Source organism: Rhineura floridana, chromosome 5 (genome assembly GCF_030035675.1).
Source record: "Rhineura floridana isolate rRhiFlo1 chromosome 5, rRhiFlo1.hap2, whole genome shotgun sequence".
NCBI classification, from domain to species: Eukaryota; Metazoa; Chordata; class Lepidosauria; order Squamata; family Rhineuridae; genus Rhineura; species Rhineura floridana.
In genome coordinates, this window is record NC_084484.1 from 164,749,643 (window position 1) to 164,821,731 (window position 72,089).

General features: G+C 42.9%; 1 long non-coding RNA gene and 1 pseudogene across 1 annotated transcript; one reads left to right on the forward strand and one right to left on the reverse strand.

Moving 5' to 3' along the window:
• Nucleotides 1–12,225: 12,225 nt before the first annotated feature.
• LOC133386001 (uncharacterized) lies at nucleotides 12,226–42,542 on the reverse strand. Its single transcript, XR_009763050.1, has 3 exons — nucleotides 42,460–42,542; nucleotides 40,040–40,187; nucleotides 12,226–12,658 (listed from the first exon to the last, which is right to left on the reverse strand). It is a non-coding gene; the product is annotated as an uncharacterized LOC133386001 (long non-coding RNA).
• Nucleotides 42,543–58,860: 16,318 nt separating this feature from the next.
• LOC133386122 (SCAN domain-containing protein 1-like) lies at nucleotides 58,861–60,485 on the forward strand (annotated as a pseudogene).
• The last annotated feature ends 11,604 nt before the right edge of the window (nucleotides 60,486–72,089 follow it).

The window sequence follows — 72,089 nt, forward strand, 5'->3', positions numbered from 1 at the left end:
TCCATAGTTTAACTATGCGCTGAGTAAAGAAGTACTTCCTTTTGTCTGTCCTGAATCTTCCAACATTCAGCTTCTTTGAATGTCCACGAGTTCTAGTATTATGAGAGAGGGAGAAGAACTTTTCTCTATCCACTTTCTCAATGCCATGCATAATTTTATACACTTCTATCATGTCTCCTCTGACCCGCCTTTTCTCTAAACTAAAAAGCCCCAAATGCTGCAACCTTTCCTCGTAAGGGAGTCGCTCCATCCCCTTGATCATTCTGGTTGCCCTCTTCTGAACCTTTTCCAACTCTAGAATATCCTTTTTGAGATGAGGCGACCAGAACTGTACACAGTATTCGAAATGCGGCAGCACCATAGATTTATACAATGGCATTATGATATCGGCTGTTTTATTTTCAATACCTTTCTTAATTATCGCTAGCATGGAATTTGCCTTTTTCACAGCTGCCGCACACTGGGTCGACATTTTCATCGTGCTGTCCACTACAACCCCGAGGTCTCTCTCCTGGTCGGTCACCGCCAGTTCAGACCCCATGAGCGTATATGTGAAATTAAGATTGTTTGCTCCAATATGCATAATTTTACACTTGTTTATATTGAATTGCATTTGCCATTTTTCTGCCCATTCACTCAGTTTGGAGAGGTCTTTTTGGAGCTCTTCGCAATCCCTTTTTGTTTTAACAACCCTGAACAATTTAGTGTCGTCAGCAAACTTGGCCACTTCACTGCTCACTCCTAATTCTAGGTCATTAATGAACAAGTTGAAAAGTACAGGTCCCAATACCGATCCTTGAGGGACTCCACTTTCTACAGCCCTCCATTGGGAGAACTGTCCGTTTATTCCTACTCTCTGCTTTCTGCTTCTTAACCAATTCCTTATCCACAAGAGGACCTCTGCTCTTATTCCATGACTGCTAAGCTTCCTCAGAAGCCTTTGGTGAGGTACCTTGTCAAACGCTTTTTGAAAGTCTAAGTACACTATGTCCACTGGATCACCTCTATCTATATGCTTGTTGACACTCTCAAAGAATTCTAATAGGTTACTGAGACAGGACTTTCCCTTGCAGAAGCCATGCTGGCTCTGCTTCAGCAAGGCTTGTTCTTCTATGTGCTTAGTTAATCGAGCTTTAATCATACTTTCTACCAGTTTTCCAGGGACAGAAGTTAAGCTAACTGGCCTGTAATTTCCGGGATCCCCTCTGGATCCCTTTTTGAAGATTGGCATTACATTTGCCACTTTCCAGTCCTCAGGCATGGAGGAGGACCCGAGGGACAAGTTACATATTTTAGTTAGCAGATCAGCAATTTCACCTTTGAGTTCTTTGAGAACTCTCGGGTGGATGCCATCCGGGCCCGGTGATTTGTCAGTTTTTATATTGTCCATTAAGCTTAGAACTTCCTCTCTCGTTACCACTATTTGTCTCAGTTCCTCAGAATCCCTTCCTGCAAATGTTAGTTCAGGTTCAGGGATCTGCCCTATATCTTCCACTGTGAAGACAGATGCAAAGAATTTATTTAGCTTCTCTGCAATCTCCTTATCTTTGACTCCCTTATCATCCAAGGGTCCAATTGTCTCCCTAGATGGTCTCCTGCTTTGAATGTATTTATAGAATTTTTTGTTGTTGGTCTTTATGTTCTTAGCAATGTGCTCCTCAAATTCTTTTTTAGCATCCCTTATTGTCTTCTTGCATTTCTTTTGCCAGAGTTTGTGTTCTTTTTTATTTTCTTCATTCGGACAAGACTTCCATTTTCTGAAGGAAGACTTTTTGCCTCTAAGAGCTTCCTTGACTTTGCTCGTTAACCATGCTGGCATCTTGTTGGCCCTGGCGGTACCTTTTCTGATCTGCGGTATGCACTCCAGTTGAGCTTCTAATATAGTGTTTTTAAACAACTTCCAAGCATTTTCGAGTGATGTGACCCTCTGGACTTTGTTTTTCAGCTTTCTTTTTACCAATCCCCTCATTTTTGTGAACTTTCCTCTTTTGAAGTCAAATGTGACCGTGTTGGATTTTCTTGGCAATTGGCCAGTTACATGTATGTTTAATTTAATAGCACTGTGGTCACTGCTCCCAATTGGTTCAACAACACTTACATCTCGCACCAGGTCCCGGTCCCCACTGAGGATTAAGTCCAGGGTTGCCATCCCTCTGGTCGGTTCCATGACCAACTGGTCTAGGGAATAGTCATTTAGAATATCTAGAAACTTTGCTTCTTTGTCATGACTGGAACACATATGCAGCCAGTCTATGTCCGGGTAGTTGAAGTCACCCATTACTACCACATTTCCTAGTTTGGATGCTTCCTCAATTTCATATCTCATCTCAAGGTCTCCCTGAGCATTTTGATCAGGGGGCCGATAGATCGTTCCCAGTATTAAGTCCCTCCTGGGGCATGGTATCACTACCCACAACGATTTTGTGGAGGAGTCTGCCTCTTTTGGGGTTTCGAGCTTGCTGGATTCAATGCCTTCTTTCACGTATAGAGCGACTCCGCCACCAATACGTCCTTCCCTGTCCTTCCGATATAGTTTATATCCAGGGATAACCGTATCCCACTGGTTTTCTCCATTCCACCAGGTCTCCGTTATGCTCACTATATCAATGCTCTTCTCTAAGACCAAGCACTCCAGTTCTCCCATCTTGGTTCGGAGGCTCCTAGCATTAGCGTACGGGCACTTGTAAGCAGTGTCTCTCTTCGTATTGTTTGATTGCTTAGTAAGTTCAGGTTCTCACACCCACAGAATTGTATCTTTATCCTCCAAAAGGCACCACAGTTTTGTTTAAGATCCTAGCCTCTGAGATACATGAATAAAACAGATGCTTGTTTGTTTCTAAACCTTGATGAATGTTAATCCTCTTAATGTTACGTGTGTGAACCCAGCCATGCTGTTATTTTATACAAAATGCTAGGAGTTGCTTTTCACACTATTACTTCCTGAAGCATAAAACAACTTCTCCCCGTGGCTGCTTTGACCAGATGTTTTCCTGCAGCAAGGATTGTTAACATTTCCCCCAATGTCTTTTAAAATAAATGGTTTTATATTCTGGTGCTTGGAAATCTTAATAATAAAATAGTAACATAGGATGTGTTCCTGTTTTTTCTCTCACCCATTCTCTTGGTGGTGTTGCATCACATAACCCGCATTTGAGGGATAATTTGTGGGGAATTTACCTAGACTAAATGTTGAAAAACTATTTCCTGACTTTCAGTGTAGGTGTAGCCACCAATGTAATGTGCTACCATACCAAAGGAGGGTATTCTGGCTTCCTTGCTCGGGTATAATGATCTATTGTACTGTTTGCTGAATCAGCTGAAGAAATAACATTTTTAAAAAGTTTAAAAGTTATCAGGAACTGTGGGTAATATCCAATATTAGCCATATATTGCTTACAAGATTTTCCGTTTCAGCACTTGTTGTTTACCACCCTGGGTGCATTTTGGAAGGAAGGATGGAAATTTTAAAAATAAATACCTGGAGTATTAAGCCCATTTCTTTCATTGGGTCTGCTCTGAGTATGACTAATGCTGGATATCACCCTCTATGACCAATATGTAGTAAATTCTCACACTCTGTATTTGAAATCTGTAAATGTATTTTGCATCATATATATTTATGTTGCCATGGCCAATCAGCAAATGTTTTGTCGCCATGACAGCAGAAGTGGGGTGGTCCGACAGCTTGCTGGGTGATAACTAAGAAACAGGGCTGTTCAAGGAAGGTCAAATCCTCCTATATGTAAAACAGCCAGTTCTCTGTCTTGCATCATGCACCAGCATTCCTGATTTTGTTATGGGTAGAAAGCATGATCAAAGGGAAGAAGTAGCTTGGTGTGTATGGAGGAAATGAAACTATTATTTTCTTACATTTATATCCCACCTTTCTTCCATCATGCACCCCAAGACAGTGAACATGTGGTTCCCCGGTGGTATCCCATCCAGCACTGTCAACACCCAGACCTGCCTAGCTTCAGCCAGATGGAGGCCTCATGAGCCTTAACCCATATACTCCGCAAAAGCTACATGGCCCTTCCCCTGTCAGTGCTCCTTTTACCCATTCTCAACACTTCCTGTTCTCCAACCTCCAGGGATTAGCATGCACCAACCCTGGCTTGCTGAAGAAGAGAGGAAGAGTTCCTGCTCTGTAGTCATCCTGCTATATAGCAATAGCCAGATGTATAGAGCCAAAAGATGCCCTCTTCTTAAGTGTGCTGGGATTGGTGACCCCAGAAAAGCAGCCCAGGCAGAGAAAATCTCTGGGCACTGCATGGCAACTTCTGGCCTTCCTGCCCTCTTGCTTTCCATGGCACTGCCTTCCTAGAAGAGGGAACCATCAGGCCACCCTTCTTTCACAGCATGGAGGAGGGCTGAAGAGAGGGATACTTGGAGGTTGGGATGTAAGAATCTGTTTTGATTTTCCCCATTGTTTCATTTTTCCAGTCTTCAATTCAGTTCTCCACATTACCACATCAGTTTGCGATATTTTTTTTTTTAAATCCTCATGAAAATCCATCAGTGTTTTAGTGGACCTTTTCACTGAAATACACACTTTTGCAAGCAATTCTCTCCGAGAACAATGCATCTTTGTATGTTATTTTCACGAACGTGTGGACTTCTGTGCATGCTTTCTGCCAGCGTAAGCATTTTTGTAGGCAGTACTTGTCTGGAGAACTGGACTGCAGAATTCAGGGCACATTTCAAAGGGTAGTTGCATTTCAGTTTGGACATGGTTTCAGACAGAGCTAAGGAGGGATTTTTGCATTAAAATGCAGACTGAAACCAGATTTCTCCCGCACCCTTCACTGGAAGGTAGGGACTGATGCCTGGAAGTAGAGTGGGCACAAGGTCAACTGTGAGGGTCATGGGAGGCAGAAGGACTGGTACCCCTCTGCCTGCAAATATGAAATGTAATGAAAACCTTTCATGCTCCCAGCTTGCTTCATGAGCCTTTTTTGAGTACTACTTTACTTTACTGAAAACATCATATGTGAAAAGTCTTGGATACAAAACGTCTTGTAGTGTCACTGAGCAGCTGAAAAAAAAACTGTTTCTGCAGCAAGTGGGAAAGTGTACAGCCAGACTCCATCCGACGTGGCAGCAGACACTCAATGTGTTAAACATCTGGAAAGAACAGATCATTTTTTGTCTGAGGACTTGCTTTTTCTCTGAAAAACCTTTCGTCTGGGCTGCACAGTCTCTGCAAATGTACTTAAATGACCAGTGTCAGTGCCCCTCTGTGTTATAAATAGAGCTCACAAAATCCTTCTCAGTAAAGTGCATTTGCATACTATTAATCATGCATTCCCACTGTTCCGGTTTCAGAAACAGATACTTCATATCAGGCGTTTTGGTAAATTTTAATTCTAGATAGAGAAAAAAAAGGTGTTTTCTCCAAACCCAGAATTAATACATAACCAGGGGTGCTAAAGTATCATTGGGTCTCTTGGTCTACTGTCTCCTTTGAGAGATCCCTGCTGTGAAACTAGGGAGGCAAATATATAGGAATATCAGCCCTATTCCAATCTATACTGCAGGGGTGGAGAGCCTTTCTTCAGGCTGAGGGCCACATTCTCTTGTGAGCAACCTTCCTGGGGCCGCTTGCCAGGGGTGGGTGGAGCCAGAAGCAAAAGTGGGTGGAGCAACAGAAGTTACTTTTTCAAAATAGTAGGCTACATGCCAGCATGCAACATGAGAGGTTTCTATACATAGACACACCCTACACATCTCTCCATCCTCTGTCCAGGCATTCTTACACTTAAGAACATAAGAACATAAGAAGAGCCTGCTGGATCAGGCCAGTGGCCCATCTAGTCCAGCATCCTGTTCTCACAGTGGCCAACCAGGTGCCTGGGGGAAGCCCGCAAGCAGGACCCGAGTGCAAGAACACTCTCCCCTCCTGAGGCTTCCGGCAACTGGTTTTCAGAAGCATGCTGCCTCTGACTAGGGTGGCAGAGCACAGCCATCATGGCTAGTAGCCATTGATAGCCCTGTCCTCCATGAATTTGTCTAATCTTCTTTTAAAGCCGTCCAAGCTGGTGGCCATTACTGCATCTTGTGGGAGCAAATTCCATAGTTTAACTATGCGCTGAGTAAAGAAGTACTTCCTTTTGTCTGTCCTGAATCTTCCAACATTCAGCTTCTTTGAATGTCCACGAGTTCTAGTATTATGAGAGAGGGAGAAGAACTTTTCTCTATCCACTTTCTCAATGCCATGCATAATTTTATACACTTCTATCATGTCTCCTCTGACCCGCCTTTTCTCTAAACTAAAAAGCCCCAAATGCTGCAACCTTTCCTCGTAAGGGAGTCGCTCCATCCCCTTGATCATTCTGGTTGCCCTCTTCTGAACCTTTTCCAACTCTAGAATATCCTTTTTGAGATGAGGCGACCAGAACTGTACACAGTATTCCAAATGCGGCCGCACCATAGATTTATACAATGGCATTATGATATCGGCTGTTTTATTTTCAATACCTTTCTTAATTATCGCTAGCATGGAATTTGCCTTTTTCACAGCTGCCGCACACTGGGTCGACATTTTCATCGTGCTGTCCACTACAACCCCGAGGTCTCTCTCCTGGTCGGTCACCGCCAGTTCAGACCCCATGAGCGTATATGTGAAATTAAGATTGTTTGCTCCAATATGCATAATTTTACACTTGTTTATATTGAATTGCATTTGCCATTTTTCTGCCCATTCACTCAGTTTGGAGAGGTCTTTTTGGAGCTCTTCGCAATCCCTTTTTGTTTTAACAACCCTGAACAATTTAGTGTCGTCAGCAAACTTGGCCACTTCACTGCTCACTCCTAATTCTAGGTCATTAATGAACAAGTTGAAAAGTACAGGTCCCAATACCGATCCTTGAGGGACTCCACTTTCTACAGCCCTCCATTGGGAGAACTGTCCGTTTATTCCTACTCTCTGCTTTCTGCTTCTTAACCAATTTCTTATCCACAAGAGGACCTCTGCTCTTATTCCATGACTGCTAAGCTTCCTCAGAAGCCTTTGGTGAGGTACCTTGTCAAACGCTTTTTGAAAGTCTAAGTACACTATGTCCACTGGATCACCTCTATCTATATGCTTGTTGACACTCTCAAAGAATTCTAATAGGTTACTGAGACAGGACTTTTCCTTGCAGAAGCCATGCTGGCTCTGCTTCAGCAAGGCTTGTTCTTCTATGTGCTTAGTTAATCGAGCTTTAATCATACTTTCTACCAGTTTTCCAGGGACAGAAGTTAAGCTAACTGGCCTGTAATTTCCGGGATCCCCTCTGGATCCCTTTTTGAAGATTGGCGTTACATTTGCCACTTTCCAGTCCTCAGGCACGGAGGAGGACCCAAGGGACAAGTTACATATTTTAGTTAGCAGATCAGCAATTTCACCTTTGAGTTCTTTGAGAACTCTCGGGTGGATGCCATCCGGGCCCGGTGATTTGTCAGTTTTTATATTGTCCATTAAGCTTAGAACTTCCTCTCTCATTACCACTATTTGTCTCAGTTCCTCAGAATCCCTTCCTGCAAATGTTAGTTCAGGTTCAGGGATCTGCCCTATATCTTCCACTGTGAAGACAGATGCAAAGAATTCATTTAGCTTCTCTGCAATCTCCTTATCGTTCTTTAGTACACCTTTGACTCCCTTATCATCCAAGGGTCCAATTGTCTCCCTAGATGGTCTCCTGCTTTGAATGTATTTATAGAATTTTTTGTTGTTGGTTTTTATGTTCTTAGCAATGTGCTCCTCAAATTCTTTTTTAGCATCCCTTATTGTCTTCTTGCATTTCTTTTGCCAGAGTTTGTGTTCTTTTTTATTTTCTTCATTTGGACAAGACTTCCATTTTCTGAAGGAAGACTTTTTGCCTCTAAGAGCTTCCTTGACTTTGCTCGTTAACCATGCTGGCATCTTCTTGGCCCTGGCGGTACCTTTTCTGATCTGCGGTATGCACTCCAGTTGAGCTTCTAATATAGTGTTTTTAAACAACTTCCAAGCATTTTCGAGTGATGTGACCCTCTGGACTTTGTTTTTCAGCTTTCTTTTTACCAATCCCCTCATTTTTGTGAACTTTCCTCTTTTGAAGTCAAATGTGACCGTGTTGGATTTTCTTGGCAATTGGCCAGTTACATGTATGTTTAATTTAATAGCACTGTGGTCACTGCTCCCAATCAGTTCAACACTTACATCTCGCACCAGGTCCCGGTCCCCACTGAGGATTAAGTCCAGGGTTGCCGTCCCTCTGGTCGGTTCCATGACCAACTGGTCTAGGGAATAGTCATTTAGAATATCTAGAAACTTTGCTTCTTTGTCATGACTGGAACACATATGCAGCCAGTCTATGTCCGGGTAGTTGAAGTCACCCATTACTACCACATTTCCTAGTTTGGATTCTTCCACAATTTCATATCTCATCTCCAGGTCTCCCTGAGCATTTTGATCAGGGGGACGATAGATCGTTCCCAGTATTAAGTCCCTCCTGGGGCATGGTATCACCACCCACAACGATTCTGTGGAGGAGTCTGCCTCTTTTGGGGTTTCGAGCTTGCTGGATTCAATGCCTTCTTTCACGTATAGAGCGACTCCGCCACCAATACGTCCTTCCCTGTCCTTCCGATATAGTTTATATCCAGGGACAACCGTATCCCACTGGTTTTCTCCATTCCACCAGGTCTCCGTTATGCTCACTATATCAATGCTCTCCTCTAAGACCAAGCACTCCAGTTCTCCCATCTTTGTTCGGAGGCTCCTAGCATTAGCGTACAGGCACTTGTAAGCAGTGTCTCTCTTCAAGTGTCTTTGGCACTTGTGGTTAGGCCTGTGGTAATTTTGCTCTTCTGAATTTATATCCAGTGCCCCTGCTCTCACAATGCCTACTTCTAGGCCTACCCCTTTTAAAATTTCATCATTTCTTTGGTTTTTATCCCAGGGGGGAGGTTTATTCCGAACCGGACCTTTCTCAGCTCCTGTCGGGTTTCCCCCCTCAGTCAGTTTAAAAGCTGCTCTGCCACCTTTTTAAGACTTTAAAGACTTTTTAAGACTTCAAGGCAACCATCCAGCCAGGCAACAACACTCGAAGATGGTGTGCAACAGGGCAAGTGAGAAGCGTAGCCTGAGGAGAGGGTATGTGGCCTTGATGGAATCCCAAGGACTGGATTTAGAGGCTTAGAGGACCTCATTTGGCCCCGGGCCCGAGGTCCTCCATCCCTGCTAGAACAGAATTATAACACTAAACCAGGGACAGAGAACCTGTGGCTCTCCAGCAGTGATGGCTCCATGTCAGAGGGGCAGTGGAATCCAGTCCGGGTTTTAGTCCAAATTTTCAAGGACCTGTCCAAGATGCTTCAGCATGGAGCCACCAGCTGCCACTGCTCTCCAGAGGTTGATGGACTCCAACTCTCTTCAGCCCCAGCCAGCATGGCCAATGCTCAGGAGCTGCACTCCAGCAACATCCAGAGGACCACAGGTTCTCCCAGTGCCACACTAAGACAAAAAAAAGCTGCGATTTGCTAAGAAGCAGAGAAAATGGAAACTGACTGCCTTCAAGTTGATTCTGACTTATGGCGACCCTTTGAATAGGGTTTTCATGGTAAGCAGTATTCAGAGGTGGTTTACCATTGCCTGAGGCTGAGAGGCAGTGACTGGCCCAAGGTCACCCAGTGAGCTTCATGGCTGTGTGGGGATTCGAACCCTGGTCTCCCAGGTCGTACTCCAACACCTTAACCACTACACCACTCTGGCTTTCAGAAGCAGATAATTGTCTCTGAAATCCCTAACACCCACCACCACAAACACTCAACATTATAGTTCCCACAGTTCCCTTGGGTGAAGGAACGATGGCTCAGTCAACACAATGCTGTAGCATAGGCATGTTCACACACTGCATAGCCGCTACTGATTTCATAATTGTCTTTTTGGCTGCGTACAGGCAGGTGAGAGCACTTGGTGAAAAAACCCTATGGATGTATATCGCAGACATCAGATACAATGTAAATGGCTTTTCTGAGCCCACAGCAACAAATGGTGTGGGTGTTCCTATAAAACGGAGACAGGGAACCATTTTCTGGGCAATCTTCTGGAGCACTACATGCCAGTGGTGGACAGGATCAGTGTCAAAAGTGGGCAGACCAACAAATGTGAATTTTACCTTTGTACAGTAGGCTACTTTCTAAACACACACTCTCTCTCTCACACACACATGCTCCATCCAGGGGTGCACGGAGCACTTTCAAGCCAGGACACATTCCAGCCAGGAAAAAGCATTCAAGGAGGGACGGGAGGGATGATGGTATGGGGAGAGAGGTGCATGGCCCGGGGACACTCTGGAGGGACACGAGAGAAAGAAAGACCCAGAGGACTGCATTTCACCTCTTTGTGGCCCTAGTGCCACTGCAAGGGTTAAATTTCAAACTGTTTTGAAGATTAGGCCCTTCCAGCCAATGTAAAATGTATAGATTTTCTCTTTGGTCTGCTTTCACACTATCTTATAAAGCAATATCTTGTACTATGTAGACAATGGGAGTTGGAGGGTTGGGGGAAAACCCAGTACAGTTTTAGGGGTGGGGAGGGAGGAGATGGGAAAATTCTGTTGCACAATCAGAAATCCTTCAACTGATAGGACACTTCCTTAGCACTAGGGTTGCCAGGCTCAGGGCCTGAGAATGATTCTGTATCTTTAAGAGAAGAGACAATTCAGCCAAGTGCAGGTGTTCTTGCAACACTGTAATGGGAAAAACCACAAGGTGAAATTCTCCTTTCCTCCTTCACAACTTTTAAAGATACAGAAGACCTCTTGGAGGCCGGGCCTGGCAACCAAGAGGTCTTTTGTATCTTTAAAAGTTGTGCGAGGGAAGGGAGAATTTCACCATGTGGTTTTTCCCATTACAGTGTTGCAAGAAAACCTGCACTTGGCTGAATTGTCTCTTCTCTTAAAGATACAGAATCATTCTCAGGCCCTGAGCCTAGCAACCCTGCTTAGCACCATATTTGCCTTGGGGGGGGGATTTGATTCAGTTTGCATTTACAGCTAAATCGACCATATTTGCCCTTTCCAAAACAATAGGAGAACTGAAACACAGTCGTCCTTTCAAAATTTGCACTTATCCAATTTTTGCAATGCAGTTCTCCAACCAAAACAATGTTTACAAAAATGCATAAACTAGGGGGAAAGTGAAAAAAATGAACATATTAGTGAAAATAACATACAAAAATGCATTATATTTGGGAAATTTGCTTTATAAAAATCTGTATTTTTAAAAAAAGTAAATTGTCTCAAATTTTAAACAACATCTTGGTTGGCGATCACTCGTGGCTGAGTAAGATTGTCTTCCAAGCTAATTTGGTTGGAAGACGCCTGTGCATGAATTTGTTTTATGTGGGGAGATCGGTGCATGACGATCACACAATCTTGACAAAAAAGACTTTGATCCAATGGCATGGGTACCACGATGATTGGAAGTCTTTTATATGCTGCAGCCTTCATCCGCCTTCACAGGCGTTGTAACATACACATTGTTATCCTCCGCCTGTTCTGCCGTTGAGGACATTATTGGATCATTCTTTGTCTGGTTCCTCTCCCTTGACCTTACCGCCATGAGTGACCCTGCTGGGAGTACATGACTCCCGATGGCATCGCTCACAGGATTCATTGGAACACGCAACCCCACTCTGACGAATTTAGTGTTGCCCACTTATGTCAAAATAAATTTGTTAGACTTTAAGATGCCACCAGATCGCTGTTTGGGCTACAACAAACTAGAGAATGTGGTGAATTCCAAGCCAGGCTTGGAAACTAACTTTGGGGTCTTGTAAATGTTCACCTCCTATGGGAGGCCAGCTTTTAAAATCTGAGCTAAGAAGAATTCTTGGCTTTCCCTCTCCACCTGTCTGCTAAATTTGCCAAAGGCTTGTAATAATTTGAACCAGCAGGTGGCAGCACAAGCGAAGAAACTGAGCGCTTTGCATTATATGAAGTGATCACTTTTTGTCTCACATGAAATGGGGGGGAATGAAAAATGCACAGAGTGTGATGTTTATAGATAGCTTCTCTGTGATAAAAGTTGTAAAAAAGTTATAATAATTCAGTACAGTTTTAAATAGCAACATTAATCCTCCAACCACCGTCCCAGCATTTCAGTACTTTCTGATATTTTAAAATTTAACTTAATTTAATTTTAGAATTTCTCCACAAGGTCCAAACAACACAATAATACTGTACAGTATTAAAAACCAGTGAAAAGAATTTTCATCAAAGAACATACCAGAGAAAATATAAAAAATAAATCAGAAAAATAGGATATCAAATGTCAAAGGCCCGGATAAAGAGGTGTGTCTTCAGCATAGGCAAAGAGTATATAATGAAGCCACCAGACACACCTCTGAATACCAAGATCTCTCCTGCTCCCTCCCCGCTGCTCTGTAAAACCCTATAGAATGCTGAAAGAGTACAAAAACCCAAAGAAGCACCCCCAAACCAAATTTCACAGTGTTTAAACATTTTGGATTTTAGATCCATAACAAAATGTTGCCATGTGGAACACTTCTGTTCAGGTTCGCAGCTAGCCATGCTCTCTTGCAGGATACTCCAGTCCATTTTCCCCCATGCTCCTGTTCAGGGTTCCAGCCAGCCATGCCCCCATCCAGAATGATTCATTCTGCTATGAGTTCCTAGGGTAGATTACAGTACAAAATCATACAATGATAAAAACAAGTAAAACTGTTCCAAACAAAAGCAAAACGGTATAGATTAAACAAAAAGGGGAGGTCCCTCAAAAAAACCCCAACCCTTAACTGTCTAAGATCAGAGTAAAGAGGAGCATTTTCAGCATACAGCAAAATATGCTAGACACGCATCTGGGGGAAGGGAATTTCACAGTTTAACGGTCGCCACAGAAAATGACCTCTTTCCACAATTCCCAAAGTGGTTTAACAATCAATCCTTCTTCCCAGGGAACTCTGGGAACTGTAACTCTGTGAGGGCAATAGGGGTCTCCTAAACAACTCTCATCACCCTTAACAAACTACAGCTCCCAGGATTATTTGGGGGAAACCATGACGATTTAAGTCATATGATAATGCTTTAAAAGTAGGAGACCTGCAGATACCATCTTATCAGGAGGTCCGTTCTGCACAACATAGGAAACGGACCTTTAGTGTGGCGGCACCTACCCTGTGGAATTCCCTCCCCTTAAATATTAGACAGGCACCATCTCTGTTATCTTTTTGGCACCTATTGAAGACCTTCCTCTTCCAACAAGCTTTAAAGTTGAGACCTTGTCCCAGGCTGCCTCTGTGCTGGAATAGCTTTTTAATATTTTTTAAACTTTTTTTAAAAAACAATGTTATTAACCTTTTTCAAACATGTCTTGAAAGTTTTAAAAAAATGTTTTTAAAGATGTTTTGTTTTAATGTATTTTAAAGTTTGTTTTTATGATGTTTTAAAGTGTTTTTAGTGCTTTTGTTTGCCGCCCTGGGCTCCTGCTAGAAAGAAGGGTGGGATATAAATCAAACAAATAAATAAATAAATGTATAGTGCAGATGGGGCCTATGCCATTAAGATCTCCTTGTAAATGCCTCACAGCCCCAAAGGCATCTGGATAACTGACATTCTTTTAGGAGTGGAGATGAAAACCATAGTTTGTTTTTGCTAATTACCTCAAACATGAAATATTGAAGTTATAATTGTTAGCATCTCTGAGTTATGGTGATCTGCATCTCTGTAACAATTCTAGAGCAGTTTATTGGGATTGGTTTCAGGAATTTGTCCGTAGGCATGCGATGTAGCAGAAGCGAGTCTGGTTAATACTTGGATGGGGCATGGGGGGGGGGGGGAACTGGGAACTTTTCAAACACTGCCTCGAACTGCTCGGAAAGACTGGATCTAAGACAGTAACACAGAGGCTACTGCTGCACCTGATCTAATACAAATTATTATACAAATAGTCCCAAAACAAAGTATTCTACCTTATGGTGCAATTCAAAAAACAGGGTTTATGCTGGAAGGATAGAAGGTAGGCTGGGGGCATTCATTTTTTTGTTTCTTAAAATCAACAACCCTGTTCTCCTCCCACTGGAATCAATGAGAGGAGAAATAACTTATGATGCCTCCAGACTGGAATAGTTAATCTCCTGTTCTTGGGATGTGTGTCAGCGGAATGAGATCCAGTGGCTCCACGTCTTTTCCCAGAATGCCCTTGACCCCCCCTCCCCAAATCTCCTCTTAACCCTCTCTGACATCAGAGTGCCAATGTTTTTATTATGGATTTATTTTTCATTGCATTTGTATCCCGCCTTTCCTCCAAGGAGCTCAAGGTGTCGCTCTGGGCTTCTGCTGGGAGGAAGGGCGGGATAACAACAACAACAATAACAACAACAACAACAAATGGTTCTCCTCCTCTCCAGTTTTACCCTCACAATTACCCTGTGAGGTTGGTTAGGCTGACCAGTAGTGACTGGCCCAAGGTCATCCAGGGAGCTTCATGGCTGAGCGGGGATTTGAACCCTGGTCTTCCAGGTCCTAGTCAGGTACTCTAACCTCTGCACCACATTGGTAGAGGCATCAGCTGTGGACCTCTCTACAGCATCAAGGAAGAGGCATTTGGTGTCAGACCTTTTTCTGTTAAGAAAATTGTTTCTCTGCCTTAGGAACACAGGAAGCTGTTTTATACCCAGACAGACAACTGGTCCATCTAGCCCAGTTTTGTCTACACTGACTGGCAGTAGCTGCCCAAGGTTTCAAGCAAGGGTCTCTCCCAGCCCTATCTGGAGATGCCAGGGATTGAACCTGGGACCTTCTGCATGCAAGGCAGATGCTCTAGTACTGGACTAGGGCTCCTCCCTTTAAGGCAAGGGTGGGGAACCTCTGGCCTGCAAATCAATATTGGCTTGCTGGTGGTGTCCAATTTGGCCCACAAGGTCATGTCCCCCAAACCATGCCCACCTGCTCATTAGCTGATCATTGGTGACATCAGCTGATGGGTGAAAGAACAAGGGTTTAATCCTGCATTGGCTGTGTGCCCTGTTTCCAAAGCAGGGAGCAGGATGGCACAGCCAAGGCAGCAGGATTTCATCCCTGCTCATTAGCTGATGGGTGAGGCAGGGCCAGCTCCAGGAATGCTAGGGCCCTTGGGCATCAGCTTGCCCTGGCCCCTGGTGTGTGTGTGTGTGTGCGCACGCGCACGTGCGGCACCCCCCAACCCCCACCTACCTGTCTCCTGTCTTTTACCATTGCCCTTAACGAAGATGGCGGCTGCGGTTTCCCTAAGGGGATGACGCCTCCGCCACCATCTTTGTTGATGGCACGTGCATGTGCTATGCGTGCGCATCTCTGCCATCAACTAAGATGGCGGCAGGGGCTTCAGTACCTTAGGAAACCGTGGCCGCCATCTTCATTAAGGACAATAGTAAAAGATAGCAGACAGGTAGGTGGAGGGGTGTGGGGGGCATGGGGGCCCCACGGATTGTGGAAGGGAAGCAGAGGGGCGGCTGAGGGCCCCCCTGTAGCTCTGGGGCCCTGGCCGGCCTTTAGAACCGGCCCTGGGGTGAGGATTCAAGCCCTTTGCAAAAGTGCTCTTTGAAGCAGCTGTGAGTGCGTGGGCAAGCCAATAGAAACTGTACAATGCACACATCTTTCTCTTCCCTACATACCCGCCTGCTAAAGGAGAAGCAGTGAGCCTCCTTCAAAGAGTGCTTTGCCAAAGCACTTTGAGAGTGTCCCAACACTCTCATTTGACCCTCTGGAGCCTCAAACAGAAGTGGGGAGGCTATCTGAAAGCCCTCTGCATTGACATTTAAGGAAGAAGATGGGGGGGGAGCTGCTTCAAAAAGTGCTTTTGCAAAGCTCTTTAAGAGAGTCATCACGCTTCCGTCTGAGCCTCTGGCTGATGGATGAGACCTGAGTGAGCTTCCTTTTTTCTCTGCAGTCTCAGGGTAGCTGGGAGTTGGACCTGAGCATTTTTTCTGATGGTGGTGGCACTGGGAAAGAGCAAGATTCCTGTAGCTGCTCCTTCTCCTCTTGGTCAACGGATGAGGCCAGGCTGGTCTTTTCTTTCTCCCAAGAAATCAGCGTTCCAAGGGATTCTTAGGAATTCTAAGGCTGCAGTCCTAACCTCATTTACCTGGGGAGGAAGCCCTACCGAATTCAGTAGGACTTATGTCTGAGTAGGGATGGGCAAAATTCAGAGAAGTGAAATTTCAAAGGATGGCTATGTTTCGGTTCACATATTGTTTTGGAAAGTGCAAATTTGATAGGTTCTCTTTTAAATGTAAACCAAATCAAATTTCTGTCCCATCCTTACTTCTGAGTAGACCTGGTTAGGATTGCACTGTTAAACCTCTCCACCAGCTGAGACTCAGTAATTCATAGTATCACTTTTACAGTGCCATTCTCTGCACGCTTGTTCAAAGTCTCGCTGTGTTCAGCGGGGCTTACTTTCTAGGGAGTGTATTCAGCACTACAGCCTCATTTCTAGTTGAGGAATGAACCAAGCAATCCAGAATGAATTTGAAGGCATTAAAAAAAAAAAAAACCCTCCAGAAGCTATTTATGGAGCACTAAAAACAGGAATGTGTTTTCGAATTGCCATTTTGAATTATATCATGTAGTGGAGATCTGTACCTCTTCATCTGAGTCCGGAGTGTAGATATTTTTATTCTGCAAGGTTGAAAAGGGCAGGGAATTGGGGGAAAATTAATTGCACTTAGATTTTATTCTAAAAAGTTCAAAGGGACAGAGTAAAATGTGAAATGTGCTCAGATTTTTATAGCAAGCTAACCCAATCCCCTTATGCACATAGCGGCCCATCATTCTTTCTATTCCCAACATTCAGGCTGCGAATGATCTTGCTTCTGTAGCCAAAACAGCCAGTGGTGGCTAGTGCCTATTGGGACTGGTGGGGCAGAAGGCAGGGAGCCCAACAGTAGGTGGAGCCAGAGCCAATGACAGATGAAGCCAACTAATTCTAGTTTTGTCTCCATGCTCTTCCCTGATGAGTTCTACAAGGACAACACTGGGATTATGAAGGAGGAGGAAGCCTTGGCCTGGCTGTAAGTAGGCAGGCAGGTAGAAGCTGGCTGAGGGAGACTGGCCCTAACGGTCCAGCTTCCACTGAAAACAGCACCACTCGCACATAACACAAATTTGCCGAAGTAGAAAAACCTTATAGCATGTAAGTGTTAACACCACAAACATGCACTCATAGAATCATGGAATAGTAGAGTTCGGAGGGGCCTATAAGGCCATCGAGTCCAACCGCCTGTTCAATGCCGGAATCCAAGTTAAAGTATACCCAACAAATGGCTGTCCACCTGCCCCTTAAATGCCTCCAGTGTTGGAGGCACGTGGCATGGCTAATTCATTATTGCCCTCCAGCGCATATCTATGTTATGTTTATGATCATATGACTGCCCTTCATACATTACTTCACAGTTTACTTTGAGTGTAACTGTAGCAGACACAGACACTATGTTCATCAGTCTTTTCCAACCTGGCGCCCTCCACATGTTTTGGACTACAACTCCCATCATTCCTGGCTAGCATGACCAATGATCTGGGATGATGGGCGTTGTAGTCCACTGTTCCTCAACCTTGGGTCCCCAGATGTTGTTGTACTACAACTCCCATCAACCCCAGGCAGCTTAGCCAATTGCCAAGGATGATGTGAACTGTACTCCAACAGCCTCTGGGGACTCAAGGTTGAAGAACAGTGTTGTAGTCTAATAACACCTGGATGGCCACAGCTTCCCCAGCCTGGCTGAAAACAATATCGAACAAAGGTTTCAAAAACTAGTTTTTTAAAAAATGACTATATAAAATCCTTTGCTTATGAAGAGCTTATTTCTTGTAGTGTTCTTTTCATGCCCCTGAAGGATGTGCAAGGCAAATAACATCTTTTCCTTAGAGCGCTTGCCAATCATAAGCCCTAGACCAGAGATGACCCCTTTATTTTCTTCCCTTAATTCCCTATGGAAATGAAGTCATAGCATCTTCCAGCCAGACTTTGCCCTCCTCTTCCAGATATAAATTAGAGAAAGAAAGGCCAAAGCCTGCAGGTTGATGATGTGTTGAAACCACCACGCAATGACTTTGCACAAAAAAGACCTTAAAGAGGTTTATAAATACAGTCTGGGATATTAATCATCTCAAGGTATGAGGCCATTTCTAAAAACAATGATGGGATCAAGGGTGTAGTCATCCAGGGTGGGGATCGTAGACCCATTACTTTTTTGGGAACAGGGCCCCAGCCAGGTCCCTATGTTTGAGCCAATCAGCGTGAAAGGGAAGCGTGTTAGCCACTGAGAAGAGTCTTGTCCTTTTGTGCTGATTGGAGCCAATCCTAGTGAAAAGAGGTGAGCCAGCCACTGAGAAGATTGACTCCTAGGGAGGTCTGTTGCAGTGGAGTGTGGACTCGCCAGAGGACAGGGAGAGCGAGGGAGAAGAGGGAAAGTGGAAAAGGGGTGTGGCTGTGAGGGGGCATGGCTTGACTGCCATGAAGGGGCCCTGAATTTGCCACTACACTACTGGATGGGAACATGAAAGAAAGATTTTTTATATAAAAAAAATATGTTGAGTGGTGTGTGTGTGTGTGTGTGTGTTGAACAAAAAAAAAACACTCTCCCTTGGGGGGAAGTGGAAAAACAGCCTCTTGGAAAAAAATTAAAGTTATCAACAAAGATGGGTAAAAAAACAGAGGAAAAAAGCAGGAGAAAGAACCAGACAGAGCAATCCAACTTGCTGGAGGCCGGCAGGAACGAAGCTGGTGGAGGCGGATGGCAGAAGGGGCCAGCACATCCAGCTGCCTCTTGGAGGGGAGGATGCTGGCTGCGCCGGCAGGTTGTGGTGCCACCCCTTTTCCCAGCATACCAGCTGCTGTGAGGGAGGGAGCTGAACGGACCTGGACATCGCATAAATCCCCCTGCTCGGCCCCTCCTCTGACATGCCCCCAGAATGCTCCTTTTGCAGGCCTTCTGCCAGTTCCACCGGCTCACCTTATGCAAGGCTGGGCTTTCCTGGTGGGCTTCTGGCTGAATCGGGATGACAGACTTATGCTGGTGTAGCCAGGCTGAGCTGGGACCCAGATGACTCAGCTGGAGGTCCATGATATCCAACTGACCTCAGCCCAGTGTAAAGGCAAGTTGAATTAAGCCCTTATTTGTTTTATTCTAGTGCATTTATATCCCGCTCTTCCTTCAAAGTGCTCAGGGCAGCTTATTTATTAATTAAAAGATTTATAAACTGCCTCACAGGGCCACCCTCACAAGGCAGTGTACGAAATACAGATATCTTAACAATATCTTTAAAAACATCATCAGGTTAAAAGTCTACATTACACCTCTTTAAAAAAAGGGGAGTAAAACTTCATCAACAAGCAAGGCTTCGTCACATTCGTTATGTTGGGAATGAAATGTTTTGACCCAGGAAGACTATTGATGCTGCTGCTGATAATAATAATAACAATAGCAGCTTTTAAAAATATGTCTTGAGAAGGCATCTTTTTTCTTAGGAGCGCTTAGTGGAAAACTTGTTATCACGAGCAATGACAAATGTATTGCCTTAATAAACAGAGCTTATCCAATTCTATAGCTTGCCAAGTGCACAATTTTGCATCTCGAAAGATTTCAATCTCATTGTGTGTGTGTTTGTTTTTTAAAAAAACCTGGAGACTGCCATTGCTAAAATTATCCACGCTGGGAAAATTCATGTTTCTTATTTAGATCTGGGCAGCTAAGGAGATGTTTTCTGTGCAACTGGCCTATTTTTCCCCCCATGGTCTTTGACCCTTTCTACTAGCTTTCTGTAAAAGGGTGAAGAAGTGTAGCTAACCACAGATTTTTTTTTCTTAAGAAAAAGATAAATCATGAGAATAAAAAATATTTTTTCTTAAGAAAACAATAGAACATGAGAATTAGTAAAATGTTAGTATTTTTTTTATCAGAATGATGCCCCAGGAGATTAAAGGAGCAATCCTATATGCAGTTTATGCTAGGACTGGAGATACAGAAGAACCAGCATGGCGTAATGGTTAGAGCAGCCTTTCCCAATCAGCGTGCCTCCAGATGTTGTTGGACCACAACTCCCATCAGCCTCAGCCAGCATTGCCAATGGTCAGGAAAGATGGGAATTGTGGTCCAACAACATCTGGAGGCACACTGGTTGGGAAAGGCTGGGTTAGAGTGCTGGACTAGGACCTGGAAGACCAGTGTTCAAATCCCCACTCAGTCATGAACCTCGCTGGGTGACCTTGGGCCAATCACTCTCTCTTTCTCTCAGCCTAACCTCCCTCACAGGGTTGTTGTGAGAATAAAATGAGAATGAGAAGCATGCTTGCCACCTTGAGCTCCTTGGTGGAAAGGTGGGATATAAATGTAAATAAAATAAAATACATTACAACAGAGGAACAGCTGCCGTGTCCAATGTGTGCTCATTTCAGGAACTCCTGAGCACAGTCGAGTGGGTGGGAGTGCCCACTTGCCCAATTGTTTTGGGACCTGCCTTTGGCAAAAGGCTGGGACATTTTGAAACGCATAGATCTGAAATGCCACTGCCAGTCAGTGTGGACAATACTGAGCTAGATGGACCCATGGTCTGACTCAGTATAAGACAGCTTGCATTCACTAGAAAAGACAATAATTCTGGGGAAAACAGAAGGGAGTAGAAAAAGAGGAAGGCCAAACAAGAGATGGATTGATTCCATAAAGGAAGCCACAGACCTGACTTTATAGGATCTGAACAGGGTGGTTCATGACAGATGCTCTTGGAGGTCACTGATTCATAGGGTCGCCATAAGTCAAAATTGACTTGAAGGCACATAACTACAACCTATGTTCCTAATCATCTCCCAAGGATCCCCCCCCATTTTTTCTGGTTTTAAGAAGAGGCTGAAAGAGTGGGTCAAACCAGTTGAGCAAGATTAAATTGGCAACAGGTTGCCTTTTGTTGGTAGGATGAGTCTGAAAGGTTGGCCTTTGTGGGGAACGATGTCATCAAGCTGCTGTGAGGAAGTTGCAGGATTTTAAAGACTGAGTTCAGACTGGGATTGGAAAAGGCATGCAGAGAACCGAGTTGCTCTCTAGAAGAGCCCTATGATGCTGGTAGCCTTTCTAGAAACCTAAAGGGGAAGACGTTATCTGCTAGAGAGTGCACAGAATGAGCCTTCCACTTAGGTATGTGTATAAATAAACCATAGGTTAAAAATTTTTCATAAGCCTTCTGTGACCTCAGTCCACAGGAAAGTGAACTCTCGGTGAACACTGCATCCCTGAAACTTTTCACTGCTCAGAAGTGGGGTGCATGTGTGTAACAGTACTGTAGTTCATTCATGGTCTGCAGATTTCCTCCTTTTCAAACTGACCTTTGAATTCCTGGTTTCATTGTTTGTTGCTTTATTGGTTTAATTGTTTATTTGGTTTACTGTCCACCCTCTTTTTTGGCTTTATTGTGCTCTCTGACAAGTTTTTTTTAGACAAACTTGACAATTAAAAAAAGAGAAGCTTTCGTTGATACAGAATCTTTTTTTCTTTCACAGAGTAAACACAATCCTGGCTTTCCCCCTTCCTTGGGGAATAGGAAAGTATTGATGCCGCTTTACGCGGACGATATGATCCTACTATCCATCACATGAAAGGGCCTAAGGAGACTGTTGACGAGTTTAAGTACTTACTGTCTAAAAGAAAAACTTCAGATAAATTACAACAAAACTAAGGTTATGGTCTTTGGGAAAAAGCCCCTCAACCTCAAGTGGTCTGTTGGTGGACACCCAATTGAACAGTGCCGTTCATTTAAATATCTGGGCATTTATTTCCAGGACACTCTTTCCTGGAAAAGGCAGTTTGCGCACATCAAATCTGTTGCGCTGAGATGCACCGGGGCTATCCTCAGATTTTATAGGACAGTGGGCGGCAACCTCATTGCCCCGGCATTGAAAGTCTTCATAAATAAAACTCTTTCCCAGATCTTATATGGGGCAGCTGTTTGGGGTTGGGAGGATTCCCACCTTGCCAATCTTGAAATTATCCAAAACAACTTTTTGAAAAAGTTGCTGCAACTCCCCATTGGCACACCTGCGGCGCTGCTTCGTGCCAAGGTAGGTCTTCCCCCAGTTAGGGCCCGGGTCCACTGTGCCCTACTTACATTCTGGGGAACTATAACAAAGACATCATCAAAGGTAGTTGTGCAAGCCTGCTACCACTCGGCCGCTGTTGACAAGAACTGGGTTTCCAGACTCACAAACATTTATCAGCAGTACCATATATCACCCCAGAGCCTGACCCCATTTAACAGAATTAAGCTACGGGAAGCAATCTATGGACATTGTTCATGGATGGATAGACTTGTAATCACTAATACACTGCACTGGCTTCCAATTTGCTTCCGGGCCAGATTCAAAGTGCTGGTTTTGACCTATAAAGCCTTATATGGTGCAGGACCACAATATCTGTTGGAACGCCTCTCCCGATACGAACCTGCCCGTACACTGCGTTCTACATCGAAGGCCCTCCTCTGAGTTCCGACTCATAGAGAAGCTCAGAGGGTGGTAACAAGAACTAGGGCCTTCTCAGTGGTGGCCCCCGAACTGTGGAACAGTCTCCCCGATGAGGTGCGCTTGGCGCCGACATTGTTATCCTTTCGGCGCCAAGTTAAAACCTTCCTCTTTTCTGAGGCTTTTTAATCTAACTTACTTCAGTTTTAAGATGTGTTGTAATTGTTTTTAGCTTTTTGTATTTTTTGTATTTTTGTTGTATGTTATCATTGGATTTTATTGTATATATTTGTATTGCTTTGTTGTACACCGCCCAGAGAGCTATGCTAGTGGGGCGGTATAAAAATGTAATAAATAAAAATGTAATAAATAAATAAATAATACAAAATTCTCCAAATGGTATGGTATATTCAAGCACGATCATAAACGGGTGAAATACCTGACTTACCCTATACCAGCCCTGTTGAGACAAGCTTTCACCGCACTCAGATTCCAGTCGATGCCGAGTGCGGTACTGCTAGGTCGCTACCGCCAGACACCCTGGGAGCAACGACTGTGTATCTGTGGATCATCTGCGGTGGAAGATTTACCTCACTACCTGCTGGAATGCCCTTTATATTTACATCCCAGGACCAAATTCTTAAGTGAACTGGTAACTCATCAGGGATATTCTCAACAAATACACCTCATCCCGTTTCTTTTATCAGACAATGATTTTAGGATCACCTATAGGGTTGCCCAGTTTGCCCTAGCGGCACAAAAACTCCGAGCCAAACGCGCTGCTGAATCGGAGCTTGACAAGGGGTGACAGTATACATATAAGTCACTACTTAGTTACTGGATTTTATTGAATGTAGTGCAAGGCCTGTTGCCCTCACTCACGGCAATCACTTACGTGTGCCAAATATTTTATTGTTTTAATGATGTGTGATGTTTTTCTTTTCTTTTTCTTTTCATTTTCTATGTTGCGACGGCTTATGGCTATGCAAATAAATTTCTATCTACCTACCACAACCCTGGCTTATGCTCTCCATTAATGAGCAAGGAATGTTCAATGATTTAGGGACCCCAGCACTGCTGAGATGGAAAGAAACGGGCCAGCCCGTAAGTGATGCTTGATTAACCTGCCAACTTGTATCTCTGAAAGCTCTTTGCTCTGAGGGTGAGTACATACCAGAAAGACACAACTAGTCTGGATATTAGCAGACTGACGTCAGATGATGCAGCAGCGTACAGTGTTGTGAAAAGTAGGAATTTGCTTCCTTTTTACATGAAAGCTACACTTTGCAAACTTCAAAAGAAAATGCCACTTTTGTTTATAATGTTGGAGGAATGGAACATTCCTGCTCCGCTAATTCCTATGTCATGTGTGGGCTGTCTTCACATGGACATATTTCCCTTGATGATAAAACATCAGCTTGTACCATTCTCTGAAATCTATTTAAAGAGGTTCTCAGGAATAAAGGTCACAGGTTTTGAAACAGGAAACAGAGAGGCATGCTGTGGGAAATATCTGTACTGTACATGGCTTGAAAATATCAACATACTATTAAAATAAACCACATTCGGGAACCATTAAGAAATGTACTTATTTGTTGTATCCATCAGGCAAATAGAGCTGGGCCGGAAGACACAAGAAAGTATTTGTTCATACAGTGTATGTCTAGTTTCCTCTTTGGTTGTATTCCAATGGGCGTTAGAACGTGGGTCTTCCACGCTGCTTTTAATGGAATGAGGTTGTTGGTCTGTAATTTTACCTGCTGCTGCTTTTATCTATAGCAAGGATAGCCAATGTGGTGTCTTCCAGATGTTGTTAGACTTCAGCTCCCATTAGCCACCTCCCCAATGATCAGGAGATGATGGGAGTAATAGCCCAGAAGCATCTGGAGGATACCACGTGGCTACCCTTGATCTTTGATGTTGGATTTGATGGTTTAATGATATTAAATCAGAGGTGGGCAACTTCCAGCCCATGGGCCAAATTTGGCCTGTGTGAGATGCTGTTTCAGACATGCCACACCCACCTGCCCTACACCTGATGTCATATATTTTTATTATTATTATTATTCATAGAATGAAACAAACAAAAAAAGATAACAAACATCATTTTTGATACATTGGAAGAGAGATGTAATAAACTTATGAATATCTCATTTAAAATACAGTTTCATATTGGTAAATTAATTAACAGAAATAAAATTACCAAGCATTCAGTGAACCATATGGGTCTAGCTGTAGATGAGAGACGGTCATGTAAACCATATTTATTTGCATATTCAATAAATAACCACCATGTAGCAATATATAAATCAGATTTAGTGTTCTCTTGTAAACAATGTAAATTATGGGTAATTTTGTCTAGTAAGGCCAAATTCCATATATTTCTGTACCATGTCATTTTTTCCAGATTTTCTAATGTTTTCCAATTTTGCACCACCGTTTGGCGAGCTGCCAGTAATAGTTTAGAGATCAATAATTTAGATTTCAATTTAGCATTTTCTCCTCTAAACACTAATAAAAGAAATAATTCCAGAGTGAATATAATATTCTCTTTTATAATATTTATAAGTTCTTTATGAACCACACTCCAAAATGGGGCAATTTTAAGACATGTCCACCAGGAATGAAAACATCCATGCCAACAAAGTGGGCTCATATTAGAAGATATATATGACAAACGAGTTGGAGTTAAATACCATCTATGTAGTATTTTAAGATTAATTTCTTTATGGGTAGCGGATATAGATTTATTATATTTAAATGAACAAATATATTTCCATTCCATATTATTTAATTCAAAACCTAAATCCTGTTCCCATTGAGATTTAAGCCCTAAATTGTCCCATTTGTAAATCTAATAATATTTTATAAAATGCTGACACAATACCTTTCCCTCTAAACCCCAATGATAACATTGAGCGTTCAAATCCAGTAAGTGGGCGAGTGGCATACCTTTTGATTTCAGGGTCTTTAAGAATATGAGTCAGTTGAAGTATATGACGCCATCCCAATTTTAAGTTCGGAATGTTTGCTCTGAGTTGGTCCCATGTAATTGGACAATCTTGTATGAAAAAATCTTTAAACATGAAGTAACCATACTGTTCCCATTTTGCAATGCATTTCTTAAGTGTCTCATCTTTAATACTAGGATAGGATTGCAATGGAGTTAATGGAGAGTATATTGATCAGATTTTTTGATTGCCAATTTTTCCACACTTGATGTCATATATGATGTCATATATGATGTCAGGTATGGGGCAGGTAAGGGCAGGGCTTGGCCAAAAAGGGCTTTGCAGGAACACAGAGCTCCTTTGCAAGAGCTCAATAATCAGCTGATGGTCAGACATTTGGAAAGCACTGTGTAAAGCACTTTGCACACCCTGAGCTCAGCATTTTGCAAGTGCCAAACAAAAGGCTAGAAAAGCTTTCTGGATGCTTCCTAAATGCCTGACAATCCTGAACCAGCCTTTTGAACTATCTCCCCTCCCGCAAGCCAATTTTGACAGGTGTCAATCGTCATCTGATGGTTGGCAGGTGGGTGGTCCTGCCCACCTGTCAAAGTAATTGTTATTATTAACTTAATTTATATCCTGCCCTTCCTTCCAAAGGCCCAGAGCTGGGGAAAGATAACAGAACAGTCTGGACCACCAGACCAAAAAAGTTCCTCACCCTGTTTGAAATCTTACTTTTTAATTTTTTTAATGATTTGAACTATGAATTGCCTTGAGAGGGCTTGTGCCCCAAAGGTAGTATAAAAATATCTAAATAAATAAAATTTAAGAAATTATGGAATTCACTGCCACAAGATGTGGTGATGGTCAATGTGATCCTATGTACAGTTAACTTGATTCGTTAGACACAATGGGACTTGCTGTTGAGAGACATGTATAGCAGGGTTGTGGAAAATTTTCAGCCAGAGGGCTGCATCCCTTTTGGGGCCACATGCCATTGTTAGGTGGGGCCAGAGGTGTAAGTGCTGTCCATAAGCCTTGTCCAGAATCTCCAGTTGGAGAAGAATGCAGCAGCTAGACTGCTGATGGGGGCAAACGGTTGACAGCATGTGACATGTTGCTAAAACATCTGCACTGGCTTTCCATAAGCCACCAGGCCAGGTTCAAGTTCTTTTGTTGATATACAAAGCCCCGAACAATTTGTGTCCAGAATACCTTAAGGACTGCTTGAGCTCTTACATCCCAGCCTGATCACTGAGATTATCTGGAGGACTTTGGATTTACACCACCTGCGCTCCAGCAGTCGATGCTCCTCTTTCATTGTATGCAGCTCACTAGAGTACCAAAGCAACCTATGTGCTCCACAGCAATGGTGACGGCAAGTCTATGGCTCTATGCATCTCACGATTTCACAGTGAGACAACAGCCAACACTGTTATCTTTTTCGGCACCAGGTCAAGACTTTCCTCTTCTCCCAGGGATTTTAGCATGTGTTTGTAAATTGCTTTTTAAAAATGTGTTTTTAAATTTGTATATTTGTTTTTAATGTTTTTAATTGTTGTAATCCGCCCAGAGAGCTTCAGCTATGGGGCAGTATACAAATGCAATAAATAAATAAATAAATAAACAAACAAACAAACAAATAAATAAATAAATAAGAGCCTCGACAGGAGAGCCAGCTGGAAAATCCCAAAGAGCATTCAGGAATCCATCAGATCCCATACCTCTGTGAAGGTAAACCATCTCAATCTCAATGGGTCCCCCACCTTTGCAGAGTGGAGCAATTGCATTCAATCCAGATCTTGCCATGGAATGGCCTTCCATGACAACGGACTCACAGCAGGACCTCCAATCAGCAGAGTATTACCAATCCTCTCTGTGTCAAAGACCAGGCTGGGAATATGCCCAGCTATATGTGTTGCACCACTGATGCATTGAGACAGCCCTATGATTGTCATGGAGACCAGGACGTCCTGAGCTGACCCATTTGAGGCAGTCTTGGTGTGGCTACTGAAGTCCCCCAACACTACCATGAAAGGGTTCTCCAACATCACATTTGAGATTACCTGTGCCAGCTTGGTTAGGGAGGTTGTAATGCAGCAGGGTGGATGGTGCACTAACATCCCCATTCTGTCTCTCTGGCCTGGCACCAGACACTGTGTGGGGTGGTCTCCTGGTGAGGAAGATGGACTTTTTTTATGGATGATTGCAACTCCTCACCCTGTTCCTCTGACCTGGAATGGCACTGCCCCAAGTATCCAGGCAGATAGAGCTGAGTTAGCATAAGGTTACTAAGCTCATCTGTCCAGGTTTTAGTTATACATGTCAAGCCAGCCTTCTCATCCATCACTGGATTGTGGATAATGGATGTTTTATTCTGGACAGAAGTGGCATTTAACACCACCACCACCAGGCCAGGGGATTGGCTGACAGCATCCACAGATTCCGGAACAAAGCAGGTGAAGCAGAGGGGGGCAAGGGATTTGATGTAACTAGCCCTCCCCCTCCCCCCTGTATATCTTCACCTACCTCAATATCTCCCCTTACCTACCATCACAGATCCTTTGACCCTACTCCTATAGACAGATTACTTCCATGACCCACCTGTTAAAACTACAGACCTACAGCATGGGGTGGCAAATTCAGAAGTGCAAGGGCCCTTCATGATAGTCACGCCCTGCCCCCTCACTCGTTTGTTTTCTGTCACCATCTCCATGCTCCTCAATCCCTCCCACACACACCTTCTCCCACAATAACAGATGTCTCTAGGAAATAATCAGCATGAAAGGGGAATGAGTTCACTACTGAGAAGAGGCTTCTCAGTGGATGACTCACCTCCTTTTACTCTGATTGGTTCCAATGAGCAGGAAAGGACAAGAAAGCGTGTTGGAAGATTCTTCGCATTGGCTAACATCCATCAGCTTCAGCCAGCTCTCATCCTGATTGGCTTGTCGGACACTGGAGACATAGGGACCTGGCTGGGACCCTGCTCCCCAAAAGGTAAAGGGTTTAAGACCCCCCAAGACCCCAGATGACTACACCCCTGCATACAGCAGAGGACACTGTTGGGGACAACAACTAGCAGAAGAAAACTATTGGGCGTGACTCATACCCCAGCTCTCACCTAGGACAAAATTTCACCACTCCTCCCTATCTCCCACTCAGGAAGGGCAGAGTTCTTTGCCGGACTGGACTGCCACTCAGGGGGCATGAAACCACTTTCCTCACCCTCCACTCCAGACCACCTCCAGCCTCTCACCTTGGAAGCACCCTAAAGAAAAGTACAACAACCCTACAGGGGAAAAAAAATAACCAAACATGCATAAAACCCTGCCCTATGAAACTAATAAAAGGGAGTGCACCCTCACCACACCCCAAAGAGACAACCCCTCTTTGAGGTTACCCCTACTGGCAGCACAACCCACCATCCCCGACAGACTTGTATGCTGGTTTGGGGAGTGTCCTGTGCAGCTGCAGCTACTCAGGCTGATGGAATTCAGCCTCAGCAGGGCTTAGTTCTGCCAGAAAACAGCAGCCTCTTGGAGACAGATACTTCTGAAAGGGGCGCAGTTTAGCAAGCTCTGTGCCCTCCCCATTCCCCGTTTCAGCTGCCTCCTTCTGCTCACCTCCGTCTGATCAAATCAGTGATGGGACACTTGCAGCCCTACAGACTCCCTCCAGCTCCCATCATCCCTGACCACTGGCCATGCTGAGTGAGGCTGATGGGAATTGGAATCCAGCAACATCTGGAGGGCCACTGGTTAGCCAACCCTGTTTCATCAATTATGGGAGGGAAAGCTGGATGGTAAACAGTCTGCCTTGTAGCAGTTGGGTAGAATAGATGGCTATTTGGTGACCTACCCATGCCACCTATTTGCAATTATTCTCTTAGGTGTCAAAATCAGCTAGTGTCTTCCTTTTTCTCCATGCTAGAAGCAAAGTGAAATTGTGGATGTTTGAGTAGGGGAATGATTTGATTGTCTGATCAAAGAGAACAGTTAATAGGGAGTTATTCTGTGTTCACCATGCAAAGTCGTTCACTGTCAATGTATTGGCCTATTGATTTGTCACCACGTAAATCTCTCGGTCATGGTGACTCACTGGCTACATAGCCACACACAGCTAGAAACTCTCTCTCTGTAGCTAGGCTGAATTTGATCCTTAGCGCATTGAAAAGCACTTCAACATAGTGATAAAGATTTGAGTTGAGAGAGACAGTACTTAGTTTATATTGTCAAAGAAGAACCACCACCACCACCACCACCACCCTTCAGGTGCCAGATGTGCTGTGATCAAAGGGAACATTATTTAGAACACATGAATTTAGTGTGATGCCAGGTATAGGCAAATATAAAAATCCTAGATGATTGCTTCCTCCTCCTGCTCTTGACTGTTTCACAAACAAAAATGAAAGGTCTGTCCCTTCATGGAGCTTACAGTCTAAATCCCAATAGCGGGATAGGCAAAAGATGGAGAGAAAGGGAGAGGAGGAATGGGAAAGGAGAGAGGAGGTAATCGAAGGACATAGGTGAGCTAACAGCTGCTTGCATATAGTACTTGCACAAATGGGGATGAGGATTGTTAAGGGATTACGCCAAAGAGGAAGAATGAAAGGCAAGTGGCATGATATAGAGTACTTTTGTACAGTAGTCCAGTTTCTACACACACACACCCTCTCTACCCTCCATCGAGGAAAGCCAGAGGAATGATCAAAGTTGAAGGACATGTTCCAGCCAGGCCAAAATACTCAGGGGGTGAAGCGGGTCTGGTGGCATGGCATGTGGCCTTGGGCGTGTGGTTTGGGGAGGGTACCAAGGGCCAGATTTAGCTACAGTTGCTCCCCCCTTCCTCTCAACAGCCTGGCTGAGTTTTGCTTTTGGACCAGTTGCCAGAAAATAAAGTGATAAATGAGATCAGTCTGGGCTCTCTGTCTGTCTGTCTGTCTGTCTGTCTGTGTATTTATGGTCACATCCACACCATATATTTAAGGCATGTGGCCTCCTGCAAAGAATCCTGGCAACGATAGTTTACCCTGCATAGAGCTACAATTCCCAGCACCTTTAACAAACTACCGTTCCAAGGATTTTTTGGGGGAAGCATTGTGCCATAAATGTCTAGTGTGGATGTGACCTAACAATTTATTTCTAAATCTTCACATCAAAGTAAAATAATATTTTGTGTCCGGAGTTGGAACAATTGGTTGCTATTTAAATATTCAATAAAATCTGTGTTTTTCTGGGTTTTTTAATCAAAAGTGTCCTATACACGAACAGCAAACTCACTTCTCCAAGGATGGATCTTTATGTAGCCAAAACAGCAATATCTATACGTAAGAGAAGAAGGTTCAGCAGGTTTGGGGGAATCCCAAGGTTTGGCAAAAGTACAAAAATAATAATTAAAGAGCTCCCTCCAACATCCCAATGAACACTGGCTGGGTGGCTGGAATCCTGAACAGGAGCAAACCATACTGCAACATTTTGTTGCAGGATGCCCTTGTCCAATCTCTTGTGTTTTTCTTTTTTTCATTCCTATATTAATATTGCCATTGATGCATTATCCTGTAATTTTTCAAATCATTGGTTAACTGTTGGAAATTTTCCTTGTCCTGTCTAGTTAGCATATTTCACTTTTGCAGCTTTACTACATTAATTATATATAAATTGTATCCCACCTTTCCTAATAATACTCCAAGGTGAGACAGCTTTACAACATAAAATAAAAACTTATTGTGACCACAAAATTTAATTAAAACTAAAAATTCAATTTAAGATCATAAAACAGAGAGGTAGAAACAGATCCCCTATAAGCACCTTCACAAACCATTTTCCACAAAAGCAACAGCAAAACAGGATGGCGGCAACATAACAGATAGCATGAAAACAGGGCTTACTCTTCTAAAAGAAAAAGGTCTTCAACATGCAGTAGAAAGCAATGAGAGAACGGGCAAGATGGTGATTCTTCCCCAGGAGAGAGTTTCAGAGCCTAGGGAAGACTACCAAGAAGGCCCCTTTCCCTAGTCCCAACAAAGTGGACTGACAGGATTGATGGAACACAGAAGAGGACCTCTACCAACCTCTAACTTGCTCTAACCTTAGCAAGGGGGCAGGTTCATACAGGAGAAGGTGGTCCTTAAGATCACCAGGCCGCAAACCATAATGGGTTTGTTTATTTATTTATTTATTCAGTTTATGAATCATTTCCCATGAACATCCAGAAGCGGTATAAGAATAAAGACCATCACTAATAAAAAATAAAATAAAAACAATTTCATGTCCAATGCAGACACAGATTGGGATAAAAATCTCCACTTTAAAATCTCCACTTAAAAGGCTTCCTAGAAAGGTCTTCAACAGGTGCTGAGAAGAAAGACATTGAGATGGTGCCTGTCTGATATGTAACAGGAGGAAGTTCCAAAGGGTACATGCTGCCAACCTAAAAGCCAGTTTCCTACTTCATATAGAGAGGACCTGCTGATGAGATGGTATCTGCAGAGTGCAGTGATCAGTTGGCTATAAGAGGTGAGACAATGTTTTAGGTAGCTTGGTTCCAAGCTGTCTAGGGCTTTGTACCGCAGAACCTTGAGTTTTAAAGGTAATCACTAGGAGCTCATTCACACGGGAGCTAAACTTCATATTAAAGACGCAGTTTTTGCCATCGTGATAGATTTGCAAGGTTCACACTTCCTACCTTCAAATCCGCTGTTTTCTGTTCACACTCGTCGGTCCACTGGGAAGGATTGGTGTCACTGTTCACTCCCTCCAGAGTATCCCTACTGCTAAGGGAGAAGGGGATTTTTTTTTGTCAGTTTCATTGTTTCTTGTCAGTTGCACACCTCTCCTGGCTGAAGCTGGAGAGCTTCTGGGTGCAATTGACACAAAACTGATTAGAGGGGTGAGTGAGTGAAGTAGCAAACAAAACTCCCATACAGGAGTACAGAGAGAAGCGGAAGTGGCTGGTTAAGCCACTTTTTGCATTATCTGCAACTTGGATTGATATGGATTTAAAGGAGAAAACTGCAGCATAGCTTCTGTTTGCCTGCAACATTGTGTGAACCATGCAAATTAAATGGGGATGCAAGTAGCACCAATCTCACAGTAAGTCGCTGTGTGAACGAGCCCTAGCACTTTCCTTTGGACCTGGAAACAAATGGGAAGTCAGTGAAGCTATGTTGACAGGAGAATCACATGTTCCCAAGAAGCAGCTTCAGCTAATAAACTTGCTGCTGCACTCTGGATCAAATGACATTTCTGAGACCTTGTAACTACATAGTAGTTCAAGCGTGATGTAACTAAGGCATGTATCACCGGGGCGAGATCTGCAATATTCAGGAACAAAGTTAGTGTCTGTGGTATCCCTGTGCTCTGTTGTTTAATGGCAATACCCTGCCTTACCATGCCTATGGCTTGATTACTCCCAAGGGGGAAGGTAATATAAATGAAATAATAAGATCAATACATGTCTTTGCATCCTCACATCCTGAAGAAAACAAGTATTTGAGCCTGAGGTAAAGGCCCTGGTGGCAGCATTACTCAGTGTGTGATGGAAGGTGTTGCCTGTTGAGGTTGTGGAAGGAAAAACTTTCCAGTCGATTTATTGTGCTCCAAAGGACAGAGTTTATTGAAAAAATAGGATAGCAAAGGCCAATGCATTGGGAGAGAAGTTCAGCAGAACAACTCTAAAGAATCACAGGAACAACACAGCTTTTTATAATCAATTTGATATCATATATCTGGCCATGGCCATATCCAGCCCCCTGCCCCATTCTATTAGTTAGATATGTCCTTAGGCCTAGCCCCTTGGCAGTGTCCAGGCCTTGCCTCTTTATTTCATCACATTTATGCTGAAATTACAAAAATTAAGTGAACAGTTCCAATACCCTTTACTACTTCTCCTTTTTAACTGCTACATTGCAATATTAGTAACTGCTGATCATGATTAATCACAACTGGCAGTAGCCAGCAACTGTTAGTTTCGATTTTAATCAAACATACTTTCTTAAAATACTTTTCATGCTAAAACACTGCTTTGGATTTTACTTTGCTCTAAATCAAACACAGAGAAATGAAATGATCCATTAATAATTGATGATTAGCAATAATCAGAAATCTGTAAGGCAATAATCAGAAATCTCATTCCTCAAGTTAAAGGCCAGAGGAATCTCATTTGGACTTCCTCTGACCCCTTTTACTGACTCATGAGGAATTATATTTGCTAAGGTGATTAAATCCTCTCTAATCAGAATGATTTCAGCACCAATATCCAGAATTTCCAAATATCTTTTACCTTCCACCAGGACTTATTCTCTCAGCCCAGAATCAAAGTCTTGGACCTTCCCCAATCTGACTTTACAATAACGTACGTTCTGTGGAGTGTCTACATGGGGTTCTACAGTCTTCACCATTCTTACTGAAGCTTGTGTATTAGATGCCTGCGAGGACTCGGTACAGTGTACTAGTTCAGCAAGGCAAAGGCACATCTGACCACCACTGTCATCTTAGCATTCAGAGAGAGAGCCGAGTCCAGAAGCACCCCAAGCTATGAAACCTACATTTTTAAGGGGCATGCAGCCCCATCCAATATAAGTTGAACATTGTTCTTGTGTATAAGCAACCAAGTTTTCTGTATTTAAATACCCCCTGGCTTGGATCTGATCCAGGTGGCTACAGTGGGGAAGAGCGGATGGGAAATTTCCCTTCCATTAACTTCCTTATGTTAACATGTTAGGATCCAAGCTTCTTATAAGGGCCATAGCTCAATGGTAGAGCATCTGCTTTGCATGCAAAAGGTCTCAGGTAGCGTTGGGAAAGAACCTTGCCCGAAACCCTGGCGAGCCGGTCAGTGTAAACAATACTGAGCTAGACAGACCAATGGTCTGACTCTGTGTAAGGCAGCTTCCTATGTTCCTATGTCTTCAGTAAATGTCAATAAACATAAACATAATAATGGATCAATTCATAAACTGCAACACAAATTAGATGAATCAAATCTGCCTTCTGATGATATTGCTCCCAGCAACACAGATGACAATAAAAATATTTTGATAACTTTTGAGAGCAAGTTTCTCCACTATGCATGTTAAATGGAAAGCAATATTATTTCCCCCCCAGATCTTTAAAAAAACTCCTGGATGTACTCTGTCCAATATTGTGAGCCCACTTTACTATATATTACTTTACTTGATCAGACTTAAATTCAAATTCTGTTGTTTGTCTGGCTGTCCACCTTAGATGATTTCCTTGAGGTGTTGCCTTATTTAGTGTCCAGCAGCAAAACCAACCAAGAGTTGTGGCACCTTAAAAACTGACAAATTTATTACGGTGGCATAAATGTTCGTGGACTATATTCCATTTCATCACACGCACGGTGTATTTTTCTAGGTACAAAAACACAGTGTTTTTTTTGCTGGGGGTGGGGAGGTGGAATTGTAGTGAAGACCGAGCAAAAATATCTGTGCTCCACCTCTAGACCTACCAACGCTGACCTTTTTATCTGTTAAAGGTCGCTCTCAGCGTCCTTATCTACCAACACTTCCAGCTCCACTCAGCTGGGTTAGACAGGGAGTGCCAGAAGTCTTTTCACCAAATCCATATAAAACTGAAACTGAAAGCACAGGAAGAGCAGGAGCCATTAAAATCAAAACATCCCAGCAGATATATAAAGAGATATAGAAAATCTAGTTATAAGACATATTAGAAGGCCTGGGCAAATTAAAACAGTAATCAAGGTTGGTGCCAAGTGAGCTTCTCCTGGCAGAGCACTCCAAATATGGGCTATTATGATGAAAGAAGCCTCCTCTCCAGACCTCATCACCTTGACCTCAGAGGGCAGATGATCTGGAAGAAGGCTTCTGATGTTGAACAAAGGGCTCAGACAGACTCATCCAGGAAAAAACCTGACAACCCTGGTATGAATTAGAGAGAATGCGGCTGTTTATGGTTGTTATATGCTGCCCAATAACAAAGGTTCTTTGGATGGCTTATGACAGAAGCAGGGGGGGAGGGAGAGAAATTCAATTCAATTTTCATTTAAAGCTGAATCTATCAAATTTGCACTTTGAGAACTGAAACACAGCCATCCTTCAAGACTCCGACTTATCTGAATTGTGTGATGCGTTCCACATCCAATGTTTACAAAAATGCATATATTAAGGGAAAGTATGCATAAAAATAAACATAATAAAAATAACATAAAATGCATTATATTAGAATAAATTGCTTTCAGAAATGAGTACATTAGTCAAAACTGACTGAGAAGGGCAAGGGCAAGGGCAAGGCATGGGTTGTGCAGTGAGGTATCACACGCTGTGTCAGGAGCATCAGGTTGGAGGGTGCTTGTCTAATCTTAGTTGGGAGGGAGTTCCACAGACCCAGGCCCACAACACTGAATGCACGGCTTCCAGTATGTATGAGGCTGTATTTTGTACACATATTTTCCAGTGCGCTTTCTGATAAGCTATGCATTTCCTATGCATTTTAACCATAAAATACACACTTCTGGGCAAGAAAACTGCATTTCAAGATCCAGAGAAGTGTATTCTCTGATCAGGAGTTCCAATCTGCAAGCAAGTTTGGGACCGTCACATTGGGTCAGTCCGCTGCCAGCGGTGGCTGGTGATCTTTGGGACTCATGGGGTGGAAGGCAAGGAGGCGACGGACAGTAAGTGCAGCCAGAGTGAACGGCGGTAGAGCTCACCTTTTTGAGACTTAAGGAGGAAGAAGCTGACAGGCAGGTCCTGGTTGTAAGTAGCAAGACAGGCAGATGGGGGACTGAGGTCAGAAAGAGGTTGGTGGGACATTGCGCCACTTGCCCTTCTAGCCCAGCCTCCACTTCCTCTGCGAAAAGCATTTGGCCCACTATGCATTTGCCTACTTTGCCCACCTGCCTTTTGGGGGCAAGTGCCTAATTTAGCATACAACTCTCAGGTGCAATGGAAGATGCTTCCCCATCCCCAGTAGGGACCGGCATTTCAACTGTCCATACTGACGCTAGGCCAGACTAACTGAGCACACACTGACTTTATGTTACTTTGTTTCATTACAGTCAAGAAGTCTGAGGCTTGTCAGCTATACAGAATTATGGGCATGAAGATCAAAGACCATCTTGGAAATGTAAAGAACAAGGGAACTGAATGCAGAAAATGAAGAGAAGCATGATTAATGACACAGAATGCATTATTAATTTTGAAAACAGAGGGAGATATCTATGTAGAAAAATCCATTGCTGTGCGATGTTCTAGCAAAGGGGGAAATGATTTTGCTCCTGACTTTTGCCATTAGAAAAAAAGAGAAGCATGACATAATTTTGTTCAATAGAAAAATAGCAGGAATAGTCTGTTACCAATGAAACCCTACATGTGTCTACTCAGAAGCAATCACATTGAGTTTAATGAGACTTACTCCTATGTGAGTTTGTATACGATTGCAACCTAAGGTCATCACTTTTCATGCTGCAAATGCATAATTGGCATTAATAGTCTAAAACCAGCATAAAAGCACTTAAATATTATCTCATTAGAAAGCAATAATTCCACTTCAGCAATGTCAAAGTAGAGGGGAGAAATACACAACACTTCATTTCATTACTGTATTCAGCAAATGGAGATCTAAAGCAGCTCTTTTGATTTCTGGTGCACTTTCAACATCATCCAAATAAGCCCGGAAACCAGAAGGTATGTAAATACTGTGGTACTTGAAAGTACTAACTAAAGTTCACAGGGGAATAAAATGACCCATGGTTCCTTTAATGTTCTTTACAAAAGACAAAACATTATCTTAAGACCCCTTTTTAAATTCAGGGCTGGGGAACCTGTGGGGTTCCAGATGTTGTTGGACTTCAGCTCTCATCATCCCTGTCCATTGGCCTTGCTGACCGGAGCTGATGGGAAGGTGTAGTTAAGGGCATCTGGAGGGCCACAGGTTACCCATCCCTGTTTTAATTGGTGTTCCCAGATCTTGACTCAACCAGACTGCTCAGTACCAACACAGATCCTTTGAGAAAGAAAGCCACAGTAATAAGACCGTGCCATATATTTCCAGAAGAAGGAAAATATAAAAAAAGTCCAAAATGACCCCAACATGAGAGAGGTAAAACCTCAGAATGCCACAAATGGAATTTTATTTGTTAAAAAACACAACATGTTTCAGCCTGTAATTAGCTTGGGCCTACATCAGAGGTCCAAATAAAATGTAGAAACAGTCTGCAGAGATCTCAGTGAATAAAGACACTTTTCACCTTCACTGGCAACTAATGTCCAATTGTGGCATCTTGAGATTTTACCTCTCTCATTTTTGGCACAGTTATAAAACCCACTGCTAACACCATTTTCTTACTCACATTTTGGAAAGACAGGTAGGGAACCATTCAGAAAATGTTTGTGAGCAAGATGCCTTTGTAATAGTATTTGAGCAGTCAGACATACATAGGAGGCATACATCTTGCAAATTTCCCAGGACCCTCTCCACTCTTCATGTACCATTCCATGACATTGTAATGGATGGGAATTTTTGGTGTGTACTATATTCTAATTGCTTTCCTAAATGAGTTTTCAAAACACAAATAGGGAAATGTTTTACAAAACAGTCCTGAGCTATAAATACTGACTCATCCTTATCCCAAGAACATAAGAAGAGCCCTGCTGAATCAGGGCAAAGGCCCATCTAATCTAGCATCCTGTTCTTACAGTGGCCAACCACATGTCCATGGGAAGCCTGCACAAAGGAACTGAGAGCAACCGCCTTCTCCCCACTTGTGATACCCAGAAACTGGTATTTAGAAGCATACTGCCACCAACAGTGGAAGAAGAAAATAGGCATCGTGGCTAGTAGTCACTGATAGCCTTATTTTCCATGAATTTTTCTAACACACTTTTAAAATCATCCAAGTTGGTGGCCATTACTACATTTTGTGGGAGCAAATTCCGTAGTTTTGTATTGTGACAGGAAGTACATCCTTTTGTCTGTCCTGAATCTTCCAACACTCAGCTTCTTTGGATGGTCCCAAGTTCTAGTATTATGAGACGGAGAAAAACATCTCCCTAGCCACTTTCTCCACACTGTGCACAATCTTATATGCCTCAGTCATGCCCTCCACTTACTCACCATTTTTCTAAACTCCCCCCCCCAATATTGTAACATTTTCTCATAGCGGAGTTGCTCCAACCTCTTGATCAATTTGGTTGCCTTTTTCTGAACCTTGTCCAACTCTTCGTATTTTTGTTGAGGCAAGGTTTATTTATTACACGAATATATTGCCTGTCCTCTAAAACGCTCAAAGCAGAATATAGATATACCCCTCTCATTTTACCTTCTCAACAGCCCTGTGAGGTAGGTTAGGAGGAGTAGTGAAGGACCCAAGGTCACTCAGTGCTTTAAGAGAACTCAGGGGGATTAGAAGTTTGGTATCCCCAGTCCTAGCCCAGAGTGTCTCTTAAGTAATACCATCTGAGGTGTCGAAATCCACCCAAGTAACAGAATGCAGTGGTGTCACTAGCGGGGTGCGGGGAGTGCGGACCGCACCTGGGTGACACCATGAGGGGGTGACACCCAGAGCCGCCCCGTCGCGGGGCAGGGCGCCCACGCTGTTGCTCGGCAAGGGAGCCGAGAAGCACTCCGGGTCGGCGTCGGAGCAGCCAACTCCTCCTCGGAAGCAGGCGGGCGAGACTGGGAGCAGTGTCAGCGTGGCGAGGGAGGCACGCCAGCATTCCCAGGCTTGCTTCTCTGGCTGGGTGCCCCTCTGGCGCGCACCCTCCCAGGGGCATGGGTGGCTGGCATTGTGTGTGCGCTCAGCAGGACATTTGGGGGCTCGCCAAGGAGTTACCGCACCAGGTGACACCAACCCTAGTGACACCACTGACAGAATGCTGTCGTAGTTCAGTGGCAGAGTACATGGTTTGCATGTAAAAGATCCCAGGTTCAATTCTTGGCATCTCCAACTAAGTCTGGGAAAGATGACAGTGAGACACATTGCCAGTAAGTGTAGACTAACTTTCACCAATCTGGTGCCCTCCAGATGCCTTGGACTACAACTCCCATCAGCCCCAACCAGCACAGGGCTAATAGGAACTGTAGTCCAAAACATCGTTCAGGTTAATACAGGCTGTGAAGACAATACTGGGCTTGATGGACCAATGGTTGCACCTATATATGTGTAGGCTTTCCGTGCAAGCCAGTATCCTAGCCATGCTTTTCCCCTGCAGAAGTTGTAAGAACTTAAGAAGAGCCTCCTGGATCAGGGCAAAGGCCCATCTAGTCCAGCATCCTGTTCTCACAGTGGCCAATCAGATGTCTATGGGAAGCCCGCAAGCAGGATCTGAGCACAAGAGCATTCTCCCCTCCTGGAGTTTCCAACAAGTGGTATTTAGAAGTATGTTGCCTCCATGCCTAAAAGGTGGAGATTGTGACCATGACCAGGGAAATCTGTGTGATCTTGGGGGCATGGCCAGTGATCCCACAATCCCTCTTTTTGCATGTGATGCCACTTCATGCAACTGACACTTGAAAGGGGCTGCTGTCTGAACATTTGGGTATATATCTCCATTCTTGGCAGGACCAAAAATATGCTACTTTTAAAGCCATTTCTTTTAAAAGTCTCTTTGGCAGATAGGAAAATAAATCTGAGCTGACCTTGAAAGAATATTAAAAGGATCCTGGATCTCTTCTCAGAATTTATAAAGCAGGTGCAGGACTGTTGCTCCTCAATACTTGGTCAAAATTGAATTCCAGTCAAAGGCAAAGTCCTCAGCTGCAGAAGCCAAATTAAAGGAGGGGAAAGCTGAAACACAAAGAGGAAAGTTCAATTTGGCCACATAGAACGAAACAGCCCAGTCAAGCCCTTCTAAGCACTGTTGATTTTGGCAGAAGTTAGATTTCAGTCTCTCCCCTATGCATCTCTATTCAAAAGTAAGTCCCTTTCAGTTCCATGGGACTATTGCAATGTGCTTTAGTGGGGCTGCCTTTTCAATTAGTGCAGATTGCAGCTGGCCAACTGTTGACAGGTTCGAGGCGAACCAATTGTGTAACACCAATTCTGCTCCCATTACACTGGCTGCCTGTATGCTTCCGAGTCCAATTCAAAGTGCTGGTTTTGACCTATAAAGCTCTTTGCAGCTCAGGATCCCAATATATTTTTGAATGCCTCCCCCAATATGAGCCTACCCAGACCCTTAGATCTTCTTCTGAGGCCCTTCTCCAACTTCCATATCTGAGGGAGACTCAGAGGGTGGTGACAAGGGAGAGGGCCTCTTCAGTTGTGGCTCCTCGTCTGCGGAATGCTCTCCCTAGCGAGGTTTGCCTGGTACCTTCGTTTACATCTTTTCAGCATCAGATAGAGACTCATCTTTTCCCCCAAGCCTTCGATAGACTGAGATGACGTTGTTTTGTGACTAGTGTGTTGCCAAGCTTCCTGTGGCTGTTAAGGGGGTTGTTTGTTCTGTTTTTATGGTATTCTGCATTATTTATGTTTTTTAATATGTTATAAATCACCTGGAGACCTTCAGGTAGCAAGTGACTAACAAGTCTAAATAACAACTCCTCCCAGATAAGTGTGTATAGAATTATCCTCACTTACCTGGGCATAAGCTCCGCTAGACTCAATGGGACTTGCTTGTTTAGGATTGTGCTGTATAGTGCTTAACTGGGAGGATTGTGCCTGTAGGCCAAGGGTAAGGTTGCCATATTGCCCAGATAGCCGGGTTTTACCCAGATTGTATCCATGCCACCCAATGTCCATTTAGCCCATTAGGTGGTCCGGATTCTCAGCTTTAATTTTTTAAAAAATTAAGTTTCTAGGTGGTCCGGTTCTCAAGATATACATCAAAACATCAGCCCCCCCAGCGACTGTTAAATCTTTTTAACAGATAGCACTTTGTAGCTCTAACCCCGCCCTTTCAGGATTGCAGCCAATAAGTGAAGCCAGGGTTGTTTGGTTGACCTTCAGGTAGTGCCTAGACCTCATTGCAACGCTAGAGAAAGGTGGTTTTCCCCCTTGTTTGAAAATCTCATAAATTGGGTAAGTAGGGTTGCCAGGTTCCTGGCCTGAGACTGATCCTGTATCTTTAGGAGAAGAGAAAGTCAGCCCAGTGCAGGTGTTCTTGCAACATTGTAATGGGAAAAACCACAAGGTGGAATTCTCCCTTCCCCCTTCACAACTTTTAAAGATACAGAAGACCTCTTGGTTGCCAGGACTGGCCTACTGCCACAGCTTGCCAGGTCTCTAAAATTCACTACATTTTTATTTTATTTTTTAAAAAAGCACTCAAGTCTCCATAATGTTCCAGCCCTTATCATAGAAGGCTGCATTTCCCCTCTCTCTGATCAGACATGTGAGAATCAGTGTACTAAATACACTTCTTACATGCTCAGACATGCTCCCTTTAGATAAGATGATTGACAGAACTGATAATATTGAAATCTTGATTTCTATCTGTGTTATAAGTTGTACGATTTTTATACTACTGCATTGATTTGTTTTATGTTTGCCCCACTCCCTTCTGGGCAACCTTCTGAGACATGCTGGGGGGGGGGAAGAGGAGCAGAGGAAAAAGTGGGTGGAGCAGCAAATGTACATTTTACCTGTGTACAGTAGGCTAGTGTCTACACACACTCTGTTCTTCATTGAGGCAAGCAAGAGGCATGATGGTAGTTCAAGGACACATTCAGGCCAGGCAAAAGCCCTCAAGGAGAGTGTCAAGTAGGGCTGGTGAGGGGTGTGGCCTGGGGAGAGTCTTGAGGACCAGACAGAAAGTTCTGGAGAGCTGCATTTAGCCCCCAGCCCTGAGGTCCCCCACCCCTACTGCAGGCTGCAGAAGCAAGAATAAAGAGGACCTAAGGTGGTGTTAGTAAACATCTTATTGAAATGAAGTGTTGAAGCCCATTACTATACTATGTTTGCTTGCCAGTTTCTCCATTCAGAAATATCAAGAATATGAAAGGGCAAAGTCCAAGGTCTTTGGGCTGGTTCACACTGCAGCTCACTTTAGCTAAATCGCGGATTAAAGACAAAGCTTTTCTCATCGCGATAGGATTTAAAGGTTCACACTTCTTACCTTGTATGAGCCCTCAAACCATCTTTCCTGTTCATACTGAAGAGAAAGGGTTAATCTCTCAGCTTCCTAATGATCACGCCCTCTTAAGGTCAAAGTATCTCTTCCTCTGGTTACCTTGGCAACTGAGCATGCTCAGTTTGTTCCAGAGAGAGAAAAAAGGGAGGAGGAAGAAATGGGCGGGAACTCACCAAAGCATCTGAGTTAACCGCCTACATGCCCTTAGAGAGCGAAGCACAGGTGGTTTTTCCCTCCATTTTCGGATTTAAAGTGGTTTCATTTGCTTTGGATTTAAAGGGGAAAGCAGCGGGACGCCTCTCCTTTGCCTCCTACGTCATGTCATCGCTGCGAATTTAACAGGTATGCAGGGAGGCTTGATCTCAGATGTGTGAATGAGCCCTTTAATAGTGTTGAACATCAGGTAGGCCTTTAAGGTTGAATTGAAATGACCTCCCTTTTCATCACCTCATTGGCAGGCAGCAAAAATAGGGTAGAGTTTTTTGACGGTCTTGTGATGGGTGGCACGTGATATTTGGGGAAAACAGACCCGGAGAGAGACAGGGGCAATCCCAGCAAGTGTTTGGGTGGTTGCTGGTTGGAGTAACCCTCCCTCTGTATGATGTCATATTGCCATCCAACATTGCTTCAACGGGGTTCTGAGAAAAATGCAGCCGGACCCATTGGCCGACTCCCTAAGACCTCAGATATGTGCTGTTGCTGCTGTAACGAAGCATGTGGCGGCAAATCAGGTAAGCTGATTTCACCTCCCTTTTTGCCTGCGACGTTCCCCGAGGGGAAAACATCTCTCCAAAGTTCTTGTTTTGAGAAGTTGCAGCCCAGGGTTAGTAGATAACAGCAGAGGGCTTGATTCCATTCTCTCCTCTGTGGCTTAGCAGAGCTAGCCCTGCATGTGCCAAAGAGGAGAGCCTTTTAAGGGGCAGGCAGACTGTGAATCATAGCTTACTCCAACCAGGAAGCAGGCAGGGCCATATGTTCCTCCTTGGAAAAAATGGAGCCGAGAGGAAGAGTGGAGTGTTGTTGTTATATGCCTTCAAGTCTATTACAACTTATGGTGACCCTATGAATCTTTTTTAGGCCCCATCTGTGCTAAACAGTTAAAGCAGCTATCATACCACTTTAAACAGTCATGGCTTCTCCCCAAAGAATCCTGGGAACTGTATTTTGTTAAGGGGTTCTTAGAGTTGTTAGGAGACCCCTGTTCCCCTTTCAGAGGTACAATTCTCAGAGTGGCTTAACAATCTATCTCTTTTCCCAGGGAACTCTGGGCATTGTAGCTCTCTGAAGGGAACAGGGGTCTCCTAACAACTCTCAGCATCCTTCACAAGCTACACTTCCTTGAATTCTCTGGGGGTGGTTGTGACTGTTTTTAATGTGATATGATACTGCTTTCAATGTATAATGTAGATAGGGTTGCCAGGTCAGAAGCATCCCAAAACCTGAGAGTTTAGGGCTGGGCCCAAGTGATGTCATGGGGCAGGCTCAAGTGATGTCACGGGGGTGGGCCTGACTGATGTCATTAAGCATGATACATTAAGCATCAATCGCAGTTGCTTGGAGCATACAATTAAAAAAAATCTGATTGGAAATTAAGCTAGAAATCGGAGCTAAAAGATGAAGCTTGGGTAGGGAACATTTAATCTAGCCTACTTGCTTTCGGCAAGAAGGGTTTAAGTGCCTTCAGGCCAGGCCAGTCACCAGAAGGCCGCTGTAGGAAGAAAGGAGCCTAGTGTTGTGGAGATGTTAGATGGGAGCATTCGGGAGTAAAGATGGATGCCCCTGAAGGCTGCAATTCTAAACACACTGACTAAGCCCCATAGAACTCAACAAGACTTACTTCTGAGTAGATATAGTTTGGATTGTGCTGTTGGTAAAGCTTGACTAGGGATCCTCTGCAAAGACATCCATATCCAAGCAGGGTTGGCAACCCCCTGCCTGGAATGCCCTGCCCCTATCTTTTAATGTGACTGCTCCAAACTTCTTTACAGCTTTGACCCTTCACTTCAGAACGAGGTCTGAGAAATGAGTAAGAAGATTCTGTCTGTCTACCCTGTGGACTGCTATAAACTCACTTTGACAGCCAACCTAATTCCAATGAGCAATAATGGACAGAGAGAAAACACACATGGTTTGGTCTACCTTCACAGGCAGCAGCTTGAGAACAACAACTGCAGCCACACTTTCAAATATGTGAATTCTCTTTTTCCACTATTGGGCAAGAAACAAACTGCCATGCAACCAGCAAGGTGCATCATCAATGGGTTTAAGGGGGTTGAGCTGAGCACATGCAACCACTGCTGTTGCTTTGATGGATGTAAGGGAGTGAGGTTAAAGGTAAATGAAATGCAAACAGAATATGAAAAACAAAATACAGTGATGCTTTCCTAAATGCAATACCATACCAAACACAACAAGATTCCTATGAGTAAGGCAGACAACTTAGCATCCCACAGCCAGTTAGGATTCATAACTGAAAACCAAAACTAAAAAAATCCTGGCATCCAGTCAGTTAATGCAGAATGCTGCAGTATGATTGCTGACGTGAGATCCTATCAGCATATAATACCTCTGCTCTGAAATCTGCATTGGTTGGCCAAGTTCAAGCTGTGCTTTCCATGTTATGGGTGCCACATAGTACTTGTTCTGCTCTTGTAAGAAACCAGTCCTGTAAAGTGGCAGCATTTTGGATACTCTGTTCATAGGGTTTTCATGGTAAGAGGTATTCAGAGGTGGTTTACCATTGCCTTTCTCTGACTTTGGACACATATCATACTTTGGACACATAATGAGAAGACATGATTCACTAGAAAAGAAAATACAGAAAAACAGAAGGGAGTAGAAAAAGAAGAAGACCAAACAAGAGATGGACTGATTCCATAAAGGAAGCCACAGATCTGAACTTACAAGATCTGAGCAGGGTGGTTCATGACAGATGCTATTGGAGGTCACTGATTCATAGGGTTGCCATAAGTCAAAATCGACTTGAAGGCACATAACAACAACAACAAAGTGGCAGCACCTACGCTTTGGAACTCCTTGCCTGTTGATATTAGGCAGACACCACCTTTCAGCACCTGCTAAAATCATTTTTCTTTAAGCAAGCCTATCCACGCATGTAGAAGCTCTTGTGTTTTTAAATCTGTTTTTAACTCATTGTTGGTTTTATTATTTTGAATGTTTTTAAATACATATCTTTAACTGTTTTTGCCAAGAATTTTATTGTTTTAATTCTTTCTGTAAACCACTTTGAGATTTTTTTCAGTAAAGCAGTATATAACTTGGAAACAAAATACATAAATAAATTTTGGACTCAAGGTGGCCCTTGAGTCTCTTCCCACTTTTAGGAACAAAGGAATCTTTCTATGTTTACTCAAAAGTCCCACTAATTTACAGAACAATCCTAACCACATCTACTCAAAAGTAAGTCCTAATGAATTCAATGGGGTTTACTCCAGGTACATGGGATTAGCATTGCTTTACTCCCAGAAAAGCAAGTATTGGATTAAATACTTTCATATTGCCAAGGTTTTCAAAGCCCAGGATCTGATTCTTGCACAGAAGAGAAAAAAAACTTTAAGCCATATTCTTACTTACTCAAACGGAAGATCTCAAAGCCACCATTTCCTGATGTTGCAATTAAGTGTAGGCACAGTCTGGGTCAACAAATCACAACCCTCGCTTCACTTATTGGCTACAATTCTGAAAGGGCGGGGTTAGAGCTAGGAGCTGCTATAACAGATCCGTTAAACAGTTGTGGGGGCGGCTGACATTTTGGTGTATATCTGGGGAACCAGACCACCTAGAAACTTAATTGTTTTTTTAAATTGTAGCTGAGAGTCCGGAGATTAAGGTGAGTTACCCGGAGACCCAGAGGGGACCCCCAAAAAGCTGGCAACTCTAGCTGAAAACTGGATACCTGGTAACCCGAAATGCAGATGGGGCCTGCATATGCAGTTAAAAGAGTTTCAAGAATTTTTTTAAAAAATAATGAACGAGACATACAACACAGACTTTTTATTCGGCCTCATATAAACTTTCATTCTCCCACTTAATTGGTGCTACCTCTCATCCTTCCCTTCAATACTGTTATGCTGGCATCCACAACCTGTTTACTTTAGAGAATGGTCATGTTATTCTTGGAGCCATTGACTAGCCCCTCTAACAGTTTCTGTGTTAAAGAACCATTAACCAGCTACCTTACAAGGAGAGAATTCCTCAAGCAGTTTTTTGCTCTTGTACTGTCTCACCTCTGCCAAATGGTTTGCTTGTATACGTGCCAAATGCAGGATGTGTTCAGTCTTATTCACTCACTCTCTTTTGGAAATTGAAACCGTCGCAGTTTAGCCTCCTCTGAGTTCATAGCTCTTTGGCTGCCATCCACAAACACTTAAGCCAGCAAATTTATATACATCTTTAAAAGCACTGGCAGCCAAATCCGTAAATTTACAAATGAGCAATTAAGGACCTAATGCCAAGGCTCGCTCATTTGAGAAAATCTGTATGGTTAAGAGAAAGTGGAGGTAAGTCGTGCGGCCTAATTGCTCCAAGGATCATAGCTTTTCTTTCCTAACAGAATAGGATTGTTTCCTCCTTCCTACTGCCCAGCCTGCACCAGGCACGCTGCTTTTTCAGAAATGCTGTTTTGTTATTCAGCATTTGCCTCCCTATACTGTTTTAAACAATACAAAGCCACAAGTGGGATTGCAACAGAAGTTTCAGTGCATCCTCATTTCCTAACAGGAGTGTTCCTGTTCAGGGTCCCAGCCATCAGGGTAGTCTAGTCCACACACACATTTTTTCAGTTCCCCCATTCCCCCAGTTCTGTCCTGAAAGTACTGTGAGCTATCGGGCCCAATTCAAAGTGTTAGTACTAGCATTCAAAGCCCTAAATTGCTTGGGACCCAACTACCTAAAAGAGCGCTTTCCCCAGTATAAACTCTCTTGGAATCTGTTTCAGGGTTTCCCCCACCTTTTTTTCTACGGCAGGCACATGTAGCCTCCCACCCAAATTTAAACCAAAGCTGTCCCTGGCCACATCCACAGCAGACTGTTTTTTCACTTTAGGCACTCATGGCTTCTCCCAAAGAATCCGGGGAAGTGTAGTTAGAGAAGGGTGCTTGCTGAGAGTTGCTGGGAGACACCATGTTCCCCTCACAGAGCTTCAATAAGAGCTGCTGACTGTTAAACCAGTCTGGCCACTGGAGCTCTGTCAGCACTCTTCACAAACTACACTTCCCTGGATTCTTTGGGGGAAGTCATGGCTGTCTAAAGTGAAATAAAGGTCTGGTGTGGCCCCCTGATTAGGCAAGCCCAGCAGCTGTGAGTCTGGCTTTTAGAACGTGCTGTTTTAGAGAGTGCTGTTGAGATCAGGTCTTGCTTGAGGTCTTCCAATGGGCAACTGGTTGGCTGCTGTGAGAATAGGATTGTGGACTAGAAGGGCCACTGGTCTGATCCAGTAGGGGTCTTCATATGTTCTTAAGTACCCTTCCACACAATGTTAAACTTCTGGATAAAGTGATGCCTGAAGATGGCTAACTTGATGCCTTCCCTTCCCTCTTAGCTTTCAGGCAGTGATTGAAGAGAAAGAAGATATTATTATAATTGCATGTGGATGCTTGACATTTCATGATACAGTTATATAGTCAACTTTGGGTTTAGGAGACAGTCATCAAACATTTCTGTGGTAACGATTTGAAGACAGTTTTAGAAAAGTTTGTGGTTTCCTTTCTCATGGAAGTTATATAAATGCAGTTCAGATTGTCCAGGAGATAATACAGAAACAATAAATCTCTTTTTACCTACAAGCAAATACTATGTCTTCACTGCTATGGGAGTTAGCATTATCTAATTAAACCATCTTGGTGTTTACACCACTAAATGGAACGGAAATCAATCAGACGCTGTGATTTCATCAAATTTCACAAAACCAGAATAGCCACATTTTTATGATCTAGCTCCTAGGCATTGTAATTCCTAGCAGTCAAGATTTTAAATCTAACAGGACTTCCTGAGAGTTGGACTCTTGCTTATTCTGCCCTTAATGTCAAGTAAGCAGCAAGGTCCACAGTTCAGCCTTAAAATGTTTCAGGTAAATTATAAAGCCACGAGAGTGGCTGTATACTATAGCCAGCTTGGATTTTTCTCATTCCTCAATGTTAAATTGAAAATACCCCCCATGCCATACTGATGCTTCCCATAAGCTCATTTCAAAACAAAACCTTACAAAACTGAACTCAGAAACACTTGCTTAACAACCCTCTAAATTTTCACGTTGGGTTTTCACAAATAAAATCACAACATCTTGTGGTTTTTTTCTCTTTTATTGGTTTTGCTTGTATGCTCACCGTTTTTGGCATATCATTCCCTGCTCAGGGCCTCAAGCTTAATCCTCAGCATTGGCTGCTGAAAAGATCCCAGGCCATGTTGTGATACGTGAGGTAGAAGGGAGAGAGGGGGTCTGAAGGAAGAACCTTTCCTCCTCCCTCCCTGCAAACAAGACCTTTTTTTGAGTTTGGGACGAGAGGTGAGATTTGAATCTTCTTGGCTCCTCACAGCTCACACACTGTGCCCCTACATTGCACTGGGGTACTTTCTTCTAAAAGGTCACAGGGATTGATCCTGAAGCAAACACCTTACCAGACTCAGCAGGCATATTTCAGCTAAAAGAGAGCTTTTCAAACCCTTGCCTTTTTTTGAGTTTGGGAGTAGAGATGAGATATGAGATTCAAACCCAGGTACTCATGACTCATAATAAGTCAAACACTGTGCCCTTACATTGCCCTTGGGCTCTTCTTGTAAAGACTTTTTTGCTTCTGTTGAATCTTTGCCTGATCTGTAAGACCCTGTTTTCGTTTGATTTCTCTGAACTCCTGTTTTTATTGGTGAGGAGAATAGGGGTCTCCCCTAGGTAGTGGTTAAGATGTTGGACTATGACCTGGGAGACCAGGCTTTGAATCTCCACATAGCCATGAAGCTCACTGGGTGACCTTGGGCCAGTCATTGCCGCTCAGCCTTGTGAAAACCCTATTCACTGGCTGTCCCCATGGCCCATCTTTATATCCACTCAGTGGCCATCTCCTTTTGTGACATCACAGGAAGTACACAGCCAATGGCAACAGCTAAGGAGGCCTCATCATAATCTCTTCAGGCCTCACAATTGTGGGTACACCTCAGCACCGATTTATTGGTTTGCTTAATATTAAAATGATGATTTATAGTCTACTCTTCTGAATTGATACCAGAGAGGAGTGTACCATAAGTGGGGTAGGGGACATTTGTATGCCCAAGGACCCCATTCCACTGTCGGCATCCTTCCAGGGACCACATGCCAGTGATGGGCACTGCCAGAGATAAAAGAAAGTGGGACAACTAATAAGCTCTAACTCTCCCTAGCTAAACAAAAATCAGACATTTCTACAACACCCCTTCCCTCCGTTTAGGTCACATCTGCACAATACATTTAAATGTACTGTACACTTTCAATAGTCATGGCTTCCCCCAAAGAATCCTGGGAGCTGTCGTTTGTGAAGGGTGCTGAGAGTTAGGAGACCCTATTCCCCTCACAGCCACAGACCTGAACTTACAAGATGTGAACGTCCCTGTTCAGAACAGATGCTGTTGGAGGTCGCTGATTCATAGGGTCGCCATAAGTCGTAATCAGCTTGAAGGTATATAACAAATTCCCCTAACAAAGCTGCAATTCTGAAAGTGGTTTAACACAGAGGTCCCCAAAGTGTGGTCCACGAGCTTCATTCAGGTGGTCCGTGGCATCTCCACATGAAATATCCATACTGATTTTGATTGTATTTTTATTCCTTTTCTTTCTTATGTTGCATTTTATTGTATTATAATTTGAATTCTATGGGATGCACATTGTAACACAATAGGATACAATATAAGTATTCAATAAAAAATACCATTAAAATCATACAGCATCTGGCACAGCACATTACAATTGCTACAACAGGCAGAAAAATCATTTAGTGGGCTCCCCCAAGACCCTCAGGAATTTTCAAGTGGCCCATGGGGAGAAAAGTTTGGGAACCACTGGTTTAACAATCAACCCCTCTTCCTTAGGAACTCTGGGAATTGTCAATCTGTGATGAGGATGGGGGGTCTTCTAAGAATTCTCAGCAACGCTTTGATATCCTAATAAGCCATACTCAGTAGATTGATTTGAATCAATGGATTTACGTTACTACGTCTATTGACTCAATGCATCTACTCTGAACACAACGAATGTAGGATATAAACCTTGGTTTTAAGATGGGGATGGGGAACGTCTAGCCCATAAGTCAAATGTGGCCCACAGGACTTTCTCCAGGTCCTACCCCTCACTAGAGACATGTTCACACCATAGATTTATTCCACTATTAAACAGAAATGGTTTTCCCCAAATAATCCTGGGAAGTGTAGTTTGTGAAGGGTACTGAGGGTTGCGAGGAGACCCCTCTTCCCCTCATAAGAACTACGGTTCCCAAAGTTCTCTGTGAAGACGGACTGACTGTGAAATGACTCTGAAAAGTTGTAGCTCTGTGAGGAGAATAGGAGTCTCTTGACAGCTCTCAGCACTCTACACAAACTACACTTCCCAGGATTCTCTGGGGAAGCCAGGACTGTTGAAAGTGCAGTAATAGTGGAGTAAATGTATATGGTGTGAATGTGACCCAGCTGCGGCCCACACTTTCAAGTGCTTTTGCCTAGATGGAATGCTTCCCTGAACTATATTAATGCTTGTTGTTTAACTGGACAGCGAGATGGGGTGGGATAGAAACAAAGATCTATACAAATATCAGAGTCACATTAGTTGCTCCCCTTCTTTTTGTCTCTACTGGCTCTGCCCACCACGGACATGTGGTCAGTGGAAGGTTTCCCACAAGGGAATGTAGCCATTTTAGCTGAATAATGGCCCTCACACCAGTTTTGTGGTGCACCCCTTCCTGGTATCAGTTCAATACACATGAAGAGTATGCTATAAGTTTTTTAATAATAAACAAGCAAACAAATCATTGCTGAGGTATACTCACAATTATGAGGCCTAGGGTTGCCAGGCCTCCAGTTTTCACCCAGAGATTCTGGTTTTTCTCTGGATCTCCGAGTGAGTCATCCCAATATCTGGACTCTTAGCTTTCATTTAAAAAAAATTAAGTTCCTAAGTTCAAAAGATATACACCAAAATGTCAGCCCTCCTACAACTTCTGTTAAATGAGCTAGTAGCCAGCTCCTCTAATCCCTACCCTTTCAAGATTTTAGCCAATATGTGAAATCAGGGTTGTGATTGGCAAGGGATTTGTTGGCCTCCAGCCAATAGCTGGAACACATTGCAAGTCCTGAAAATAGTTGCCTTTTCCTGATTGTCTAATTATAAAGAGTCAAATAAGTTTAAACTTCCCTGGGCGGTTGAAGAGGGCAGTTTATTTCTTCCATTCATAGACTGTTTTGAAAACCTTCCCAGTATGAAGCTTTAATCCTATACTTACTTATCCATACCTGGGTTAACCCCACTGAATTCAATAGGATTTACTTTTGAGTAGACATGGTTATGATTGTGTTGTAAATCAATGGGACTTTTGAGTGAACATAGCAAAGGATTGTGTTGTAAATCTCTCTCCAATCTTATTTTTTAAGCAGTTGGGCAGGGCTTACTGCTTGTATTTCGTAGGAAACTAATACTGATTAAAAAAATGTTCTGCAATGACCAACTGATTTTGACAATAAACCATTATATGGGGTGTATGTTTTTTTAGATCTCTAGTGAGGCAGGGTTGCTGATTGGAATGCAAGGCAGCTCATAACAAGAAATAAATCCATTTACAATGCAATAACAGCAAAAACAACTTTAAAACAGTTGCAAAACAGCTTAAAGTGGCATGATTCTGAATGCTGGGTTGGGTGAGTGAAGCTCCTTATCACTTGAGGTTGCAGTCCTGTAAGCCCCACTGAATATATTGGGACTTGCTTCTGAGTAAAATGCATAGGATTGCACTATAAATATCTTTACAGGTTGTGTCAATAATAAACATCTTGATTTCTTCATATCATGTCTCGATATGTAACTGATTTCACACTATGGTTGTAAATTATTATTTCTTCTACATTTTAAGGGTGCGCTTCTTGCTTGGGGTGGTCATGGTCCCCCTCTGTTGTGTTCACCCTGAGGGGCAGCTTAGGCTGAGAGAGTGAGTAGCCCATGGTCATCCAGTAAATTTTGTAGCTGATTTCCATTTTTAAAAATCAGTTGAATCAATTTATATGCAGGCAAAGCATATGACGTAATGCAGACCCACACAATACATTTAAAGCGCATGGCTTCTCCAAAGAATTCTGGGAAATGTAGTTTCTCCCTCACAGCAGGGCCGACCACCCTTAACGAACTACAGTTCCCATGATTCTGTAGTGAGATTTATGTGCTTCAAATGTGTGTTGAACATGCTTTAAATGAATGGTGTGGTTCTGCCCTAGGTATGCTGTGCATTCATTAGTTAATTACAAAGAACAATTTAAAAGGATAATTTTTAAACAGGGGAAGGGCTGTACCTCAGTGGTAGGGCACATGCTTTGCATGTAAAGGTGCAAAATTCAATCTCTGGAAAAGACTATTGCCTAGAATCCTGGAGAGCTCATGCTAGTCTGTGTCATCAGTACTGATCTAGATGGTACCAAATGGCCTGTGTCAGAATAAGGCAGATTATTTTGTTCCTAAAACAGGAAAGAGACCCAAGGGCCACAGTGACTCCAAAATTTATTTCCTTATTTTATTTGCAACATTTATATACCACTTGATTGTAAAAAAAACCTCAAAGCAGTTGACAGAAGGAATTTAAACAATAAAATTATAGGCAAAACAGTTAAAGACAGGTATTTAAAAACATTCAAAATAATAAAAACAACAATGGGTTAAAAGATTAAAAAAAATAAGAGCTTCTACATGACTGGCTAGGCTTGCCTAAAGAAAAATGCTTTTAGTAGGTGCTGAAAAGAGTACAATGAGTGCATCTATCTAATGTCAGTAGGCAGGGAGTTCCAAAGCATTGGTGCGACCACACTAAACAATCGATTTCTTACAAGAGCAGAACAAGTACTGTGTGGCACCCGTAGCATGGAAAGCACACCTTGAACTTGGCCTGGTAGCAAATGGGCAACTAGTGCAGATTTCAGAGCATAGGTATTATGTGCTGATTGGGTCTCACTCATGTCAGCAATCGTGCCATAGCAGTCTGCACTAATTGCACCCTCCAGGTCAGGTTGTGCTGCATGGGGATTTCTGTGACCTTGGCTGACTGACTGCCAGGATTCTTTTAGTTTTGTTTTTTGGTTAGGAACCCTGACTGGTTGTGGGATGCTGGTTTTTTTGCCTCACTCATAGGAATCTTGTTGTGATTGGTATGGCATTGCATTTAGAAAATCATCATGGTTTTTTCTTTTTCTGTTTGCATTTTATTTACCTCTGACCTCACTCCCTACCTCCACAGAAGCAGCAACAGTGGTTCCATGTGCTCAGCTCAACCCCCTTAACCCCACTGATGATGCACCTTGTTGTTTGCATGACGGTTTGTTTCTTGCACAGTAGTGGTAAAAGAGAATTCACATACGGGGAAGTATGACTCCAGCTGCAGTTGTTCCCAAGTTACTGCCTGTGAAGGTACACCAAACCATGTGTGTTTTCCAATTACTCATTGGAATTGGGCTGGCTATCAAAGCCCACAGGGTAGACAGGAAAGGGTAGAGAATCTTCTGTCACTCATTTCCCAAACCTCTCTCTGCAATGAAGGGTCAAGCCTATAAAGACATTTGGAGCAGACACATTAAAAGGCAGGGGCAGGACATTCAAGGCAGGGGGTTGCCAACCTGCTTTGATATGGATATCTTTGCAGAGGGTCCCTAGTCAAGCCTTACCAACAGCACAATCCTAACCACATCTACTCAGCAAAAAGTCCTATTGAGTTCTATGGGGCTCAACCCCTTACTAAGTGTGTTTAGAATTGCAGCCTGTCGGGCTGAGGGAGGTTGTGCTATTGCTGTTGGTTACGTATTGCCTGTGATGTCACAAAAGGACATGGTGGCTGAGGGGAAGGAGGCAGCTATTAGCAGGAGGAAAGGTGGAGATTACCCAGAGTTCCACTGCAAAAGGAAATTAATTCATGCTCAGTTCACCTGGAAATGATAGGAACTGCTTCCAAGTGTAATTCAGATATTTTTGAATAAATTCAGTGAATTAGTTAAGCTATATTAGTTTATTCCAAGCACTGAGGTGATAAAAAAAATTAAAAATAATTTATTCATCCCATTCAGTAACTATAAATACATCTGCAGCCATGTCTTTACTATTTTTGTTAAAGAGAACTGATTGTCCTATTATGTAAAGAAAGTACTGTATTCAATGACTCAAGATTTTTTATCACTGCATTTCTAGATTATATAAATTCTGAAGTAATACAGGGTTGGATCCATAACAGATCCCTCCATTACAAAGGATGAACTACTGTTGTTGCAGGCATAGGAAAAATGCATTAAAAATGCAGAAAAACCCAACACCCCAGGTTAAGTCTCTCTGCATCAAGGGGCAGGGTTCTTTTTAATGTAATTTTTATTAATTTTGTTTTGTTTTAAAGGCTACAAATTACAATAAAATAAGGTGAATAAAAATGAAAAGAATCCCCAAAATTACAACAAAGATGCTTAAAAATACATGAAGATACAAAGCAAAGGCTGGTGTTTAGTATGATTATTCTGTCTCTTCACAGATCCCTTAGCAGGTTTTCGTATCAGTATTTAGATCAGACAACAACTAAAACTGCTTGGCGGTCCAGAATGGTCTCAGTGGGTATAAGGCAGCTTCTTGTGTTCCACTAGGCACAAGTTTCCCACCTCAATGAGAACTAGCACCTTATGCCTGCAATGTGGGAGAAAGGGTTAAACAGACAGAGCAGTGTTTCCTAGAAGGAACATTTGGAGCAAAAGGGGGCGTGGAGAGAGAAACGTTTCCCGTTGGGGGCGGCATTTGGGTTTGAATTTCCTCGGTGCAAAAGAGGATCCCGGCAAGGAGAAGTGGGTGTTTGTTGGGAAGGAGGTCTCAGCTGAAGTAAAGAAAACCCAGCTGGCAAAGGAGAAAATTGGAAGGAGAAAGAGAGAAGTGCTGCCTGCTTCCTTCTGGGGAGGGGCCGTAGCTGAGAGGTAGAGTATCTGCCTTGCATGCAAAAGGTCTCAGGTTCATAGAATCATAGAATAGTAGAGGTGGAAGGGTCCTGTAAGGCCATCAAGTCCAACCCCCTGCTCAGTGCAGGAATCCAAATCAAAGCATTCCTGACAGATGGCTGTCCAACTGCCTCCATTGTCGGAGAGCCCACTACCTCAACTGAACCTCAGGTTCAATCCCCTGCCCCACATCTGAACCCTGGAGAGGCATTGCCCATCAGTGAAGAATATTCTGAGTAAGATGGAGCTTTGACCACGCTCATTAAAAGGCAGCATCTGCTTTGCACAGGCATTTTTCAAAGGAATTTTTACTGGGTGTCCATTTTTTTATTCCAATGTCTTGAATGTGGAAACCTTTCTACTATGTACAAGTCCTAATATTTGGATTGAGGTGAAAGTGGTTTATAAAAAAAACACACCAGGAGAGTGAATACAAAATTCTTAATAGCCTGCCCACCTACCAATAAATACATGGATTAAAAAGCATCATGATCATCATCTTTGAAACTATTAATTTCAGAACTGAGAAAAAATGGTTAAAAACAACTGTTTTGGTATTACACCAGATATATTTGGGGATTTTTGTTTTGCAGCAACTTAAAGAAGGTATTAGAAAAACTGCAAATGTAAATGTACTGCCTTCAGGTCGATTCCGACTTATGGCAACCCTAGGAATAGGGTTTTCATGGTAAGCAGTATTCAGAGGGGGTTTACCATTGCCTTCCTCTGAGGCTGAGAGGCAGTGACTGGCCCAAGGTCACCCAGTGAGCTTGGTGGCTGTGTGGGGATTTGAACCCTGGTCTCCCAGGTCGTATATAGCACACAGCAAGAACTGAAAACACTGAACCCTCTAATGCCAGAACTTTAAGATCACAGAAGAATTGCTCTGGGATTTGACAGGACTAAAAATAAAATAAAATATTCCATTCTTATATTGTGTAGTAAAAGAGCAATGCTTTAACCCTTCTGCAAAGGAAGTTTTCTCTTCCCCTCCCCATCTATTTAGAATCCAATCTGAATTTGTGTTCTTGGTTCATTTTATAAATTGTATGTGTCCATTTGGGTCCACTGGGGTGTTGAAAAGCTAGGACTGGGTGTCCATTTGGACACATCACTATTACTTAAAAATGCAGTGGCTTTGCAGGAAGGAAGGCCCAGGTTAAATCCCCTGTATATCTGGGTAAGGCTAGGAGAGAGTCCCTGCCTGAAACCCTGGACAGCTGCTGCTGGTCAGTGTAGGCAAGACTGAGCTGATGGACCTGCCGTCTCACTCAGTATAAATCGCTTCTGTCATGAAATTGCAACATTGGTTTAAAATGGTTTTTGTAACATGGCTCAGATGCAGAGAATTGTGAGGATTTCATCTTGGGAGGAGATGGGCTCTGTGTGAGTGGAAAACTTTTAAGTTTCTTTTCAGCTGTTGTTAATTAGGAGCTGAGAAGGTGCACCTGGGTATCCCTGTTATCTGTCCAGAGCCTGGTACTCAAGGTCATGCAGGCCTGAGAAGAGTGAGATCAGGAAGGGAGGGGGGCCTGCTGGGTGCGAAAAGTGAAGAAGATTCGGGAACATGACTTCATTAAGCAGTCCCCTGATTGGCTAAAATATTGTGAACTGTTGCTAGGGTTTTTCCTTTAAGTATAGGGGGTGATACCTATGTTATTTGTTCCCCTGGGTCCATCTTGATGGGTGGTTACTTATGTGGGGTTCCACTGCCTTCACTACCCTATTGATGCCTCTTTTAGGAGTGGTGAGAACTACAACAACTACCTCTTCAAGTAAGTAGGATAGGTTAGTTAGTTTTGTTATTTTTGGTTGCGTCTGAATTCTCTTGTATGTTTTACCTAAATCCCTGGTTGGATGTGAGTTTTGAGGAATTGTTTTGCTGTTATTAATTGTGCACTTATATTTTATTAATAAAGCTACTTCTATTTACCTTTGTGTGTTCATTGAGAGAGAATAACTTTGGTTCTGAATCTGGCACCTTGACCACTGACCACAACTACCAAGAAAATAGTGTATTTGAGATTACCTAAGGGCTTCTGGATGAGGAGTGCCTGTTTGGCTCTTGTCCTTAGAATCCCTGGTGTCTTTCAGTCTGGGCTGTGAGATTCCCCTGACTCAGAGTGAGAACCAGTGAAGGGGTGGTGGCAGTCCATCCTCAACCTTGCAGGGTTGGTGTTGGTTTGCACAGCCTTGGCAAGGAGAGTTGGGTTCCGGATCAATTGCCCGAGGTGGGGACATTGGTTTCGAAGCATGGTCTGTGACCCCCGTGGGGGGTGCAGGTCATGACAGCTTCCTCTGTTCCTTCCTGGCCTCTTTCCCTTCCTCTCTGAACAGTAGCAAGGAGGTGTCTTTGCTATTGGAGCTACTTCTGGTTCATACCCATTCCTTCTCCTTCTACTGATGGGCACATAGGAAACTGCCTTAGACTGAGTCAGACTGACCATGGGCCATCTGTCTCTATATTGTATCTATACTGACCGGCAGTGGATCTGCAGGGTTTTAGGCACTGCAGTTTGTTAAGGGTGCTAACCTCACAGAGCTACAATTCCCAGCATCCTTTACAAAGAATAGTTCCAAGGATTCTCCATGACTGTTAAAAGTGGTATAAGAATGCTTCAAATGTATGGAGTGGATGGGACCATAGAGAAAAATGAGGCATGGAGAGAATGTAATGCTGATTTAGTCTTATCTGTAACTTCCATGTGGCTGGTGAACTTTTGCTTATTTATATATTTTTATAATTATAAATTATTTAATTTATTGTTACTCAAAGGTCTCCAAGCGACTTACAGCATTGTTAAAACCAAAAATAAATATACCATACCATAAAAACAATATAATAAAGCAAACACTACAGCCAGAGAAAGCTTTGGCAGCACGCTAATACAAACAACATCATGTCAGTCTATCAGATATCTGGGGAAAAAATCTTTACCTGGCACTGAAAATATGTCAATGAAGGCACCAGGCAGACCTCACTGGGGAGCGCATTCCACAGACGGGGAGCAACAACAGAAAAAGCTTTATTTGTGTTCATTTTCTCTAATTTCTGCTTGCATCTCTTTTTCTGCCCAGCGAGGAACTCTGTCCTGCTGATCTAGGCCACTGCAATTGCTGAGGTTTATCCTGTTGATTCTGGAACTTTCTAGATCGTGAAGTTATTTCTGAGGGGGTGCCTCAGGAATGAAAATGGAGGAGAAGGAATCCAGCAACTCCACATTAGGGGAGGAGATAATGGGAACAGGGAAAACCCTTTCTGTCCTCCAAGCTGGGAGTCTCAGGGGCATATTGGAAAAGTTGCCTGGAGATCAAGTCAAGCAGGAACCAGATGGGGGGACACTCGAGCAGTGGGAAGTCCAGTTGCAGGAGTTTCTGAAGACATTGGAATCCCCTAACTCAGGATGGGGAGCTGCACAATTGCCAGAGGAGCCCAGGCCATGGGATGACATGAAAGCCTCCTGGCCTCCTTTGAGCAAGTAGCTGAAGCCTGCCAGTGGCCCAGGGAAGAGTGGGCGGCCCGACTCTTACCTGCCCTCAGAGGACAAGCTGAGTGGGCCTTTAGCAGGCTGGGGGCCAGAGACAGAGAGGATTATGGGAAAGTGAAGGTGGCCATCTTGCGAGGGGATACCTTGAGGAGGGAAATGCAGCGTCGGCACTTCAGGCGCTTCTGCTACCAGGAGGCAGAAGGACCGAGAGGGGCTTATGGCCAGCTGCAGGAACTTTGCTCTCAGTGGCTGAAAGTTGAGAAACACTCCAAGGAGCAGATCCTGGAGCTGCTGATCTTGGAGCAGCTCCTAACTGTCTTGCCACCAGAGATGCAGAGCAGGGTGAGGGAATGTGGCTCTGAGACCTGTGCCCAGGCAGTGACCCTGGCTGAAGATTTCCTGCAGTTGCAACAGGAGGCTGAGAGAAAGGAGGCTTATGTTACATCCAGTATCAGAGGCACTTTGTCTCTGAATACCAGTTGCTGGGAAACACAAGAAGGAGAGGGCTTTCACCTTCCATGGGCTTCCCATAGGCATCTGGTTGGCCACTATGGAAAACAAGATGCTGGACTAGATAGGCCTTTGATATAATCCAGCAGGAATCTAACCGTGTTCTTAGATTCACTGCTGATGACTTCAATGCATCAGCAAAAGGAGATGTCCAGAGCTTTGACAGTTCCATACAGTTCCACAGTGTCCCTTTGACGGATTCCTTTCCCACAAGGTCTTCTACGGGAAAATATTCATTTGGTCTTTTTCCAGTTCTGTTTTTCTCTAGCCCAGGGAATTAGCTGCTTTTTGGGATATTCTCATCTCTCCAGCAGGTGAAGAATGGATGAGTGTTGACTGGGAGGCAAAAAACTCGCCAGAAGATTCAATGCATGCAGGACCTTATGGAACCCCCACAGTGAGAAGACAAGATGAAGATGTCAATGCGAGTCGGCACAGACCAGAGTGTCAGACACCAAGCCACTCAGGGGGGAGAGAAGATGATTCTGTTACTGGTGTGGGTAATGACAAGGACCTCAGAAAAAATACCACTTACCAAAGAATCTACACTGGTAAGAGACAAAGCACATACAACATTGACAGGAAAAGTTTCAGTCTGAGCTCAGGCCTTGATAAACATAAGAAAACCCATGTGATTGAAAGTCCACACAAATGTTTGGCATGTGGAAAGTGCTCTGTTTACAGCTCAAATCTTGTCCAGCACGAGAGAACTCACACCGGGGAGAAGCCCTTTGAGTGCTCTGTCTGTGGGGAAAGATTCAGCACCAACTCATACTGCAGCCTTCACGAACGAATCCACATGGGGGAGAAGCTGTATAAGTGCTCAGAGTGTGGGAAAAGGTTTCGGCTCGCTTCAGATCTCTCTCGTCATCAGAGGATCCACACTGAGGAGAAGCTTTATGGATGTTTGGACTGCAAGAAAAGGTTCACTCAGAAGGCGAACCTTGATACTCATTGTAGGAAGATCCACACAGGCAACAAATCATATCGATGTTCACAGAAACACCTGATGCGTTTCAGTGAAAGATGATCTCAACTGCACGTCCCTTCAAAGCTCACAGCCCTAATTCTAATGGACTAGTTCATCCTAAACAAACCTGCTTGGGTCTTAAGGTCTTCTGTAGAGGTCCTGCAGTGGGTCCCTTCAAAAGATGGGGCCTTTGCTGTGGTGGCACCCAGGCAACCAGAACACCGTCTCCTCCAATCATATTCATTTGGCACCTACGCTGTTTCCTTTTAAGTACACATTAAAATCTCTGTTAAAAAAAAATCGCCCAAGTCCTTAAGGGAGTGGAGGCTGATCCATTAGGGCAAATGGGGCATCAACCTCAGTCTGTCCTGAGCCTGCCCCTTCCCTGCTCTATCTTCTTATTTACATGCAGTCCAGGGGGTCACCATACCTGTCAGCTTCTTCCTTCTCTTAGTCTCATTGTAACCCCAAAACTAGAGTTAGTTGATCCCTCCTGACACTGGCCACCTACAGTTGGGCTCCCTGCTTTCTGCCCTACTAGTCCCAATGGGCAGCAGTCACTGCCCCTATTAACAGTATTTAATTTTGTAGATTCCCTACTATTATAACCATGAGTTCCATTTATCTGCTGTTTTTATTAGCTGTTTCGTCATTGTTTATGTATATGTGAATTTTGTTTGTAATTATTTGTTTGAGAGCTGTCAATGAGATGTTTTGTTCCTTTGTTTGAATGGCAAGATGAAATCTCCCCCAACTTTTATTAAGTTTTATATAAAAGAAGCAAGAAGGAGGGTGGTATTCAGTGGTAGTCCTATTCAGAGTAGACCCATTGAAGTTTTGGGTTCACTCTGAGTAGAGTTGAATACAACCCAATATATACTTACTATAAACCAGACAAAAAATCCAACTGAATACTGCCATACTAATCTTCAAGCCTATTGTGTAAAACAGCCTTTCCCAACCTTTGGGTTCCCAGATGTTGCTGGATTACAATTCCCATCATACCTCACCATTGGCCATGGTAGCTGGGGCTGATGGGAGTTGTAGTCTAAGAACATCTGGGCACCCAAAGGTTGGGAAAGGCTGGTCTAAAAGTTGCCTTCTGATGACCTTCTCTTTCCTCAAGGCTTTTAAGTAGATACCTTACACCAGTATGCATCCGTATTGCAATTGTTTTTAAAGCTGTTTTGTTTTTCACGTGGTTTTTTTTAGTGTTTTATCACTGTTATTTGCCTCCCTGGGCTCCCTTTGGTAGGAAGGGCAGGATATAAATTTAATAATAATAAAATAAAAAAGCAAAATGAACTACACTTCTCTCCCATGAGGTACAGTGCAGGCCACCAAGCTGGATGGCTTTAAAAGGTGTGATTAGATAAATTCATGGAGAAAGCTATCAATGGCCATGATGGCTATGTCCTACCACCACTGTCTGAGGCAGTAGGCCTTTGAATATCAGCGTCTGGGAATTGCAAGTGAGAAGAGTTGCTCTTGTGCTCAGGTCCTGCTTGTGGGCTTCCCAAGCCTTACCAACAGCACAATCCTAACAATACCTACTCAGAAGTAAGTCCTGTTGAGTTCTATGGTGCTTAGTCCCTTAGTCAGTGTGTTTAGAATTGCAGCCTTCAGGGGCATCCATCTTTACTCCTGAGTGCTCCAATCTAACATCTCCACAACACTAGGCTCCCTTCTTCCTACAATGGCCTTCTGGTGACTGGCCTGATCTGAGGGCACTACCAGGCCCCTTTTGGACTTTTTTCTGTCAAAGTTCTCATAATTTGTTGGAATTAATTAAAAATCAGCTGTGTTCACTGAGTACCTGTAATCTTATTACTGACCTTGCCCCATACTCTGACCATCTTCTGCAGTTTAAAATTTTTAAAAAAAATGCCTGGCTGATTTTTAATTAATTTAAGAGATTTAGCATTGAACTCAATGATAAGGCCGGGCATGCTCAGTAAGAATTTAAATTTAAAGAACCAACTGTCGGTGTGCTAAAGCCAGACTCACAGCTGCTGGGCTTGGCTAATCAGGGAGCCACACCCACACCAGAACTTTATTTCACTTTATACAGTCAGGCTTCCCCCAAAGAATCCAGGGAAGTGTAGTTTGTGAAGGGTGCTGAGAGGAGACTCCTGTTCCCCTGACAGAGCTCCAGTGGCCAGAGTGATTTAATAGTCAGCCTCTCCAACTGAAGCTCTGTGAGGGTAACACAGCGGCTCCTAGGAACTCTCAGCACCCTTCACTAACCAAACTAACCAGGATTCTTTGAGAGAAGCCATGCCTGTCCAAAGTGAAAGAAAGGCCTGGTGTGGATGTGGCCAGGGACAGTTTTGGTTTAAATTTGGGTGGAAGGCTACATGTGCCTGCTGTAGAATAAAAAGGTGGGGGAAATGCAATGATACTGTTCACAATGCTTTCCTTTTGGAAAAGAAAGAGGCTTCCCCTCTGCCCAGTACCCACCCACCCATTCTCTTCCCCTCTCCCTCCCCTCCCTGCCCCTCCCCAGGTCAGTTTCACCTATCCTAAACATGATTGCACAGAAATTAATCCCATTTAACTCAAAAAGTATGCAAATGATCAAACCCACTCTCCCTTCTCCCTCCTATCCCCTCCCTCTTGCCACTTCGCTCCCCCTTCCTTTGACCCTCCCTTCCCATCCCCTTCCCACCCCCTTCCAATCCCCTCCTCCTCCCTCCCCTTCCCCCTCCTCCCCATGGTCAGTTTTACCTATCTTAAGCATGATTGCACAGGAGTAAATCCCACTGAACTCAATAAGCATGGAAATGATCAAACCTTCCCTCCCCTCCTCCTTCCTCCCATCACCTCCCTTTTGTGCGTTCTCTTCCCCTTCCTTTGCCCCTCCCCTTCCAATCCCCTCCTTCCCCCTCCCCCTCCTTCTGCTCCCCTTTCCCCTCCGTTTCTTCTTCTCTCCTCTCCCCTCCCTCTCTCCTCCCCCATGGTCAGCTTTACCTATCCTAACCATGATTGCATGGGAGTAAATCCCATTGAACTCAATAAGCATGGAAATGATCGGACCTGCATTTCCCCTCCTTTGCCTATTCTCTCTCTTTCTCCTCCCCTCCCCTCTTTCTATTTCCTCCTTCCCTGTCCACTCCAAACCTCCCTCCCCTGGTCAGTTTTACTGAACCTAAGCATGATTGCATGGGAGTAAATCCCACTGAACTCTATAAACATGCAAATGATTGAACCTACTCTTCTCCTCCCCTCCCTTTCCTACCTGCTCCCCTCCCCCTCCTCCCTTCTGACCTTCCTCCTCTCCCTCCTCCTCCTCCTCCCACCCCCATCTGCTGTGGTCAGTTTCACGTATCCTAAGCATGATTGCAGGGAACTAAATCTCACTGAACTCAATAAGCATGCAAATATCAATCCATTTTCAGCAGCCTTGCACAGGATCCCATTTCTTACCTCCCAGATTAAAAAGCAGAGAAATTCACTAATAGGCAAAAAAAACCCTTTGGCTTGAAAGAATTTGGTAACATGTGCCTCTGAGCATATGGTGAGTGGTGGCAACATCTGCAATCAGCCCAAATAATAGAAACAAGATGTGCTGTGCTGATGTTGTTTTATCAGGGAAGAAGCAACAATATTAAGATACAGTTGATATAGTTCAGATAGTCCCTTTAAAAATGTTTGATTTACTTTGCAATTTTAGTGAACTTTCCCATATTATATCATTTTCTTTTGCTTCTGTTTCTGTGAATATGTGAAGCACAGCAACACTTTGCAGAATATACACTAAAAAACACCAAAAACAATTGTGGAATAATAGCACTCACTATTCTGCAGAACAGTCTCCAGTGGACATCAGGAGTGTCTCAGTTTGCGAGGACTTCCGGGAAGGGTGACTTAGCCTGTGCCTGCTTTTGGGACGGGCTCCCGCCGCAAAAGAAGCTTATTCAGATATAAATCAGTCAAAACATTTTTTTTTTGACTGATGAAACTTCTCCCGGGCAGGGAGAAACGAAGAGATTAACCTCAAAGCCTATTTTTGTTGGGAGGACTAGATTTCATTGATTTATGAGACGAGGTCCAGCCAACAAGGAAGGACGGATTTTCAACAAGCTCTATCTGATAAAGCGACACGTTCATCTTTTCTTTAGAGAGAGAACGGACTAACAGGCAAGCACCCTTCTTTCTATATTTTTTTACTTGACTTAAACTGTTGCAGTAAAAGGAGATTTGCCAGATGGATCGGCTTTGGACATCTTTTCGGTGAGCTATAACTCTTCTCTGCTATGCACTAATTAACAGCTTATCTCTGTTTTTGTTGCAAAAAGCTGTCCTGGATTTGCATTCTAAAGATATACACAGAAGAGAGATTTCTATTCCTGATTTCTATTCTGAAGAATATTATATTGTCTGAGATTACTCTCTTTTTGGTTTATTTTATTTTGACGAATCTGTTTCCTGACGACGCCATTAATTGTTTCGATCCTGGGAACTACATTTTGTTTTCCTAAGCATAGTGAGATAAGGCTGGCTGTTCTGTTTATACTGTGATGTCATCAAGTTTGGAGTATTAACCCAATTGTTGCTGAAATAAGAAGTGGTTCTCTTATATTTTTCTTTTAAAATGGCAATCAAGAAAGTGGCTGAGAATCTGGAAGTAACTAGGTTTCAGAAAATAATGGATGAGATTGAGATAACGAAACGAACCCTGCGACAGGGTTGTAAGGAGCTGAAAATTGAATTGTGCAAAATGATCCAGGAGTTTAAAGAAATAGGGGTCCCTGTGAGAGAGGAGACCCTGGAGCCTGGAACAAACGTGGAACAGGAAAAAGATTTGGAATTTATGGATTTTAGAAATAAAATCTACTGTTTGGAATTCAATGTTATCTCTGAAGAAATTAATGAAGATATTGGAGATAAGGTTGTCAATGGCATGGATAATCTTCTGGACTGGAATGATGTGATGGAGCCTAATATGGAGAAGACCTATGGAATTAACTGCAGCCATGTGACAAGGGAAAAACTTTCAAGAGATGAGCCAGTACATTTTGTAAAAAAGAACAGAGATATGTTTTTACTGCAGTATTCCAGCAACCTATTCAGAATGGATGGCAAGAAAATATTTGGGATAGAGGAAATTCCCATTAGACTCTTACTATATGACTATGGTTATGACAGCAAGATTATTACGGAATACTGATAATGGAAGATTGGACACTGAAACTACTGGAGTTAACAAGACTATTGAAGATGGAAGATGGAAGATGGAACTAATAGGGATAATAGAATAATGGCTATTGAAATTATTGAACCTAATAGACTCTGATGAGATGGATTAATCGAAATGTTTATTTTGACTATGGTTATGACAATAAGATTATTATAATTATTAATGAGATGGATTAATCGACATGCTTATCTGGAGAAAAATTGATAGATATATTTCTTAAAGAATTGAAACCTCTTTTTGACTTTTTGTGGAAAGAATAAAGTAATGTTTATGAGATTTGATGATTAAGTAAGATAACTACTGGAGGAAAGTGATTTTATAATATGATTTAAGAGACAGGATTGTTATACATTGTAGACCTATAACTGATTTGATCTGTGACAAATGGGAAGTTAATATTTCTATGGTTATGACAGCAAGATTATTACGGAATACTGATAATGGAAGATTGGACACTGAAATTACTGGACTTAACAAGACTATTGAAGATGGAAGATGGAAGATGGAACTAATAGGGATAATAGAATAATGGCTATTGAAATTATTGAACCTAACAGATTCTGATGAGATGGATTAATCGAAATGTTTATTTTGACTATGGTTATGACAATAAGATTATTATAATTATTAATGAGATGGATTAATCGACATGCTTTTCTGGAGAAAAATTGATAGATATATTTCTTAAAGAATTGAAACCTCTCTTTGACTTTTTGTGGAAAGAATAAAGTAATGTTTATGAGATTTGATGATTAAGTAAGATAACTACTGGAGGAAAGTGATTTTATAATATGATTTAAGAGACAGGATTGTTATACATTGTAGACCTATAACTGATTTGATCTGTGACAAATGGGAAGTCAATATTTTACTTTTTATTTTTTTTTGTCTAACTATTTTTGATTTTGTTTTTTGTCTTTGAATGTTTTATGGTTTTGTTTTGTATGTTTTATGAAAATCTGAATAAAAATTATTGTAAAAAAAAAAAAGGAGTGTCTCAGTTTGCACAAGATAAAACAGTTGGAGGTGAAATATATTTTAGCAAATTTCTAGGTGTACTCTATGTTTTTAATTGACCATGCCCACCTTTCCTTAAGTGGAGTGGTTTAAAAATAGCAGGCTGAACACATATATCCTGGGCAGTCCAAGTTTGTTTTTTCCAACAGCTAGAGTCATTGCTTAAGTAGCAACGTAATCAGTCTGATTTTACATTAAACTGCAGTTTCGGATCCAACTGTTAATGCAACCAAAATAGAAATAGAGTATAACCTCCAGTTTGAAACACAAAAGGCTGTCTTCACCATCATATGACACTGACCAATAAAAATTTATTTATTTATTGCATTTATATACTGCCCCATATTTTCCAAAGGCTTTGAAAATAATAAAAATAAATTTGATACAGGTTTCTAGGATGAAAATTTTCTGCATTAGATTCTCTGTAGAAACAATAGGAGCACAGGAAAGAAGCAAAGTGAAAAGAACACCAACAAACATACAAAAATGTAATTCTCCATCTTTGGAGATGGCAGGTGTTGCCACCACTCACCATATGCTCAGAGGCACATGTTACCAAATTCTTGCAATCTACACAGGAAGTGGATTGGACTGTGAAAGACCAACTCAAATTGTGTTTGCATTTTGACAGATTTGTAGGGCAGTCCAATATCTCAGAGAGGAGGTCAGGCCTCCTGCTCCCCTGGTGCATTCACTATAGCTGCCCAATTTCCCTGCTTTTAAAAGTTTGATAGAAATATCTGTTGGCTATAGGTGCATTCTTAAACTGAAAGGTTTTTTGCCTGTTAGTGAATATGTTTATGATGACAGCCTTCCTTTTTGGACTTCCTTCTTTCAGCGGTTCTATAGATTCTTAATTTTCTTCTCAAGCTGTAAGAGCTTTTTTATTTTATTTTGAAAAACTTAATTGTTTCTTCTTCACTGAACTGTAGAAGGTAGTCAATTATTAGAGGCGAAGCTGGAGGCAAAACGAGACTGCATTCAAACTGGAACTGTTTCTATACTTTCCAAACAGAAGCTGAGGCCTTCAAACAAGGAATTAATGTGCCCTGACTTTCAGTAATTCATTGTGAAACTAGGTCTGAGCAGACTGGTCCTACCATTAGGCTGTGTGAGGCAGCAGCAGATGCTACCATGCAGGGAAAAGCAGCATGGACACATTGGAGGAGAGTGCTCTGTGAGCTGCACTGCCAAATTTGAATCCCCTGAGTGAGCCTATTGTCAGTAGCAGCATCTTTATTTCATACATTTTCAAATTGTAAAAGTTGTCGTTATGCAAGAATCAGTGCAGCTATCACTCTAAATTTGTTGTGATTCCTCCCCTTAGAAATTGCTACCTGCTTACAAATTCTAGTCAATTCTGTCAAAAGATGAAAAACATAAACACTTTCCATTTTAAAAACAAACAAACAATCCCAAACTTTAAAGGAGCACAGCACAACCCCCTTTGGACCTTCTCACTGTCATTTGGCAGGCTTTATCAATTCTAGAGGACTACTGTGCCTGCAAATTTCATCCACATCTGTCAAAGGGGGGGGGATTATGCAATATTTTTGATTTCCCAATAGCAAATGGGGAAAATGAAACCTGTTTTTTCTAAAGCAGGCTTGGAGTCTGAGCAAAATTGGACAACTCCCAAAGCATTTCAGATCATGCACTTTAACTATTTGCTAAAGCACAGAATTGTGGTTTGAACTGAATCTTGTTATTGGTGTGATTCTAGCTAACAATGGCATAGATAGGGATCCTAAGTGCTCTGCCACTGAGAAACTGACAAGACACCAACTAATAAACTAAACCCTGTAGCATTGCCTTTGGAACTTATTACTGCTTGTCAAATGGAGAGCACCTTAAATGGTACTTTTGAATGGAGGCAATTCACACATTCAGCTGTGAATCTTCAAGTGTTTTATTATCAACTGTTCTCAACTGATGTATGTACATTTGAATCAGGGCTGATTTCCCTAAAAGTTTGCAAATTTTACAAACTTTGGCACTCAGTAGCTATTTAAGAATCTGCAGCAAATAACAGATTTGATGGCATGTCAGTTATGATGGTAAAATATTGGGCTAGAGTGCAGGGGCACAGAGCAATTGGTGAACATGAAGCAAGGGACTCTGCAACATATTTTCCTCTGGCAAATGTTCATAGGTGTAAGTTATGAGAGCAGTTAAGTCATTTGAAAAGATAGCTGGCTGTGGGCTGCACAGAAGTAGAAAGATTCTGTGGGAGCAGAATCTGGCATTGTGAATTAAAATGGTAGGTGCAAGCACTACTGCAAAAAGACTCCCTTACTTTGCCAGTTTCATTAGTATGGTGAATTCTTATGAGTGAATTTGAATTGCAAATCTAAGTTCTGGCTTGAACTGTCCCAAAGTCTAGCACATTCAGGTTGGGCAGGGAAGGAGAAGCAGATGGAGAGGGAGCTGAACTGGTCAGTCCAAAAATGAAGCTATTTACATTTCAGCAATTTGTTTATCATCTCCCTCGCTTTTGAAAAGGCAGCACTTAAAAATCTGTCACGCTCCAGCGTGGCTCTGAGTAATGGGATCAGGTGAGGCAGATGAAGGGCAAAGGCCTTCTAGATAGGTGCCTGCTTGATTCTCAGAGGCTGGAATCATCAGGACCAGGAAACAGTTTTAGACTGCTGCCCCTCCATGGTATCCCAGAGTGTACCCTTTTTGCTGTTATGTGCCCTCAAGTTGATTAAGACTTATGGTGACCCTATGAATCAGCGACCTCCAATCACATCTGTCCTGAACCACCCTGTTCAGATCTTGTAAGTTCAGGTCTGTGGCTTCCTTTATGGAATCAATCCATCTCTTGTTTGGCTTCCTCTTTTTCTACTCCCTCCTGTTTTTCCGAGCATTATTGTCTTTTCTAGTGGATCATGTCTTCTCATTTGTGTCCAGAGTATGATAACCTCAGTTTCACGATTTTAGCTTCTAGTGACAGTTCTGGTTTAATTTGTTCTAACACCCAATTATTTGTCTTTTTCGCAGTCTATGGTACCCGCAAAGCTCTCCTCCAACACCACATTTCAAATGAGTTGATTTTTCTCTTATCTGCTTTTTTCACTGTCCAATTTTCACATCCATACATAGAGATTATGAATACCATGGTCTGGATGATCCTGACTTTAGTGTTCAATACCCTTTTACTTCCTCCATATAAGTGAATGGTTGCCACTGATCCCTATAAGTTGATGCTGCAACACTTCGAAACACTATTGGGATAAGGGCAAACATCATCCTCTTCCATCTCTGGCTGATTGAACCCTCACTTGACAGACATCCTGTGTGTGTAGGGGAGGAATGCAATGCCTCTCTGTGCACAGATCATGTAGAGATGCAGTCAGGACAAGCCCAAGACATTTTGCTGCCTGTGGAAAAGGGCAAGATAACATCCATGTCTCATGAACTGAAGTTAGTCATGTCTATTAATTTTAATGGGTCTCCTCTGAGTAGGATTAGCATTGAATATCACTCGTCAACATCCCTCCTCAAGTCATTGTGATTGGAGTGGAAATAATTCATTATGATTCAAACTTAGACCTGTTCATCAAAGCAAAAGATTCTTGCCCCTCTCCACCCCCTCGCCACTCAAACTCAGGGTGTTTTCGTAGATAGCTTGGTTTCACTTTTTAAAAAATACTGCAGTTTTATTTTAAACATGAAAATGCAGCATTTTGGGACAGCCAAGTTCACAGAATGATTCTGGACTTAATGGAGTCTCAGATCAAACTTCAGACACTTTGTTAATTGTGCAATCTGACCTGGGCATGTGAAAACCTGAGCTGAATCAGCTCTATTCATCGTATAATTTGCAGTGGTGATGTGTACCCCTTACTGATAGAGCAGGAGGGGGGAACCCATGGCCCTTCAGATGGTGCTGAATTCCAACTCCCAACAGCATCGGAAGTTCCACTTCCATTGTAGAGGACAGTAGTTATATAGTTAGTGTTTAACCTGGGGGGCGGGACAACTTCGTTAAATTCTGGAACATCAGTATTACTGAAATTTCATTAGGACACATGCATTCAGCTTTAGTGACCATAAGAGTCTGGGAGACGGTTTTAGATTTTCCAAACATTAGGCATATAGACCACAAAATTGGGGAAGTTATTGGAGAAAACAGATATTCTCCAAATTTGAAGAATTTGTGCTTTCACTAACACTGAATGAAAGCCTATGAGAAGGTTTTCAATTTTCTACTGCTGGGATACTTGTCCATTAAAAAAAAAAACAACCCCAACCCAAACAATAGAGAGGGTCTAATGAAAACCAAATTACAACTATTATGTGTATTACTGTTGCTTAATGCTTGTAATTTCTACCCCGAGGCTTTGGGCAAGCCACAAACTGCTCGATTTATATGCAGAGCATGTTCTATGTCTCCAGTAATCGTTCCCAATTAGTATAAAATGATAGTCAATCTGATCTTTATTATAAACACACAATATAATAAAGCTTCCAAAGTGACTGGTTGAATAGGGTAATTATTTTTATGTCTGGTCTAAACTGTCTTGCGCTCTGACAGCTGAGAGCAATGCCCTCCCCATTGTTGTTGTTATGTGCCTTCAAGTCGATTATGACTTATGGCAACCCTATGAATCAGTGACCTCCAAAAGCATCTGTCATGAACCACCCTGTTCAGATCTTGTAAGTTCAGGTCTGTGGCTTCCTTTATGGAATCGATCCATCTCTTGTTTGGCCTTCTTTTTCTGCTCCCTGCTGATTTTCCCAGCATTATTGTCTTTTCTAATGAATCATGTCTTCTCATGATGTGTCCAAAGTATGATAACCTCAGTTTCATCATTTTAGCTTCTAGTGACAGTTCTGGTTTAATTTGTTCTAACACCCAATTATTTGTCTTTTTCGCAGTCCATGGTATGTGCAAAGCTCTCCTCCAGCACCACATTTCAAATGAGTTGATTTTTCTCTTATCTGCCTTTTTCACTGTCCAACTTTCACATCCATACATAGAGATCGGAAATACCATGGTCTAAATGATCCTGACTTTAGTGTTCAGTGATATATCTTTACACTTGAGGACCTTTTCTAGTTCTCTCACAACTGCTCTCCCCAGTCCTAGCGTTCTTCTGATTTCTTGACTATTGTCTCCATTTTGGTTAATGACTGTGCCGAGGTATTGATAATCCTTGACAAGTTCAATGTCCTCATTGTCAACTGTAAAGTTACATAAATCTGTTGTCATTACTTTAGTCTTTTTGAC